Source organism: Eretmochelys imbricata, chromosome 3, assembly GCF_965152235.1.
Source record: "Eretmochelys imbricata isolate rEreImb1 chromosome 3, rEreImb1.hap1, whole genome shotgun sequence".
NCBI lineage: Eukaryota > Metazoa > Chordata > Testudines > Cheloniidae > Eretmochelys > Eretmochelys imbricata.
In genome coordinates, this window is record NC_135574.1 from 15,434,064 (window position 1) to 15,506,152 (window position 72,089).

Here is a 72,089-nt window from a genome sequence, read left to right on the forward strand (position 1 = left end):
ACATGATTTCTGAATCCCATTTTGTCATGTGATGCAGTGGCAGGGGTTTCACAGCAGTCTCCAATGAGGAGAGCTGGAAATTCATCCAGGAGCAGGTTAGCATACCTGAAAGAGGCCAGGATGCAGCCCCTTGGACCTGTGCCTACTCTAAGGCTCCGAGTGCCCAGTAATTCCTCTGTTGCCCAAGAGATTACTAAATTATCTTGGCTACTGAAGTCCAGATCCTGTTCTCACTAAAGTAAATGGTAAAACTCCCATTTAAATCAACGGGCACACAATCAGGACCTTAGCTGATACCCAGTACCACTGTCAGTGATTCACATGAGCTTCACTTTATGACACTACCTTCCATCCAAGGATCTCACAGCACTTTACAACATTAATCAATTAAACCTCACCACACTGCTCGAAGGTGGGGATAGATTACATCCACATTGCAGATGGGTAAATGGAGGTCCAAACCCTGATGCCCTTATTCACAATGAATAGAATTTTACTCCATAAATAGTCTCATTAAAGTTGATGGGACCATTCATGGAGGAATGTGCTACTCAGTGTAAGTAAAGTGTCTAGCCAGGGGAGCTGAACTGTCTTGCTCAAGGACTCTCAGTAAGCATCAAAAGGGTTGGGAATGGAACAGACTTCTAGGAGCAAAAGCCTGTTCCAACAACCAGAATACAATCCCTCCCAGAATATTTGTTGTCAAGGTTCCTTCCCCACTCTGAACTCTAGGGTACAGATGTGGGGACCTGCATGAAAACCTCCTAAACTTACTTTTACCAGCTTAGGTTAAAACTTCCCCAAGGTACAAATTAATTTTACCCTTTGCCCTTGGAATTTCCACTGCCACCACCAAACTTTAACTGGGTTTACTGGCAAACGTAGTTTGGACACGTCCTTCCCCCCAAAATCCTCCGAACCCTTACACCCCACTTCCTGGGGAAGGTTTGGTAAAAATCCTCACCAATTTGTATAGGTGACCACAGACCCAAACCCTTGGATCTTAGAACAATGAAAAAGCATTCAGTTTTCTTACAAGAAGACTTTTAATAGAAGTAAATGAATCACCTCTGTAAAATCAGGATGGTCGATACCTTACAGGGGAATTAGATTCAAAACATAGAGAATCCCTCTACGCAAAACCTTAAGTTACAAAAAAGACACACAGACAGGGATAGTCATTCTATTCAGCACAGTTCTTTTCTCAGCCATTTAAAGAAATCATAATCTAACACATACCTAGCTAGATTACTTACTAAAAGTTCTAAGACTCTATTCCTGTTCTGTCCCTGGCAACAGCAGCATACAGACAGACCCAGACCCTTTGTTTCTCTCCCTCCTCCCAGCTTTTGAAAGTATCTTGTCTCCTCATTGGTCATTTTGGTCAGGTGCCAACGAGGTTACCTTTAGCTTCTTAACCCTTTACAGGTGAGAGGATTTTTCCTCTGGCCAGGAGGGATTTTAAAGGGGTTTACCCTTCCCTTTATATTTATGACATTTGTCAATTTAGCACTAAATCTAATCCTTAACAGAAAAGGTAATTACAGTGTTTAAACAATCGGTTCAGAATCACATAGTTCTCCATTCTATTTTGTGTCACTGTGACTTACTTATTAGAGTCTCAAAAAGCTGTGGAGAAACTCACATTTCCTAACAGGCTATGAATGGTCTGGTTGTCTTTTTTTTTTTTTTTATCAATAAAAAAGGTAGAGAAATTGGCTATTTGTAAATGTCATTTCATTATTACTCATTTCCAAACAACTGTGCAATGTAGTGCAAAAAATATTAATTTGGTGCCAGCAGTCATTTCACAACTTCTTTACAGTGTGTGGTTCTACAGGGATGGTTCAGAAGCAACAAAAGCCATCCAGTAGCAATGCAGTATCTACGTTGATAAGACCCATTTCCAACTGAAATGGTTCTTGGGGAGTTGAAGGATATTTACTGGTGCTAGTGTTCTACAGCATGAACTGCTTAAGGAGGTCCCCTGCAGTACCCTCTACATGCAACACCCAAACTTTGCTACTTCAGTGTTTTAACCTCAGGCAGTCCTTCTGCCAACAGCTTCCACCCTGAGGTACTAATTGACAGAACCCAATGCTGAGAACCATTAAAGTGTGGTTGGATTGCTTCTCCTGCGCTAAAAACAACACCCTACCTAGTTTCCTTTTAAACAAGCGCTTCATAAAAAGAGTGAGACAGACACAATGGGGGCCGTAGTTATACTGTTAGGTACCACCAAAGAGCATGTGGTTCTCTAGCCCATGCATCCCATCGCATCCTAGGCAATGATATTAGACTATGGCAGCACAGCCTGGTCCAACATGCAGAATAATTTCTAATGGAGTCACTGAGTTTCTCCATTTACACCAAAAGCAGAATTTGGCCCCTTGTTGTGCTTATCACTTTTCTGAAACCATACATCACTGCTATTTCTGTTTTCTTCAAATATTCATGATTCTCTAAAGACAAAGGCCCAGATGGGAGCTGGGCACCTAAACACCTCTGAGGAGCTGTTCCAAAGTCTCTGAAAAATTCTGCCCATTGGACATCAAAGGAAACAGAATTTGTGCTCTTTATCTGTATAGATTTTGTGCTCTTTATTTGTATAGATTTCTCTAATGTGGATGGCGCTCTTCCAGCCAAAAGCTTAAACACACAGAATAGTCCTTACTCACAGGCTTAAAGCTAAAATGTGTTTAAATGCTTTGCTGAACTGGGACTTTGTGGTATTCTAGTCCTTGGAGCAACGTGCACTGAAGTCTAATACACTGTGGCTAGAGAATGGGGGCTCCAGAATAGTGGCACTGGAACCTCTGCCTTCTCTCTCTCTCTCTCTCTCTTTCTTTGTACCTAGAGCGTAGCCAATGGAGTGGCCTTTGAGAAGATACTTCATAGAAGATCCCAGCCAACCCACCAGAGACATCACGTAATAGAAGTGTCTATTTGGCGGCGGAGTGTGCTGAACTAATGATAGTGTCACAGTTCAGGGGTGATGTGGTGCAGCTCAAAAATGCACTTTATTCCAAGTGTATTATTGTCTTTAGTGTTTAACATTTTAAAATCTCTGCAATAAGGGAATGGGGCGAATGATTTAGATCCTGTCATATTGCCAGAGAGAAATTCCTGGCTGCCCGAAATCCCAAGTCTTAGAAATGCCACTGAGTTCATACAATACTTGCTGCATAGTTAAAAAAATCTTCCACACATGCCTGCTTCTGATTTTCCCCGAGCTGGTGAGAGGCAGGGAACGAGTAGAGGATGGCTCCAGCCCTTTTCCCTCCTCTTGGGGGCATGGATCAGCATTCACATTGCGCTCTCATCAATACCCGGCCTGGACCGGGGAAACTAATGATCCAACCAGCAAACTAAATGCGGTAATGAATCCTGGTCACATGCGGCACATTGGGCATATGCTATGAAGAAGAATTGGCCATCATAGCATGGGTGGGGTGTCATAATTTGCTGCTGGTATAGGCCAGTAGTAAATTACTATCCTGCTGGAGCAAGGACGCAAAAGAATCACTATGATTCAAAGGGTGTCTCGGGGGTCATAGTGACTCCTGGTGCTATTCCTAGGATGGGACTAATTTATGCACCATTTCTTGCTCAGTGCTGTCACAGTCTAGCCCATAGAATAGAGTGTTCATGGTTACAATATTTCTAGGATACCACATTCAAAGAAATACATATGGATTTAAAAAAATAAATAGGCTTCAATACTAAATTTATCCAAAAATTAATTAGCTCCTTCAGCTACTCAATAAGTCTAACCCTTTCCTGTCTCTTCTGGCATCGTTAGCTCATTGCAGATGTGAGCATTAAAGGAAGAGATAAAAGATGCAGCAAAAGGAGAAAATCTGCTAGAAAAAAATTCTTAAAACAAAAATATATCATGAAGGATTACGATGTGAAGAGGAATAATGAACAAATTCCCAATGCCTAAACAAAAATCTATAAAGAGAATGGAGGATTTCATTTCTTTTCTTAAAATGTTCAACTCGTTTTAAAAGGGAAAGTTTCTATCAGCTGCTGGGGCTTAATCAGGCTATAAAATCACTCTCTGGTAATGCTTGCTTTATGCTACCTAATTTTTCAATAAGCCAATAAACCCGCCCACCAGTCAAATATCTGCCCCAGCAGGAAGGAGGCTGACACCCATTTCTGGTGCTGGCTTCCACTGCAATGTTGGGATGATGAGGGATAAGAGTAGCTCTGTTGCAATAACTGGCCTTTGAACCAATGAGTCCTATCAGTTTAAAAGATGGCATGTCCTGTGTCACTAGAAAGGAGATGGACAGTATGCTCTAAAACTAGGGTTCTCAACTTTTTCCTTACCCCCTTTTCCATACTGCAACCCCCCCGAACCTCTCTCCCATATAGCTGGGGTCTATCTGTGACCCCCTCTCATCTAGCAACATGGGAAGGGCAGAGAAGTCATGACCAAACTGAGGTTGAGAGGCCAGGTCTTTTGTTTCTCTCGTGCCTGTGGTCCAGAACCTCAGAAGTATTTAGTCTCCTAACTTCCATTGATTTCAATGGAAGTAAGGGCCCTACATAACTTTGGGGATCTGGGCTTATGTCCCTATTTCTCTCATGTTTTGTTATGAGGTATGGAAAATAAAGGAGGAAAGAAATGCCGGAGCTGTGCTGAGACAGGGAGAAATGGGTAGCAAAAGGTGTGAAGGTTAACAAGTGGCTTACGAGAACAGTTACTACACAAAGTGCATGGTCAGCCTCACGTGCCAGAACAGAAAAGTGGCTGCTTTCCTTTCCTCTGTCCCTTAGGCTAACTTCCTTCTGACATGTGCATGTCATTTCTCCCTGCCTATTAACCTTTAAGCTGATCCAAACATGGGGCAAGGCTGATATCCAGTAGCCATATATGCAGCAAAATACATCCTGGAGCTGCATTCCAATGAGAAAGCAACATCCTCTGAAGATATTTTCCTTGGAGAGGGCAGGTGTTTGTCATGATTCCTATTTTAAGTGCCCTAGAAACAGATACTTCCTTAGTCTTCTCACCTTTATAGCTAAGGTGGCTTATTGGCAACTCAAATATCTTAACAGAAAATCAGAGTGTTACTAATGTGTGAGTTCTCCTAGCAGCCCCAAAATCAAAGAGGAATCGACATGGGTTCCAAATATGAATGGAGTGTTGGACTGAGTGAACTAATATCTTTGAAACAAATACCTAAGAAATGTTTGGATGAAATGGACATCTTTACAGACATTTGGTCTGCATTTCTGAAATGTAGATGATTAAATCCATATTGTTGGCTTCTTCCCCCTCTGCACTATGTCTCTCTTTACATCTTGCAAGAAATTTATGAACAAAGTTATTGTAAATCTGTTCTATCTGTCTTGTCACTTAGATTCTTTTCAGAAATGTTGCTTTGCCAATGTAGATAAACAATCTCCTGCAGGATTAACACATACTACTTAAAATTCGAAATACAATGGAAGGCCACAAAAATGCCTTGAGGAAAGAAGTTCTGGAGCTCTTTAAAATCTCACTGGTGACGGTAAAAAGAAGGTTTCAGAGTAGCAGCGGTGTTAGTCTGTATTCGCAAAAAGAAAAGGAGGCCTTGTGGCACCTTAGAGACTAACAAATTTACTTGAGCATAAGCTTTCGTGAGCTACAGCTCACTTCATCGGATGCATTCAGTGGAAAATAAAGTGGGGAGATTTATATACATAGAGAACATGAAACACTGGGTGCTACCATACACACTGTAAGGAGAGTGATCACTTAGGTGAGCTATTACCAGCAGGAGAGTGTGGGGGGGAACCTTTTGTAGTGATAATCAAGGTGGGCCATTTCCAGCTGTTGACAAGAACTTCTGAGGAACAGTGGGGGGTAGGATAAACATGGGGAAATAGTTTTACTTTGTGTAATGACCCATCCACTCCCAGTCTCTATTCAAGCCTAAGTTAATTGTATCCAGTTTGCAAATTAATTCCAATTCAGCAGTCTCTCGTTGGAGTCTGTTTTTGAAGATTTTTTGTTGAAGTATTGCCACTTTTAGGTCTATAATCGAGTGACCAGAGAGATTGAAGTGTTCTCCAACTGGTTTTTGAATGTTATAATTCTTGACGTCTGATTTGTGTCCATTTATTCTTTTACGTAGAGACTGTCCAGTTTGACCAATGTACATGGCAGAGGGGCACTGCTGGCACATGATGGCATGTATCACATTGGTAGATGGGCAGGTGAACGAGCCTCTGATATTGTGGCTGATGTGATTAGGCCCTATGATGGTGTCCCCTGAATAGATGTGTGGACACAGTTGGCAACAGGCTTTGTTGCAAGGATAGATTCCTGGGTTAGTGGTTCTGTTGTGTGGTGTGTGGTTGCTGGTGAGTATTTGCTTCAGGTTGGGGGGCTGCTGTAAGCAAGGACTGGCCTGTCTCCCAAGATCTGTGAGAGTGATGGGTCATCCTTCAGGATAGGTTGTAGATCCTTGATGATGCGTTGGAGAGGTTTTAGTTGGGGGCTGAAGGTGATGGCTAGTGGCGTTCTGTTATTTTATTTGTTGGGCCTGTCCTGTAGTAGGTGACTTCTGGGTACTCTTCTGGCTCTGTCAGTCTGTTTCTTCACTTCAGCAGGTGGGTATTGTAGTTGTAAGAATGCTTGATAGAGATCTTGTAAGTGTTTGTCTCTGTCTGAGGGGTTGGAGCAAATGCGGTTGTATCGTAGAGCTTGGCTGTAGACAATGGATCATGTGGTGTGGTCTGGATGAAAGCTGGAGGCATGTAGGTAGGAACAGCGGTCAGTAGGTTTCCGGTATAGGGTGGTGTTTATGTGACCATCGCTTATTAGCACCATAGTGTCCAGGAAGTGGATCTCTTGTGTGGACTGGTCCAGGCCGAGGCTGATGGTGGGATGGAAATTGTTGAAATCATGGTGGAATTCCTCAAGGGCTTCTTTTCCATGGGTCCAGATGATGAAGATGTCATCAATATAGCGCAAGTAGAGTAGGGGCATTAGGGGACGAGAGCTGAGGAAGCGTTGTTCTAAGTCAGCCATAAAAATGTTGGCATATTGTGGGTCCATGCGGGTACCCATAGCAGTGCCGCTGATTTGAAGGTATACATTGTCCCCAAATGTGAAATAGTTATGTGTGAGGACAAAGTCACAAAGTTCAGCCACCAGGTTTGCCGTGACATTATCGGGGATACTGTTCCTGATGGCCTGTAGTCCATCTTTGTGTGGAATGTTGGTGTAGAGGGCTTCTACATCCATAGTGGCCAGGGTGGTGTTTTCTGGAAGATCACCGATGGACTGTAGTTTCCTCAGGAAGTCAGTGGTGTCTCGAAGATAGCTGGGAGTGCTGGTAGCATAGGGCCTGAGGAGGGAATCTACATAGCCAGACAATCCTGCTGTCAGGGTGCCAATGCCTGAGATGATGGGACGTCCAGGGTTTCCAGGTTTATGGATCTTGGGTAGCAGACAGAATACCCCAGGTCGAGGTTCCAGGGGTGTGTCTTTGCGGATTTGTTCTTGTGCTTTTTCAGGGAGTTTCTTGAGCAAATGCTATAGTTTCTTTTGGTAACCCTCAGTGGGATCAGAGCGTAATGGCTTGTAGAAAGTGGTGTTGGAGAGCTGCCGAGCAGCCTCTTGTTCATATTCCGACCTATTCATGATGACAACAGCACCTCCTTTGTCAGCCTTTTTGATTATGATGTCAGAGTTGTTTCTGAGGCTGTGGATGTCATTGTGTTCTGCACGGCTGAGGTTATGGGGCAAGTGATGCTGCTTTTCCACAATTTCAGCCTGTGCATGTTGGCGGAAGCACTCTATGTAGAAGTCCAGTCTGTTGTTTTGACCTTCAGGAGGAGTCCACTCAGAATCCTTCTTTTTGTAGTCTTGGTAGGAAGCTCTCTGTGGGTTAGTATGTTGTTCAGAGGTGTGTTAGAAATATTCCTTGAGTCGGAGGCATCGAAAATAGGATTCTAGGTCACCACAGAACTGTATCATGTTCATGGGGGTGGAGGGACAGAAGGAGAGGCCCCGAGATAGGACAGATTCTTCTGTTGGGCTAAGAGTATAATTGGATAGATTAACAATATTGCTGGGTGGGTTAAGGGAACCACTGTTGTGGCCCCTTGTGGCATGTAGTAGTTTAGATAGTTTAGTGTCCTTTTTCTTTTGTAGAGAAGCAAAGTATGTGTTGTAAATGGCTCATCTAGTTTTTGCAAAGTCCAGTCACGAGGAAGTTTGTGTGGAGGGTTGTTTTTTTATGAGAGTATCCAGTTTTGAGAGCTCATTTTAAATCTTTCCCTGTTTGCTCTAGAGGATGTTGATCAGGTGGTTCCGCAGTTTCTTTGAGAGCGTGTGGCACAAGCTGTCAGCATAGTCTGTGTGGTATGTAGATTGTAATGGATTTTTTACCTTCAGTCCTTTTGGTACGATGTCCATCTGTTTGCATTTGGAAAGGAAGATGATGTCTGTCTGTATCTGTATGAGTTTTTTCATGAAGTTGATAGATTTCCACTCCATACGGCTAAATTCAGTGCATTGCATAATGACAGGTTTCAGAGTAGCAGCAGTGTTAGTCTGTATTCGCAAAAAGAAAAGGAGGCCTTGTGGCACCTTAGAGACTAACAAATTTATTTGAGCACAAGCTTTTGTGAGCTACAGCTCACCGCATCGGATGCAGTCAGTGGAAAATACAGTGGGGAGATTTATATACATAGAGAACATGAAACAATGGGTGTTACCATACACACTGTAAGGAGAGTGATCACTTAGGTGAGCTATTACCAGGAAGAGAGCGGGGTGGGGGGGAGCACGGCAGGGGGAACCTTTTGTAGTGATAATCAAGGTGGGCCATTTCCAGCTGTTGACAAGAACTTCTGAGGAACAGTGGGGGGTGGGATAAACATGGGGAAATAGTTTTACTTTGTGTAATGACCCATCCACTCCCAGTCTCTATTCAAGCCTAAGTTAATTGTATCCAGTTTTCAAATTAAAAAGAAGCTTATCTGAACCTTCTGGGTCTAGAGAAGGAGGCTGGAAATCTTAACAGCACAATCTTCTACATGGATTTCCAGTACTTCCTTTTACTGGTCATATTTTGAGCCAAGAAGCACAAAGCTGTGCAAAAATTACAAACTTGAAAACAGGGGTTTGAATTTCAAACTCACTCAAAGTTCAGGAGGGTTTGGATCCAGAGTTTTGAGTTAGCCCATTATTGAGTTAGGGATGAGATGCAAAATTAGGATCCAAATCCAGATTTGAATCTCCGACAAAATTTGACATACAGCTACTCAGAAGATGGGTGGTTGTTTTTTTTTAAATTTATTTTCTGTGTGAAAAATTTTGATTGAAAACATTTTTCCCATTTTAACTGATTTTGATTTTTCATGTTAACATTGAAAACCCCAAACTAACTTACTAAATAAATAACATTTAGTCTTTTAGTTGCTGAAAACCAAAACAAATTGTGGTTTGGGGATTTTGAATTTTTATAACAAAATCTCAAAAATTTTCAGACTATGGAAATTTTCTCATAAAGATGTCCATTGCAGTGAAAAGCCATTTTCCACTAAAAAACAAAAACAACCAACAAAATTTTAGAAGGAAAATTTTAAAACCAGCTCTACTGTGAGGGTGTTCAGATCTAGAGATTTTGGTATGGATCTGTTTTTAATTAAAATAAAAGCAAACTGTATTAGAACATTTCAGAACCTTAAACGGTTTTGTTCAAATGTGGTTCAAGAAATGGATGAAAGTTCACATGGGAAAGCAGAAATTGGTATATCTCCTGAACTGGTTCACCTAACCCTGCCTGAGACTCACTGTCTGTTTTTGTGAACTTCTTAAAGGCTCCAATTAAAATATGCATAGAATCATAGAATATCAGGGTTGGAAGGGACCTCAGGAGGTCATCTAGTCCAACCCCCTGCTCAAAGCAGGACCAATCCCCAATTAAATCATCCACAGAATGCACAGAACAGCAGGCTTTCTACTTCTTTATTCACAGTTCATACACAACTCTGATTAGACAAAGCCTCTGATTTTTAAAAAAATAACCTGTTAGATGATGATTGAGAAAAGTGAAGTCTTGGTCAGCTGGAGTTCTGGTAGCCAAGCCATAGTGAAAAAAAATCCAAAATGGCCATTAATCAGACACAGGAAACCACTGTTCATTACAAACTACATTTGCAGAGCCTTGGTTATAACAGTCTTACAGAGTGAGCCAGTTCAACCAATATGCTGAGAAGAAAGAAAGAAAGAATTTAATCAATCAAAATAAATAATTAAATATCTTAATTTAAAAAAAAATACAAACAATTCCAATCTGGTTATTTTATGGAGACACATTTTTAATGAGCCACATGTGAATGTGCAGACTCTTCTAATCTCATTGTATTTTGCTGGCTGTTACTTGTGCTCTCAGAGCCAGTTGATTTCTCAGCAACATTGTAAAGAGTGTAAGCATTTGCTTGTTTAAATAGCCCATTCTGAGGGAAGACTAGGGAGTTCATGGACTTTCTTCCAAGGTTTTGGAAAGTTCAGAACAAACTGACTGCTCTGTGCAATACTGTAGTCAGCCCTAAATGTCATCAGTCAATGGGCAAGATTCTGTTCTCAGCTGTGCTGGTGTGAATGCAGAGTAACTCCTCCAAAGTCACTGGAATTACTCTAGAGCTACATCTCTGTAACAGAGCAGATTCTGGCCTTATAAGTTGTCTCCAGTTCATTAGCTTTTTAATTGCAAACAAGGGCCTGATCCTAGGTTCCCCAATTTAAGGGTTTGCCAGTCTGGAGTCCCACTGAGGTCACTGCAGTTCCATACAGGAGCAAGGGGCTGATCAGGAGTGAAGCCAAGGCATGCTAGAGTTCAATTTTATTTGATCTTTTCAAACAACTATAAATCTCCAGATTTGATGAAGATTGGGAGCCTTCCTCTCCCTGATATGTAGCTAGCTAAATCAACTCAATCTTTTATATTTCATACAAAAGAATTGTCGCCCTTAATTTCTTAAGGTAATTCACCAATAAAGTGATCAGAACTAAGCAGATCTGTTCATACGACTGCCCATAGCACAAACTAATCATTTTGGAAAACAGTCCTAGTGCACAGTCAAAAGGGTCATTGATAAGGGTCATTGACAGCAGTGATATGAATCAGGGAACGAGTGGGACAAAGCCACCTTGCATGCGTTTGTGCTAGTATACTTGCCAACTTTCTAGCTAGGAGTGGGAGTTTCTCTGCTTCAGGTCTCCCTTCTAGCTCATCCTCCTTAAGGTTTTCAGGCCAACCTGCTATCTAGAATGGGAGATGAACTTTGAAAGGTGATCTGTTTCACAAGCTCAAAAATAAATTGGGTATTTCTCCCCAATCTGGCATTCATAAGAGGCAACAGATTTCCACTCCCACCCATGGCTCTCAATCTAAATAAGCTGGCAAATATACAGTTAAGGTGAGAATATCTAAAACAATTCAGCTAGCTGTGAGGATTCTTTCTACGTAACAGAGTAATTATCTGCCCCCTATCACTATAGCATCTAAGCACGTCTCCCCAGAGATCCGGTGGGCTTTTGGGTGAACTGCCCAGTTCATCTCTCATTCTCTCTCTTTTCCGTTTATGATTTGGATGAAGTGGAAACATGCAAATCATATGCCAAGCAGCATCTGCAAGTTTGACATATCCACTGATGCTCTCCTCACTAGCACCACATCAGTAATGAGCATCTTATAACCTCCTCCAGCCCTGTTAAAACAGAGGTTTTTGAATACATTTGCTAAGGAAATTTCTCCCATAGGGTCAAACTCTTTTTGCTTTCAAACAAAACCTCATTCCTACTACCTCAAGGTTCCCACTAGCAGTGTAATTTTGGATAGATCACATCAGAAAAAAAGTATCCTTGAAAAGGGCCAGAGAAGAACCAGTTCTGTACATTCCTAACCCATCTACTTGAATTTTTCAGCTCAATATCCTATTTTTTAAAGTTCCCAGTAAAATAGGTGGCTGATATTAACAAAAAAAAGATGAATAGTTGCAAATACTGATGATGATTGCCAATAATAATACTTGCTCCAGCTCTTGGGTTCAGATTCCAGAGGGTTTTTTACCCCCCTGTAGTTGTCTTATGTTTTCTCTAGGGAGAGGCAGATTTGGCCCTGACCAATACACTTTAACAGCTGAAGTCATGGGGATGCCAACCAGAAACATGATGACGAATATCTCCTAAGACAACAAGGAGAGGAATCTGTGAACTGGGAATCCCCTGGGGATACTGAGCCCTTGCGGACGTCAGTTAGGATTTGCTGAGCCGCTTGGCCACATCTGCATACGCTTGCTCAATTTCTTTGTCCGCAGCACAAGTGTTGGTGAATTCATCCCTGGCATAAGCATTCTTCAGGTATTGCCATAGCCCCGTCATCTCTGTCGGGAACTCATAGTTGCGATATTTCTTAGCTACAATCTAGAGCAAAGACAAAAAAGAAACTTGCTGGTTTTAGGCTTTTAAACTTCATTCTTTTTGTTACACAACAGACAAGGGAGTCAAAAAGGGCAGGGTCCAATAGTACAAGCCATCAAAAGGTCAACATTTCCTGACCATGACCATGCAAATACAGTACCTAGTCTAAGGGCTTGTTTGCACAAACACTTAGTTTGCAGCAAGCTGGGGCATAACCCTACCCCACCCTAGTATCCGTGTGGTCCAGGCTGCCATGCACTAAAAGTGTGCTTTGATCTTCACTGCTTTGAAAGAGGAGTAAATTAAAGTGCACTAGGGAACTTTTAGTGTGTGGCAGCAGGGTACATGTAGACTCTTAGTGCGTAGCAGACTAGTGTGGGGTAGATTTATACCCCAGCTTGCTGTAAACTAAGTGTTCATGTAGGCAAGAAGTAAAAGAAGTCCAATACCACAGTGTGGTCACTGATGCCAAATCCTGACTTAGTAATAGCAAGCACTGTATCCAAAGACCCAACAGGCTCCACCATGGGTTTTTCCCTCATTCCTATGAACATCACCTCTAACAGCTGTGCTCCCTGGAATGGCATTATCAGATAAGAAGCCTGGTCGGATGACACTTTAAAAGGTAGATGGTTTAAAGGGTGTGAACTGAGAAAAGACTGAAAAAAATGAAACGTACTGCTTGGTCAAACAATCATGGCAGGGGATATAACCATCTACAAACAGTAGAAAGATATACACAATGAGGAGGGGAAATAACTGTTTAGAATGGTACAGGGCACCATGACTTAGATACCAAGAACTAGGGGCCTACTAACATCTCATATTGAACTAGGAGTATTGGTGTAAACTGGGAAAAAACATCTGTGAATCAGGAAGTTTCCTATCTTTGAGATTTATTAGACTGGAAATCTCTGTAGAAGCCCAACCATTAAAGACATTTAGGCCTTGATTCAGCAAGTTACTTAAGCACATGCCTTACTTGCAATACGTATATAATCAATGGGACTAACTCATGTGCTTACGGTTAGATACATGCTTAAGTACCTTGCTAGACTGGGGCCTTTCGTCCTGATTGGGCAATGAATTTAATAATACACTGTATGTAACAATCCTGCAGTGACAGAATGGACAAATTGATTGGGCGGGAAGGATTAGTTAATTTATTGGGTCTTTCCCATCTCTAGTTTTTATGAGTGTAAAGTTACTCCTGAGCATAAAGGGAATTACATCCATATGTACTGTACAGCTCCCCTCTGTTTTCTAAAGTACTTATTAGAGTTTCCATCCATCTCAGGTTTTTCAGGACAGCTCTGTTCTTACAAGGGATTATGGTTTATTCTTATTACCAGGATCCCTTTGGCATACTCTAGGCAAAATCCATTTCTAAGCTGCATCTATGCAATCCCACTCCTTTCAGAAGTGTTTCACATGTGAACATAGAGGCTAGAACCCACTCATCAATTTAGGTTTCAGAGTAACAGCCGCGTTAGTCTGTATTCGCAAAAAGAAAAGGAGTACTTGTGGCACCTTAGAGACTAACCAATTTATTTGAGCATAAGCTTTCATGAGCTCACGAAAGCTTATGCTCAAATAAATTGGTTAGTCTCTAAGGTGCCACAAGTACTCCTTTTCTTTTTTCATCAATTTAGGTTGAGATGCACACAATTTCCAATGGAAGTCTTTAACCAAATGAGAACATCCTTATATGACTACCTTTTTTTGTGTCTGTTAAACAGACCTAAAACAATAGTCTGCAGCTATGCACGTCTATAAGAGATTTATAATTCTACAAGATCTGTTTACCTATCTTTCATTTTGCCTTAAGGAGATGGGAACTAGCAATAGGCCACACAATGAAAGCTTTAAGCATTAGCATTAAAATGTCTGGCTATGCCTCCATGAGGGAAGGTGAGCCAAAGAAAGTGCCTAACCAGTGAGAATATTATCACATTGCTTGTGTAAGTGACTTATGCATCACATTCTGTGTTCTCTTTTTATACGTGTAAGTCAGCACTCACCATGGCTTAGCTTATGTTTTGACTCATGGAGCCAAGGCAGATGCATGACTTGGCTCCACTTTCTAGCTCCTGGCTTGCCAATGTCTACCAGGTACTTGTTTTTTTTCTAAAGAAACATGTAATCTGATAAATTGAATAAATACAGCACTTAGAAGAGAGAATGATGTACATCCTTTGCACTACACCAGTGACCATTCTGTATCTTAAACCTGGGATCCCAGACTAACTTTCATTGTTAACTTTGCTATGTGAAATACCAGCTGTACAGCTGGTACATCTGAATAGCTCTTTTTAGGTTACACATGGGTGGGAATGGATGCATAGGGTAAAAATTCAGAGTGAGGAGACCTGCGGTTCTAATCCTGGATCTGCCACTGACTCACTGTGTGACACTGGACAAGTCACTTCAAGCTCTCTGTGTCTCAGTTTCCCCATCTATAAAAAATGGGGCAAATTATGCTTAGCCACTATTGTACAGTGCTTTAAGATCTGTGGAGAAAAGCAAAAGCATTAGCATACTAAGAGTATGTCTACACTGCAGTTACACACGTGCAGCTGGCCAGTGCCATTTGACTCGGGCTTGCAGAGCTCAGGCTGTGGGACTGTTTAATTCTGCCGTAGACATTCGAGCTCAGGCTGCAGCCTGAGCTCTGGGACCCTCTCAGCGCACTGTGTCCTAGAGCCCGGCTCTATCCCGAGCCTGAATGTCTACAATGCAATTAAATAGCCCCCGAGCCTGCGCCCTGTGAGCCCATGTCAGCTGGCACAGGCCAGCTGTGGGTTTTTAATCGTAGGATAGACATACCCTAAGTGTTAAGCATTCTTTTCATACATACGTAGTGCTACTTGATCAAGCATATACACACAATCGTCAGAAAAAAATAAAAATAATTTATAAAATGGTCCAGTGGAAAGAAAGAATCTGGATGACGAGGGTTGGCAGCTGTCATGGTAGCTAGCTTTAAAAATAAACTTCCTATCAAGGGAAGCCAAAAGGTCACAATGCTTACACAACCCTATTTTATAAAACCAATGTGTGCAGAATGAGGGAGACAGGGGCACTGGCAAGATAATCAGTCCAAGGAGATGTGCGGTTTAGTTGAGAGAGCCAGGTGTGATTTGATACCAACGTGAAGAAACAAAAAGGAAATACAGTGACAGAGTGCAACAAGTGCAAAAGATTAAAGACAAAATATTTTTAAATAGTCCAAATTAAAAGCAAACTGGCCTGTACTGTATTAGCTGTGAGATCTGCTGGTACATTCCTAATAGCTAGCACAAGCTTCTGCTCTTTCCTCCCTGCAAACCCAGACACTAGGGAAAGAAGAAAGCTTTATATATATTGGCCTCAAGCCCTTCCTCTTTCCCCGGTCACTATCTGCCAGAGAGGTCCTTAGTCCATAACCCTGGACCTTCCCCTATTATGTATATTCTTGAGATTGGAGAATTGGACTCCACCAACCCAACAGTATCTGGAAGGGAGGAGAACTTCAGCTTGCTCTGACCCCTTTGACATCTACCGGCAGTGGGGCAGATAATGCTGTGTAGGAGAGATCTAGTGAATTTAATCGATCACCTCCCTTTTAACTCAGAGGAAGGGATCTAGCTGCTCAGCAGGCCCCATATCCTGTTAATGCACCTGCTAGACTTACACTTGGCTGCCAGAGCAATGGGGGGAGTCCTGTTTGCTCTGCCTTAGTTGTGGTGGACATCCCACAGAACCCAAACACTGCGTACTTGCTGACGCAGGCTAGTGAATAGTGAGAGATGAAGCCTCTAGGGAGCTAGGAAGTACCATGCAATACCCCAGTCTGTTCTTCCCATCTCACAGTGCACTGGAGATGAGCGGGGGCCTTACATTAATGCACATTCTATCAAGTGTTTCTTCCTCTTTCCAATCAAAGAGTCTTTTTACATTTTGTTTAAATTTCTTTGCACTTTTGGCCAAGATCTTAGGACCTTACAAACTATTTACAGACCAGGCTCTTTCCTATAGAAAAGAAGGGACAGGCAGATAGAGCTACAGCATTGCTAGGATAGTTCAGGTTTACAGACCTGGGCATTTTACATTTGCTTGTCCATCAGATGAAGCCTTTTACCTTAACAACATGAAGTTTGGGCAGAAGGTTGCAATCGGCAAGCGTCAGCTCATCCCCATCCAGAAACTTGCGTTTAGACACTTTCTCCTCTTCAGTGCTGTCTGCATCAATTTCTTCAGGCAGAGGGGTGTTCAGATAGTCATCCAGCTTCTTTAATGCCTTTGTCAAACCTCTCTCAAGGCCTTTGTCAATAAATAAATAGATAGGTGGGTGGGAAGAAAGAAAGGCTTAGAAACACTCTCATTGACACTGCCCCCCGTACCTACGAAGGTAAGGCCAGATGCTCTGTTGTGGGGTTCTGTTTGTGCTGTATCTCCAGTGGAATCTGACTGTAAAGCAGCTACTGAGGATTGCCCCAGTCTAGACCTAGTCTTCCAGTGACACGTGGCTGTTAGGCACAGCCCCTCCCTCCTACCAGTATAGCAACAAAAAACGGACCCTGGAAGGAGGAAAAGAGGTGAGGTCATGATGTTCCTACACTGCAGTGATCCTAGGCTGTGTTTTTGGTGCACTGCAGCCATTGGATCTCAAGGTAGGTAGAACAGCTGTAGATTGTATGGGGTGAATGGCCATGTACACATGGACTGGGCGATGCCCTGGCCATGTACACATGGACTGGGCGATGCCCCTGTACCTCCTCACACTGTTATTATTGAACATCCAGCAAAGAAGGTCAATGAATTGGAGCTCCCCAATTCCAAAAGCACTATTCTAGCTCTACAGTATTGCCATTAATATCAAATCTGGTTCAGTACTTCACGCTCACTTTTTCTTTCATGTGAATTCATTTAAGGTGGTAGGAATGTCTCAGAAGATGCCAACCATAGTGCTATGGCGACATGTTCTCCCAGTCACTTAGAAGATACAGTGTGATTGAAATGAAAGCCATTTAACAACAATTAAATGTGATGCCACACAAAACACTTATGATATACAGCCAGTTTCAAACCTCTTCCCATTTCGGAACTGAATTTGGGTCAAGTTCCCCTTTCAGAGAAGAAAATTTGGACTTTTCACTTTAAGACTTACTAAAGGCTAAATGCTGCAGTCAGTCCTTCCCCACACAGTAAATTCCTTTTGACTCCAGTGGGAGTTCTGCACTCAAAATGATGACAAGATATAGCATATAACAAAGGTGCCAAATTCTCCCACAAAAACATCAGTCCAGGTGCAAGATCTCTGTGTCTACACTTCACCATCATGAGAATGAACAAATTATAGATATTTTACTCATCCATCACAAACTGTAGTATTTGCCCCATGTGACTGAGTAGAATCATAGAATATCAGGGTTGCAAGGGACCTCAGAGGACATCTAGTCCAACCCCCTGCTCAAAGCAGCACCAATCCCCAACTAAATCATCCCAGACAGGGCTTTATCAAGCCTGACCTTAAAAACCTCTAAGGAAGGAGATTCCACCACCTCCCTAGGTAACCCATTCCAGTGCTTCACCACCCTCCTAGTGAAAAAGTTTTTCCTAATATCCAACCTAAACCTCCCCCACTGCAACTTGAGACCATTACTCCTTGTTCTGTCATCTGCTACCACTGAGAACAGTCTAGATCCATCCTTTTTGGAATCCCCTTTCAGGTAGTTGAAAGCAGCTATCAAATCCCCCCTCATTCTTCTCTTCTACAGACTAAACATCCCCAGTTCCCTCAGCCTCTCCTCATAAGTCATGTGCTCCAGCCCCCTAATCATTTTTGTTGCCCTCCGCTGGACTCTTTCCAATTTTTCCACATCCTTCTTGTAGTGTGAGGCCCAAAACTGGACACAGTACTCCAGATGAGGCCTCACCAATGTTGAACAGAGGGGAATGATCATGTCCCTCGATCGACTGGCAATGCTCCCACTTATACAGCCCAAAATGCCATTAGCCTTCTTGACAACAAGGGCACTCTGTTGACTCATATCCAGCTTCTTGTCCAATGTAACCCCAAGGTCCTTTTCTGCAGTACTGCTGCCTAGCAGCTCAGTCCCTCGTCTGTAGCAGTGCATGGGATTCTTCTGTCCTAAGTGCAGGACTCAGCACTTGTCCTTGTTGAACCTCATCAGATTTCTTTTGGCCCAATCCTCCAATTTGTCTAGGGCCATCTGTATCCTATCCCTACCCTCCAGCGTATCTACCACTCCTCCCAGTTTAGCGTCATCTGCAAACTTGCTGAGAGTGCAATCCACGCCATCCTCCAGATCATTAATGAAGATATTGAACAAAACCAGCCCCAGGACCGACCCTTGGGGCACTCCGCTTGATACTGGCTGCCAACTAGACATGGAGCCATTGATCACTACCCATTGAGCCTGGTGATCAAGCCAGCTTTCTATCCACCTTATAGTCCATTCATCCAGCCCATGCATGCTTCTTTAACTTACTGTCAAGAATACTGTGGGAGACTGTATCAAAAGCTTTGCTAAAGTCAAGGAATAACATGTTCACTGCTTTCCCCTCATCCACAGAGCCAGTTTTCTCATCATAGAAGGCAATTAGATTAGTCAGGCATGACTTGCCCTTGGTGAATCCATGCTGACTGTTCCTGATCACTTTCCTCTCCTCTAAGTGCTTCAAAATGGATTCCTTGAGGACCTGCTTCATGATTTTTCCAGGGACTGAGGTGAGCCTGACTGGCCTGTAGTTCCCCAGATCCGTCTTCTTCCCATTTTTTTAAAGATGAGCACTAAATTAGCCTTTTTCCAGTCGTCCAGGACCTGCCCTGATCACCATGAGTTTTCAAAGATAATGGCCAATGGCTCTGCAATCACATCTGCCAACTCCTTTAGCACCCTTAGATGCAACGCATCCAGCCCCATGGACTTGTGCTCGTCCAGCTTTTCTAAATAGTCCTGAACCACTTCTTTCTCCATGGAGGGCTGGGTCACCTCCTCCCCATACTGTGCTGCCCGGTGCAGTAGTCTTGGGAGCTGACCTTGTTCATGAAGACAGAGGCAAAAAAAGAACTGAGTAGAAATTTGCAAGTTTGCAAGTGATTACTTGGATTGAAAACTCTCTGGGACAGGGACCATCTTTTCATACTGGGTTTTTACACTTAGCATGATGAGGGTCCTGGTCCACCACTAGGCACTATGATAATACAAATAATTGATAATATTATAATGTGCAAAATAACAATACGGCCCTAATGAGGATAAGGGCCAGTACCTCAGCTGATTTACACCAGCTGTAGCTCTGAAGCATTACACTTTTAGGCCCGATTCTGCACAGTTTTACACCGGTGAGCTACTTTACTCAATGCTTACGTCTACATTTGTGGTGGGAGGTGTGATTCCCAGCTGGTGCAGACATACCTGCACTAGCCCTGCTCAAGCTAGCACACTAAAAATAGCAATGTAGCCTAGGTAGCACAGGGAGCGGCTTGGGCTAACCACCCAAGTATGTACCCAGGGTGTCAGGGTGGGTATGTATGGAGGCAGCTAGCCTGAGCTATCTCCCATGCTACCCTGGCTACACTGCTAGTCTTAGCTAGTGGGTATGTCTATGCAAACCAGGAATCACACTTGCCAAATCAAATGTAGATGTAGCCAATGAATGAAGTTACGTATAAGTATTTTCAGAAGCAGGTCTTTAAACCCATCTTATGTGGTGCAAAGGGTACTCCTGAGGGAATTCTGCAACAAAAAATAAAAAATTCTGTGCCAGAAAATTTAAAATTCTGCACACAATATTTTAAAATTCTGCAATTTTTATTTCTCAAATAAATGTGGAGGCTCCAGCATGGCAATGGGAGCACAGGCCACTGGCTGCACAGAGGTGAGAGCTCGCTATACTACTCCCCCCCAGGACACAGAGTCAGTGGTAAGGCTGCGCCCAACCCTGATACAATGCAAGGACCGGGCCAGCCCCAGAAACACCCCAGGGCCCCTCCATGCCAGGTGCAACAGATGTGGGCAGGTAGGCTCAGCAAGGCATGATATAAAAGTAAAGGGACTTAGTGTGGGGGGGATCCAGGTGTGGGTTGAGCGAGTTCTCTGTGGGGCAATCTGGGTGCGGGAGGCACAGTGGGGGATCAGGGTACAGGGGGGATCTGGACACACAGGGGCTTGTTGGAGGGTTCTGGGTGCAACAGTAATAGGACTCTTCAGGGGGGGTCCAGATGAAGGTGGTTGGGGCTCAGTGTTGGGGATCTGGGTTTTGGGGGGATAGAACTCAGCAGGGGGATCTGGGTGTGAGGGGGCTCAGTGTGGGGGCTCTGAGTGTGCGGGGAGTGAGGCTCAGTGGGGTAGGGATCCAAGTGCATCTGATTGGGGCTCAGTAGGGTGGGGATCCAGGTGCGGGTGGCTTGTTGGGGTGGTCCAGGTGCAGGGGGAGTGGGGCTCCTCAGGGGGGTTCTGGGTGAGGGGGGTTGACGCTCGGCTGGAGGGTCTGGGTATGAGGGGGTCCGGATACAGTGGGGTTGGGTGGATGTGGGAGCAGCTCCCTGTACAGTGATTTCTCCCCCTGCAGCTGAGGAGTGATGGGTGCAGGAAGTGCGGGGCGGGGAAGGGAGTTTGCAGAGCTTCCTACAGCCAGGGGACAAATCTGGGGGTGGGTCTGATACGGCCCTGGATGCCATGCAGGGGAAGAGGAAGTCCCATCCTCCCCAGCCCAGACGGGACTACCAGTTGAGTGAGGTGCAGGATAAGAGCCACCAGCCAGGTCTTCCCCAGTCCTGACCTCTGCCCCATAGTTATTTACCTCTCTACCGGCTGCCCTGAGCACCCAAAACATACTGCTGGGGAGGGTCGCATGACCACTCTTGTGGCTTCTCTTTGCTTCCCCATCAGAAAGTCATTTTTCTGTGGAGAAATGAAGAAATCTTCAAGGGACATAAATCCTGCGCATGCACAATGGCACAGAAGTCCCCCAGGAGTAAAAGTGGCCTTAAAACAGCTGAAGAATTCACCTTGATATGGGGAACTCCACCAGCAGAAAGCTGACACAGGTGACTCTATCACCTCTGTTATCAGCCACACCTCCATCCCTGGCATGAGAGCAGAGATGATGTGTTTCAAGAGCATTCAGGGGGGAGGAGAGCATCGCTATGCCTGATCTTCCACTGGCATAACATCCATTACAGCCCTTCTGCCAGTGGTGGAAGTTAAAGTAGGCTGCCTGTTGCTCTCACTTCCACCAGGGTCTGCTGGCCATGGATCAAGGAACCACACCAACTCTCTGTTGCTGCCACGCTCGGACATAGTGGAGAATCATCATGGCATTACTGTTAGGACTAAGAAACCTACTACAATCCTAACTGAACTCTCCCGCCCCCAGCAAACATGTTAGGGAAGGTTAGAATTTCATGTCTGAAAGCAAAGACTCTAAAATGACTGAAGTGTTGCCATCTATAAAACAAAAGTGTTGCCATCCCTTATTTAATCAGCTCCCAAATTTAAATTTGACACTGACATTCTACTGTCAGATTCTGGCATTATTGTCTGTAATTGCCTGCAGCTGTGTTCTGCTACACTGCTCATATTGAAAGGTAATAAGGACATGCCGTTTAATATACCCTCATGTGGCAACAATGGAAATATTTTGCAATCTCTTTTTGTTTTGACCCATAACACCTGTTGAACAGAAAGTTTTCTTTCTCCCGGTCAGCACCAGATAATATTCTCTTATAGTGAACTCATTTGGAGACAGTGGAATTGAATTATTCCGATTTAACTCAATTTAGCTCACTTGGATTTTTGAAAACTGGCTTAACACTGAGCATTCTCCCGTATCCCCTGACAACCCAATAAAATCTTTGGTTTTGCTAGATCATCTGTTTTATATTTCCAATATGAGAAGACGGTATTGCACAACACCAGGAAAATGCATTAAGTGCGTTGTGTGCTAGACTATAGAGTCAGAAAGGTGTGTTTATAAAAACAGGGCAGAGGTATTTTTAATGCAGCTCTTTTCTGGAACTCATTCATTTCTCTTGCTGCTATCACTATATCAATGTGTCTTAAGGCTCTCTCAGAAACAATGGCTGGAGTGATGCCTTTTGGTGAGAGCAGAAAATAACATGTATGTGAATTCTCCAGGGTTCTTTAACCTCTTCATACTTAGAAGGCATTTGCCTAATAGAATAGCCATAGGAATGGGCACCAGTAGATCTGTGTTCTAATTCAGGGGCTCTATTTGGTCCTTGTAGGATCCCAGTATTTCTCACTAAAATCAATGGGGGAGCAATTCATATCCTGGTGTGAGAATTGTGACCATAACTTGTTGTGTGACCTTGGGCAAGTGAATTAGCCTCTCTAAGCCTTAGTTTCATTAAAATTCAGTTGTGGACCATCAAGCCAGATCTGTTATTCCAACAGGAGAGAACTGCCCCAATCCCAAACTGACTGAGATAATGGTCAGTCCCTGATAAAGACCTGGGTTAAAATTTTCAAAAGCTCCTAAGGGAATTAGGAGCCAAAGTTCTATTTTCAGAAGTAATATAGGCACTTAGGATCAGATTTTAAGGGATTTAGGTGCCTAAAGATGCAAATGGCACCTAGTGAGATTTTCAAAAGTGCCTATGCACCTAATTCCCTTGGTGCATATCTGTATCGTGAAGTATCTAAATACCTTTGAAAATCTGGCCCTTAGAAGCCTGTCTCATTGAAAGTCAATGGGATTTAGGGTTTTAAGTGCCTAAGTCCTTTTTGAAAATGGGACTTAGGCTTCAACGTCACTTAGTTGCTGTTGAAAATGTTACCCCTGTTCACCACCTCCCAGACCTCCAGATCCAAATCCAGACACCAGATCCAGAGTGTGGACAGCTCTGTGAATGGAATCCATTCCCATGGTTATCATGGCAAGTATGAAAACCTGGGTCAACTGAGATAAATCATCTCCATGGACAATGAAAGCATTAAGCACAATCAGCATTGGGGATCACAGTGCCTACACAGTGAGTGACCTATTCAAGCTAACTACAGGTTCCAAGTTCACCTGCATCAGAGATCAGATATAAAATACATGATAACACCACCTCCTTTATTTCCCAGTGCCTCATGCTGGACAACATACCCAGCCAGGAACATTTTACTTCACTTGTGGTCCTGCAGTATCATCTATGACATTAGGGACTATACCTTTAAAAGTTAAGCTTTCCAGACAAAAGTCTGGGTGGGGCACTGTGAAGCTCTTGTTGTTATGCACAGCCAGTTGGAACCAGAGTACCAGACACAGAAGAAAGCAGAGCTTTTGCTAGTGTGTTAAGCGTTGATTGATCACTGAACGCCACCTCTATCTAGCCAATCATACAAAAAGAGATTGGTAAAAAATTTCACACCATTCTTTGCAGTTTTCCTGTCCCACCCCCTTACAGTTTTTCACAACTTTGTCTAACAGCGCTTAGAAGCCAGAGAAATAACACTTAACGACCTCAAAGAAACCACAGAATATTTAATGCATGTATTACCATCTGCCAAATACACAGGGCGAGGTTCAGTTTAGCTGATGATACCAAATTTACAATGATATCCTGTTTGCAAGATAAGGTTACTCGGTGTTAAACAATGAAATCAACAAATCCTGACATGCACAGAATTATAAAGATCGTAACAAAAGTTAACAGTAATTGGCAAAATTCTGCTGTCAGATGCACGGGCATAAATCTGGAGTAACTCCACAAGACCAACAAATTTACTCCATATTTACACCAGTTTAACCAAGAATAGAAAAGATTGAGAGAAAATTGTGATTTTGCACACTTTGCACCTCCATCTCATGGAGCCTTCCTATGGGAGGCTCCGGTGCGCTTCAGCTGCTATTTTTTCAATCTAAAATAAAGACTCCCTTTTTTCTCTTAATGAACTGCTGAAATTCAGTTTTCATGCTATTTTGTTTGTCACCTTCTCTAGTCTCAATTACTCCAATATAAATCCATAGCAGCTCCACTGATTTACTTCAGCTTTGCACTGGAAACAGGAAGAGGAAAATCTGGCCCTTTTTTATACTTGATAACAGGGACTTCACAAATGAATAAATAAATAATGATGATGGTTCCGCATTATTGCTAGGATGTTTTATAACATTGATAAGGGAGCTCTCGAGGCTTGACCTGAGAGAAACAATCAGACAGACAAGGAACTTAAGCGCCAATGTACAGGGCTCCAGAGGTGATCCCAGCAATTACAAGCCAGTAAGCCTGACTTCAGTACCGGGCAAACTGGTTGAAACTATAGTAAATAACAAAATTGTCAGACACATATATGAACATAATTTGTTGGGGAAAAGTCAACATGGTTTTTGTAAAGGGAAATCATAACTGACCAATCTACTAGAATTCTTTGAGGGGGTCAACAGGCATGTGGACAAGGGGGATCCAGTGGATATAGTGTACTTAGATTTTCAGAAAGCCTTTGACAAGGTCCCATACCTAAGGCTCTTATGCAAAGTAAGCTGTCATAGGATTAGAGGGAAGGTCCCCTCATGGACTGGTAACTGGTTAGAAGATAGGAAACAAAGGATAGGAATAAATGGTCAGTTTTCAGAATGGAGAGATGTAAATAGTGGTGTTCCCCAGAAGTCTGTTCTGGGACGAGTCCTATTCAACATATTCATAAATGATCTGGGAAAAGAGGTAAACAGTGAGGTGCCAAAATTAGCAGATGATACAAAACTACTCAAGATAGTTAAGTCCCAGGCAGACTGCGAAGAGCTGCAAAAGGATCCCTCAAAACTTGGTGACTGGGCAGCAAAATGGCAGATGAAATTCAGTGTTGATAAATGCACAGAAATGCACATTGGAAAACATAATCTCACCTATAAATATAAAATGATGGGGTCTAAATTAGCTGTTACCACTTAAGAAAGAGATCTTGGAGTCATTGTGGATAGTTCTCTGAAAACATCCACTCAATGTGCAGCGGCAGTCAAAAAAGCAGTCAGAATGTTGGGAATCATTAAGAAAGGGATGGATAAAACAGAAAGTATCATACTGCCTCTATATAAATCCCTGGTAGGCCCACATCTTGAGTACTGCATACAGATGAGGTCGCCCCATCTCAAAAAAGATATATTGGAATTGGAAAAGGTTCAGAAAAGGGCAACAAAAATGATTAGGTGTATGGAACGGCTTCCATATGAGGAGAGATTAATAAGACTGGGACTTTTCAGCTTGGAAAAGAGATGACTAATGGGGGATATGATAGAGGTCTATAAAATCATGACTGGTATGGAGAAAGTAGATAAGAAAGTGTTATTTACTCCTTCTCACAACACCTGAACTAGGGGTTACCAAATGAAATTAACAGGCAGCAGGTTTAAAACAAACAAAAGGAAGTATTTTTTTCACACAACACACAGTCAACCTGTGGAACTACTTGCCAGAGGATGTTGAAGGCCAAGACTATAACAGGGTTTAAAAAAGAACTAGATAAGTTCATGGAGGATAGGTCCATCAATGGCTATTAGCCAGGATTGGCAAGGATGCTGTCCCTAGCCTCTGTTTGCCAGAAGCTAGGAATAGGTGACAGGAGATGGATCACTTGGTGATTATCTGTTCTGTTCATTCCCTCTGGGGCACTTGGCATTGGCCACTATCGGAAGACAGGATACTGGGCTAGATGGACCTTTGGTCTGACCCAGTACGGCCATTCTCATGTTCTTAAGTGTCTGTGGTTGCAGGATCGGAACTTTAATTTGTATTTATTACAACGTGAGGTATCAAGGCCTAGGGGGTACAATATATGTATCTCTTTCTATGAGGGAATACCACTGAAACCACAGAGACAACAAAGCTTCTAAGTTGTCAAAACAAAACAACATGAATTCCTTTGTATTCGTCATGTGAAACCACCCCAGAATGACCCCGGCAGAACTGCAAGTTCCTTAATTGTCAAGCCCAAACGAGTTTAACAAACTATGATCTGTGTACAAAATGAGTTGTGCTTGCCGCAGCTACCCTGGGTAACTGATTGATGCTTTTTCTTTTTATTGCTCTTTTTGACCCCCCCCTTCCCATTAAGATTTATCCCACAACACACGCAAATGAACTCGATGAAATATGCAATGAGGGAAAAGGTGGAACAGCACATAAATATTCGCAGTCTCACACAAACAACCTGAGATTTATTTTTCCTTTAAGAAAATAAACCACCTTCCTTGATCACTTCCAGATTCATGGTGTTTGATATTAGAAGAGATCCAATACTGTTTTCTGGCAGGAGAGGAAAAACAACTTAGGACCAGCAATTTAAGGTAAGAAAATAATATAATTCTACTAATCAAACAGCCTGATTAAAGACCAGGGATCCATATTGTCAACTCCTTCTCTCCCACCCACTCTACCAAACGGCTCAAGGTCTGTATTATAACCTTTAACTAGATAGACTGGCCCTTTAACAAATGGATGCACTAAGATTACAATGTACCCTTTGCTGTAGTACACAGAGGATATTTTTGCCTTCCACTTTAAAAAAAAGTTGAGTTCCTTTTCTTTCTTCCTATTGTTTCTATATATCTTTAATTACAATGCATGTGATTAATGCCACCTGTGCTGATTCTGGGGTGGGCATCTTGCCCTGATCTTCTTCGCTTCTTAGAATATGTCTACACACACCCTGTGATTGCAACTTCTGTAGACATACCTGAGCTAGCTTTAATCTAGCTAGCGTGGGTACTGGAGCAGTAAAACCATGACAGCATGGGCTTCCGCATGTGCTGCACCAACCCACCCAGAACGCTGGGTAACTACTTAGGCGCCTAGTGGGTGCTGGACCTCAGCCTGCCATGGCTTCATTGCTCAGGTACGCAAGACAGAGAGAATAAAGCTGGCTCGGATATGTCTACATGAGCTGCAATTACAGTACAGGCATACTCTTAGTTTAAAGTCGCTTTTTCTCTTCTATGCTATCCCCGTTTCCTGAGCTCTCTCTTCTAGGCACTCTCTCTCTCTCTCCTGCAAGTGCCTTAGTACTTTCTCCACTGCCTAATGAAGCCATTAATTACATTTAAGGTACAATTTTCAAGACGCACCGACGTGATTTAGGAGCCTATGTACCATTTTCCAAGTGATTTTTTTACAAGGCTGCATCTCATTAGAAGTCAAAGGGCCTAAGTCACTTTGGCACTTTTGAAAATGTTACCCTACATCCTTATGTTGCTGCTTACGCCACAATCACAGGCCAATGAGGATGATACAGCCAGAGGTACTCTCCAAAGACTTGGGGCCACTTTGGCAAAACTGTCAGTTTCCAAGCACTGCATAGCAGCCCTGCTGGTGGATAGTGTGGAAGGAAGGGGCAGAAACTTCACCTCCCCTGGCTGCCCATAATGCCCTTAGTCAGAAGAAGGATGGTCCAGGGATGAGGGAGCTCCCCTGAGTCTTAGGAGACCTGTATTCCATTCCCAGCTTTTCTGCGTGACCTTGGGCAAGTCACTTAGTTTTTCTGTGCCTCTGTTGCCAATCCATAAAATGAGGATAACAGCACTGCCCTGCCTCCCAGATGTGTTGTGAGACTAAATACATTACAGACTGTGAGATGCTCTGATAATGGGGGGGCATACTGGTATCTAAGATAGACAGCTGCCCCCTTTTTCAGCTGTGCTGAACCCCCATAGAGGACTTTGCAATCTCCTCTCCCTGGACTTTCACCGCGGGGGCTCTACAACCAGGGTCTGTGTTGTCAGGAGCAGTGAGGAGCCAACCGTAAAAGGCTTGGGTCAGAGAAGGATCAAAAAGTTTGGCTGCTTCCTAGAAACTAATTTCAATGTATCTGAATCTGGAAATCTGGGAATATTAGACTCTTTTGTGAGGTTTCCCACTTTCAGCCAGGCTGAAAATATCACAAAAACAGGCTTTATCACAGTATTTTGGGTTTATTCCTAGATATAACCAGGTAGCACAGATGCATTTGAAATTCTTTTAAAAGAAAGATGGGTGAATTTTTTCAAGTCTCCGTAAAGCTTTACATTTGATTCCTTTCCAGTTTTGGGCTGAAGATTCAAGTTTATTCCTAGCTCACTTGTCCTTTCTCTGGATTACAATGGAGGAGTAAAACACACTTAATCAAATGGTCCTACAGGGCCTATATGAAGAGAGCATCAGGAAGATATACAGAGAGGGCTGTTCTGACCAGAGGAAACAGGACTTGGAAAGCAGTTAAAGAATGGATTAAAAAGGGTTCACTTCCAATGGTCTGGCACTTGTTTTAAGGCCAGGAGATGGCAAAAAGTAAAACCGCTGTTCTGTAATCGCTCCAGGTAAAACAACTGCTAACTTGTATTTCACAAAACATCTACACTCTGCAGGGAAAAACAGATGCCATTCCAGGACCACTTCCCAAAGGGCCTGATTCTGACCTCATTGGCACTAAGTTAATACTGGTGTCACTACATTTATTTCAGTGGAGTGACTCCTGATTTGCCCCAGGGTAGTGAAAGAAGAATGAGGCCCCGAATGTAATAAAGCCACAGAATTTATTCATAATGCAAGATTTTCACTCCAGCATCCCTATTTAGGTTGCTCTGTGTTAACTCAGACTACGCTGTGTTGTTTACTTATCAAACAACAAGAGATGCTTCTGGAACCAACAAAGCAGCACTAAGTGCAGAAATGTACTGGGGAAAACAAGAGAAAAGGTTTAAGTGCACAGCTTAACTTTCAGTCACAGTGCTGTGGGGACCCCTTGTGTTCTAGTATTTAAGCAAAGAAAATTGCTCCTTGTATGTTTAAGTTTCTCTTTCTACTATGCACACAGTGGGCAAATTCTGCTCTCATTTACACCGGTGTAAATCCAGATGCACACCACTGATTTAAACCAAGTTACTCCACCCATACAGTGGTGTAGCTGACAGCAGAAATTGGCACAATAGGTAGAAATTGGTTACTATATGAATATATTCAGAATAATATTATATCCACATAGATATAAAAGGGCCTGATTCTCCTCTTGCACCAATTGCTACGCTAATGTAACTCTATGGAGTTCAGATTTACTCCTGACTTGCAAGGGTGGGGGCAGCGGAAGATGAAAGGAAGAGAATCAGGCCTAGACATTGTACTGCTATTTAGGCTGTAAGCTTTCAAGGCAATTACCATTTTTTAAGACTTCTGTAAAGGCGACTGGTACTATGTAACTATATATAAGTAAGACACATCAATCTAGATGCCTTATCTATGCTAGGAGAACTTTAGACTGAGATTTCCAAGTTGCCTAAGGCGTTGGGAACATGGGAGTATAGAGTCAAATGCCACAATAGCATTTAACTTCAGAAAGGGGAACTACAGAAAAATGAGGAAGTTCATTAAACAGAAATTAAAAGGTACAGTCACAAAAATGAAATACCTGCAAGCTGCATGGAAACTTTTAAAAAACACAATAATAGAGGCTGCAATTAAAGTATACCCCAAATTTTAAAAGATAGTAAGATGACCAAAAAGTGCCATCATGGCTAAACAACAAAGTAAAAGAAGTGGTTAGTGGCAAAAAGGCATCCTTTAAAAATTGGAACTTAAATCCTATGGAGGAAAATAGAAAGGAGCATAAACTCTGGCAAGTCAAGTGTAAAAGTATAATTAGGCATGACAAAAAAGAATTTGAAGAGCCACCAGCCAAAGCCTCAAAAAGTACCAGCAATTGTTTTTAAGTACATCAGAAGCAGGAAGCCTGCCACATAAACAGTGGGGCCACTGGATGGCTGAGGTGCTTAAGGAGCATTTAAGGAAGATAAGGCCATTGTGAAGAAACTAAACAAATTCTTTGCATCGGTCTTCACTGCAGAGGATATGAGGGAGATTTCCAAAGCTGAACCATTCTTTTTGGGTGACAAATCTGAACAACTGTCCCAGACTGAGGTGTCAATAAAGGAGTTTTAGAACAAACTGATAATTTAAACAGTAATAAGTCACCAGGACCAGATGGTATTCACCCAGGAGTTCTGAAGGAATGCAAATTTGAAATTGTGATATGTAACCTATCATTTAAATCAGCTTCTGTGCTAGATGACTGGAGGATAGCTAATGTGACACCAATTTTTAAAAAGGGCTCCAGAGGCCATCCTGGCAACTACAGGCTCATAAGCCTAAGTTCAGTACCAGGCAAATTTGTTGAAACTGTGAATAGAATTGTCAGACACATAGATGAACACGATTTTTTGGGGAAGAGTCACATGGCTTTTGTAAAGGGAAATCATGCCTCACCAATCTGCTAGAATTTGTTGAGGGTGTCAATAAACATGTGGACAAGGGTGATACAGTGGATATCATGTACTTGGACTTTTAAAAAGTCTTTGACAAGGTCCTGCACTTAAAGCTCTTAAGCAAAATCAAGCAAAATCATGGAATAAAAAGGAAAGCCCTCTCATGGATCAGTAACTGGTTAAAAGATAGGAAACAAAGGGTAGGAATAAATTGTCAGTTTTCAGAATGGAGAGGGGTAAATAGTGGTGTCCCCCTGGGATTGGTACTGGGACCTGTGCTGTTCACATATTCATAAATGATCTGAGAAAAAGAGTAAACAGCGAGATGGCAAAATTTGCAGGTAATAAAAATTACCCAAGATTGTTAACTGCAAGGCAGACTGTGAAGAGTTACAAAGAGATTTCAAAAACTGGATGACTGGGCAACAAAATGGCAGATGAAATTGAATGTTGCTAAGTGCAAAGTAATATACATTGGAAAACATAATCCCAACTATACATATATAATGATGGGGTCTAAATTAGCTGTTTCCACTCAAGAAAGATATCTTGCAGTCATTGTGGATAGTTTTCTGAAAACATCTGCTCAGTATGTAGCTGCAGTCAAAAAAGCTAACAGAATGTTAGAAACTATTAGGAATGGGATAGAGAATAAGACAGAAACTATCATAATGCCGCTATATAAATCCATCGTATGCCTACACCTTGAATACTGTGTGCAGTTCTCGTCACCCCATCTCAAAAAAAGATATATTAGAATTGGAAAAGGTACAGAGAAGAGCAACAAAATAATTAAGGTATGGAACAGCTTCCATATGAGGAGAGATTAAAAGGACTGGGACTTTTCAGCTTGGAAAAGAGATGAATAAGAAGGGATAAGATAGAGATCTATAAAATTGTGACTAGTGTGGAGAAAGTGAATAAGGAAGTATTATTTTTTCCTTCACATAACACAAGAACCTGGGGTCACCCCACTAAATTAACAGGCAGCAGGTTTAAAACAAATAAAAGGAAGTACTTCTTCACACAATGCACAGTTATCATGTGGAACTCATTGCCGTGGGTTGTTGTGAAGGCCAAAACTCTAATGGGATTAAAAAACAAAATAGATAGGTCATGTAGGATAGGTCCATCAATGACTGTTCGCCAAGATGGTCAGGGATGCAACCCCATGCTCTGGGTGTCCCTTGCCTCTGATTGCCAGAAGCTGGGAGAGGATGACAAGGAATGGATCACTCGATGATTGCCTGTTCTGTTCATGCCCTCTGAAGCACCTGGCATTGTCCAAAAAACAGAACACAGGGCTAGATGGACCATTGGTCTGACCCAGGACAGCCATTCTTATGTTCATTATGGTATTCTAATTTCTTTGCTGGCTTTGAAAAATCTCAACCTTAAATTTGGTTTTCTTCTAATATTTTCAGTAATGCCAACCCTTAGTATTCAAAAGTCATGCATCAGATCCCCAAAATCTTACTTAAAAACCATGAGATCTTAAAATAATAAACTTTGCGTTCTTTTCCTTTGCCTCTTTGTTTTTGAGACTTTGAGGTTCTCATGCCAAGCTTTTCTCTGCAACCAGGAGGACTAGAAATTTACTGTTTAAAAAATAAAATAAAATCTGGGATTCTCATGAAATCACTTGCCTCCAGGAGTGCGTTTTTAAGGAAAACACCAAATATTGCAAGACCGGATAAAATCGCGAGAGTGGCAACATGGTTTTCCAGTTATGTTTTATTAATTTCCCCCGAGTTCTTCTACAAAGACAATTTGCATCAGGATAACAGCCAAAAATGTTTTTGGGGATAAATATATTCTGGCCCATTCCTGCTCCCATTGAAGTCAATAGGAGTTTTGCACTATGACTTCTCAGAGAGCAGGATTAGGCCACGGAATTCTATGTCATTAGACATTCTGCTCTATAATAACATATTCAGGAAGGTAATAAAGTATGTGGCTACTTTTAAGGCTGTAAGTAATCGTCCTGGAGTCAACGGGGCTACTCATGTACTTAAATTTACATGTACTTAAGCAAAATTTCCTGAATCGGGGCCATAATTTCCCACAAATCCATGTCCATGACAACTACATAGAGGACTTGATTCTGACTGCATTGAAGTCAATGGAGTTACGCCAGCGTGAAAGTGGAGTTAATGAGATCACAATCAGACCCACGGTGCCTGTAACAATCTCACAGTCCAGAAAGGAGGCCTCCGTGTGTGTCCTACTGCTTATAGCAAGGGCCAGCAGGGAAGGGAAGGGGTCACTGAGGTAATGATGCTTAAAATTAAATTTTAAATAATAATGCAATTTAGGCCTCCCATTTCAGCAGCTAGGTGCTTAATGTCTCTCAGGACTGCTGCCACCAGATTGCTCTAATGCAGTTCCAGCTGCCCTACTGCGCCTGTGCGTGAGCAAGGGCGCTCAGCAGGGAAAGAGAACAAAGCACCCCGGCTGAGCCAGCAGCAGGATCTGGAGGAATATTCAAGCTCACAAGGGAAATAATGCCTTTGTTAAAGAAAAAAAGCGTCTGCCAGCTAGGTGATCACTTTTTCAAAAGGCAAAAGCAGGACACATGAAGGAGCCCTGCCTCCTCTGTGGCCCTGCCCCTGCCCCTCCTTTTCCCCTGTACCTCCACCCTCTGCTCCTCCTCTTCTCGCCCAAAGCCTGCTCCCCCCCAGCCAGGCCATGGTAAGAGCCACCCAGGAAACCCGGACCGCTGTGGGGAGCCCTGGACCTTCCACTTGCCCTGGATGTGGGGCTGGTGTGCCCGAGACCAGTCCCTAGTCCCACCCTCCTGGCCTTTAGGCCCTGATTCTGCACCATTAAAGTCAGTAGGAGCTTTGCCATTGATTTCAGTGAGCACAGGATCAAGCCCTTAGCGTGCAGAGCACATGTGAGAGATGTCAAAGGGGCATGACAAACTGTGCAACCATTTGCCCAATTATATTTATCCCATGGCTCTGTGATTTATCCTATTGCTGTCACCACTACATATTGTTTGTCTGTGTATAAAACAATAACCGGGACCCAAAGTGTTTGAAGAGAATATATGGGGCCTATAGTTCTTCATCTTCTATGTATGGTCTGTATGTATGATATATACTGGACCTCTCCTCTGTTTATACATAGCTAGTCTGTGTAAAGTTATTTTTATAGACTCTAATGATTTCATGATAAGTTTCATGAAGGCATCCAGCATTAGGGCCAGATTTACAATGACGACTCAGCTCCTTTGGGCTGCTCCTAAGCTGCAAAGAAGCCAGATTTTGGTAGTAAATGGCGGCGGGGGGTTGGGTGGGGTGGGGTGTGTGTGCTCAGTTGGAGCTGACTTGTGACCAGCTTCCCCTCACCCACATGAAGGGGATGTTGCAGGGGAGGGGAGGAGTTCCACTTTGCTATGCCGATCCTCAGCTGCCAGAAGGTAGAGCAGGACATAGGCTGCTCTAATTCATGGTGAAGCTGGAGCCAGGACTAATGCAGACTGGCCTGCAGAATCAGGGAGCTGTAATCGTCTCTATAATGACCCCCATCCTCTCTGGCACCCGGCATTGCTTGGATTCAAGGGAGAATCTGCCCCACAGTGTCATCATTTCTGTAACCTTTCTGTGTGGCATAAATTCCTTTTGAAGTGAATTGATGTTTTTCTGTTTATTTACGGAGGTACGTGATGGCCTCTAGAAAGGATCAGAACACACAGACACAGTGTTCAGACTGTGCATGTATATTCACGGTGGGGCTGACACTGCTCTCACCTGGAGTAACTCCATGGAAGGCAGTGGAATTAAACTAGCATAAAACCAATGTAGGTCAGAGGAGAGTCAGGCCCTGTGCGTGTGTGCGCATATATATTATAGACCTATATATATAGCACAGAAAGAGAGAGAGATGTTTCTCACCTCACATGCTTAACCGCAAAGTGTGTTGTAGCTGCCGAAGGAGGTGAATGGCATTTAATCACATGTAAATTAATGATTTAATGCTCTTTTATTTTTGGGCCCTTGATCTAAATCCAAACCAGACCAGTGGAATCCTCTGGTCAGACGGCTGGAAATTCCACCGAATTAAATCACGTTGGTGGTCTCCCAGCTCAGATCCTAGTGAAGAGCAGTACAGTAAAACATCCTCTCGTTCCGCTAATGAATGCGCCCACCCACACAGGATCTAGTGCCCCCTAAGAACTCAATTCAAGAACAACTTTTTAAACTCATGAATGAAATCAAAGGGCTCATTCTATGAGCCAAAGAGCGCACAATTTTGGGAAGAACTAACTGCAATTGGGTGGTTATTACACATCATCCCTTTCATAAGCAATACAGACATGCAAAAATAATAATCACAATACTGAACATATACACGGTGTTTCAGATAATTAATCCTCAGGATACTTCAATGAGTAGGTAAATAGCTACTGCTATCCTCGTTTTATAGAGCTTAAGTGACTTGCTCTAGGTCACAGAAGGAGCCAGTGTTAGAACTCATGAGATCCTGGCTTTCAGTCCTGTGCTCAGACCAGGCCTTGTGGTAAATATGTGGCAATTAAAAGAATCTGCTCTCAAGGGAGGCAGGGAAATTCAACTAAGGCTAAAGAGAAGAAGAGCTCTGTGTAAGTTTGAAAGTTTGTCTCTCTCACCAACAGAAGTTGGTCCAAAGAAGATATTACCTCACCCACCTTGTCTCTCTGTGAAACTAATGTCAAGATCACACTCCTTGGGCTCTTCCTCGGATTTCTGTCTCTGGCATCAGTTGTGCAGGGCATTAAATGTTCGTGATTTTAACCACAGCAGTGGCGTCTCGTGAAAACGGTCACAAGACAGAACAATCTAGTCACACTATCCAAGCAGGAAGTGGGACTATTCCTGTGCTGTGAAGACCACTCCTTTAGGGAAGCCTGTTAGGAAATTATTGGGTGATGTGGGGGGTGGAAGGAATCAAGTCCCTTGTAACTGAACGGACTTGAAATAATAAATACGCACACTTTCTTTAAACACAGCTTGCCACATCCTGAGAATCTGGAATCAATTCCTTTCCTTTCAAGATGCTTAAAAGTGGTGGAACTTTGATATGGCACGAGTATGTTTGCTTCTGGGCTTACCGCCCTAGCCAGCCTGTTCCAACCCTTTCAACATTTTTATATTAAAAGACAGCAAAGTTAGCAAAACAAAGAAGGGGAAAAAAAGGATCGGAAATTCAGAGAACTATTAAATCAGGGCAGCCTTGCTGCCAAATACATCTGGTAAGCAAATGAATCATGATCTATAACATCTTGCCACACAGAGGTATACCCGAAGGTTATCACCTGCTTCTGTGCCAGGCACAAAAGTCAGTGGATGTGCCCAATGAACCACTGCATGGATCCAGTAAAAATTATGTTTTCTCTGTTAACATTAAAGCACTTTGTTTATAATTATTTCAAATGATCCTGTGACTCAAAGTGAATTGATACTACAGCTGATTGGGAACCAAAACCTCCATTCCATGGACGAGTCCAACATTTAAAAAAAATAGTTCCAAATAGGAATGAAAAGGCAAATTTCCCACAAATTGAAAATTCTGAAAAACTTCAATTTGGTACCATTGAAACATTTTGTTTCAATAGTGAGCTAGACCAGACGGATGAGGGCAGTATCTTTTATTGAACAAGCTTCTGTTGGTGGAGAGGACAAGCTTTCAAGCTCCACAAAGCTCTTCAGGTCTAGAGAAGGTAACCAGTGTCCAAGCTAAATACAAGCTGGGACAAACTGTGAGGTATAAGGGGTTCACACATGTTGTAGGAGACCACTTAAAATGAAATGGACAATTAACACTTCTGCAGTTGTACAACAATGGAGGGTTAGGGCTGGTCTACACTGGGAACCTACATTAGTACAGCTTCATAGACTAACCGGGTTGGAAGGGACCTCAGGAGGTCATCTAGTCCAACCCCCTGCTCAAAGCAGGACCAATCCCCAATTTTTGCCCCAGATCCCTAAATGGCTCCCTCAAGGATTGAGGCCAATGCTCAAACCACTAAGCTATCCCTCCCCCCCAAGAAAATTCCACACCCCTGAGAGATATAGGCCATGTCTACACTACAAAATTATGTCGATCTAATTTATGTTAGCATACAGCCACCACAGTTATAAAATTGCTTGTGTGCATAGATATTTGGCTCCTTGTGTCGGGGGTGCGCGTCCTCACCAGGAGCTCTTGTATCGATTGTATTGTCAGAGCGGGGCATTGTGGGATGTCTCCTGAAAGCCAGTAACAGTCCACATAAGCAAAGCAGTGTCTACACTGACACTGTGTCAACCTAATTACGTCAACTGTGACTCTGTGCAGCTCAGGGAGGTGGTGTTACTAAAACGGCATAGAGAGGCACTTATGACAGCAGGAGTCAAATTTAAGTGAAAACACTTCCATAGCTAGGTCAACACAAGGCAGATTACATCGACCTAACCATGCAGTGTACCAGGCCATAGCTATGCCAGCCTAACTCCCGATATAGACCTACCTACCGCCTTTCAGGGAGGTGGATTACCTACACCGATAGAAGAACCCCGCCTGCTGGTGTAGGTAGTGTCTACATGGAAGCGCTACAGCGGTGCAGCTGCGCTGTAGTGTTTTAAGTGTAGGCAAGCCCTTAGTAGGCAGCAGGGAGTGTTATAAATTGCTGTAATGGGCCATCAAACCAGTGTCCTCTTAAGTCCATAGTTTTTAGTGCCTAGCAGAGTTATGAATTAAAGTTCCCAGGCTTGCCTGAGACTAACACAACTACAACACTTGTTTCAATAGTGTCATTTTGATACATTTCATTTTGACTTTTATACTATATTAAAAGATTAAATATTATATGCATGTATATATTGCATACATCATAATATAATATAATATTAAAATTAATATTTAATGCCATATAAAAGCCAAAATGAAATTGAAATGACACCACAGAAACAAAACCTTCTGACACTGTCAACATGAAATGTTTTGACTCTTTTCCACTGAAAATGTCATTGCCATGTCTATACAACATGCTCCAGTTTTTGACAAAATTGGATTTTTTAATTGAAAACGGTTCTAGATAAAATTTGCCCACCTCCTCTAACCAATAGTAAGCTTGCTGCTTTATAAATTCACCCATTTGCCAGCAGAGTGCACCATAAACCTTAAACCAAACGGACAAATGTAAGCAATGACTGTGTTCATTTACTGCCAGAGACACTAGGGCAAGCAACTGCATCTCTTGGTTTCCATAGTAACTTCTCTGTACCAGTTAAACTTCAAGTGGCAAAAGAAATCAGCTGCCTCAGCTCTTTCATCAACAACTTCTTCTCATCTTACCTTTGGAAATATCACACATTACCAGGAGCTAGTTCCCCTGCAAATGGTACTGCTGAAGCTGTTGCGAGGCCCCATAATCAGACCCCTCTGCTTTGATTTATCTTGGGAACACAGTAGGATTCATTAATTCTCACTTCAAGAATCTTATACCCCATAAATTCCATTTGAAAAACCCAACCACTTCACCCCACTTCTCAGGAAAGATATAATAGTCACAGGCTGTAGTGTGAGCTCACTTTACTATGATCTTGTTACCTCTGCTAAACATACTACAGAACATTTACCAGCCTGTTAAGGAGAGTGATCATAAATAATTAAAATTAAACCACACTTGTCACAATTAGAGATAAGCGGATGCTGCAAAACTTCAGTTCCTGAGTTCACATATATTAGCGAGTTTATCCTAACACCCCAGTTAGGGAAGTAATAATCACCCCAAAGTTTGGTGAGTTGGGGTTCTTGGTATTTGATTTTGACCTATCTTTGGCCAAACTAAACAAACAAGTGCTATTGTGTGATGTAATACCCTGGAGTTGTTTGGGTATATTTTTATCATGTGTTCATCTACTCACAAATTGTGATCATTTGCATTGGATCTCCTAGTCATCAGTGTAGACAAGTGCCTGATCCAAAGACCATTGAAGCCAACGGAAAGCCTCAATGGGCATAGATCAGGCCCATATTGAAGGTTTTCCGTAGATAGGGGACAGAAGGAGTTATGACTACACATTCTTTAGTGCTGGACATTTTTTGGAGTTTGTGAATGTCTGATGGGTTCTACAATACTGATGTCTTGGCTAACCAACCAAATCTTGGAAAGTACACATGATTAACTTGAGACCATGGCCATGGGTGCATTAGAAATGCATAACACAGACAAACTGTTTCTCTAGCAATTTGAGGGGTCTCTGGATTTCACCCACTAATGTGGAGGTAGGAGATGGGACAATTCTCCTGTCTGTAATAATAATTCTTAGTACTTATAAAGCTCTTTCCACTATGAAAGCACTTTGCAAAAGTTAACTAATTAATTTGTGCAGCAGTAAATGGTTACCAAGGAGTGTGTTATTAGGTTTAAGGACTAAACTAGTGGCTGGAGGCTAAAAAAAAAGTTCAGATATCTCTCAGCCTGGGACTGCCTGCAGCCTATGGATCACCTGATGTTTGGCTCTATGATCTTAGGGACTGGATCAGGCAGGACGTAAACAATAGGCAAGGTAGGTGGGTCCGCAACCATGCTGACTGCTGGTGCTCCCAGTGGCTGGAGTCCAGTGCAGGTACAGGCTAACAGGGCTAGCTCCCATAGATAAAGGAAACCTGGACATGGGCAGCTGGTGAAGCTTCCCCTGGGGGAGCCTAGCTCCCTGCCTGCCTCTCCCACCCATGGCCCTGCCCACCCTCAACCCCTGCTCCACCCAGGTGCACTCCCCACTCTGCCCCCCCACTTGCTGCGTCCCTCCTCTCCTCCCTGCCTCCCCCGCGAGGCCCCCGCCACCTGCCGCTCCCCACATCCCTCCTCTCCTCCCTGTCTCCCCCATGAGATCCCTGCAGCCTGTTACTCCCCACGTCCCTCCTCTCATCCCTGTTTCCTCCGTGAGGCACCTGCCTACCTGCAGCTCCCTGCGTCCCTCCTCTCCTCCACTCCCACCTGCCTGCAGCTCCCCGCATCCCTCCTCTCCTCCAGCCCTGCGAGACCCCTGCTGCCTGCCACTCCCCGCGCCCCTCCTCTCCTCCCTGCCTGCCCTGCAAGGCCACTGATGCTCCCTGTGTCCCTCCTCTCCTCCAACCCCCTCCCCCACCAAGCCCCCGCTGCCTACCGCTCCCCGTGTCCCTCCTCTCCTCCAATCCCCTCCCCCACCAAGCCCCCCGCCGCCTGCTGCTCCCTGTGTCCCTCCTCTCCTCCAACCCCCTCCCCCACCAAGCCCCTCCTGCCTGCCACTCCCTGCGTCCCTCCTCTCCTCCCTGCCTCCCCTGCAAGGTCCCTGCCGCCTGCCACTCCCTGCATCCCTCCTCTCTTCCCTGACTCTCCCATGCGGCCCCCGCCACCTGTCACTCCCTACATCCCTCTCTGTTCCACCCCTCTCCCGTGCGAGCCCTCCACTGCCCGCAGGGATGCGGCAGGCAGGGGGACCTTGCTGGAGAGGACGGGGGAGGAGAGGAGGGATACAGCGGGCGGGGGGACCTTGTGGGAAGGAGAGGAGGGATACGGCGGGCGGGGGGACCTTGCAGGAGAGGAGGGGGAGGAGAGGAGGGATACAGCGGGCGGGGGGACCTTGCAGGAGAGGAGGGGGAGGAGAGGAGGGATATGGTGGGCAGGGGGGCACCTTGTGGGGGAGGGGGATAGAGGAGGGGCGTGTGGCAGCGGGGGCCTTGCATGGAAGGGGCAGGAGTGGTGGAGAGGAGGGACTCAGCCAGGCAGTGGCTGATGGTGGGGGCCTCAGGGAAGGGGCAGAGCAGGGACGGGAAGAGATGGAGTGCAAGCGGGGCCACCATGGCCCAGGTATCCTATGGCAGGTCGACAGTGGCTGCACTGGGGGGGCTCAGGTTCTCCTGGCCTATTATACCTGCCACCTATGGACCTGGGGTTTTACTGGTGGACCTTGTGCTTACAGGAAGAGGGTGGGGCAGAGGTATGTGTGTGACAAAGAGAGGTTTCACAACTAAGCTGACTGTCCGGGGAAGGCAGAGGAGGGCATACCTCCCTGATTTCATTTTTACCTAAGACAGGACTGAAGTGATAGAAAGTAAAACATGACTCATCAGGGATGTGCCGTGAACTTAAGGGCTCTGGCCTGGCTTCTCAAAGGTATTTAGTCACCTAATGCCCACTGAAATCTGTGCCTCAATCCTCAGCCTCTAGTCCAGCTGCTTTTGTGCTGTTCAGGGAGATAGTGGTCCTAAAAGGGGACGGGAGTGAAGGCTAGCCACTGCCTTGGGCTGGGCTGGGCTTCCACAGCTTCTGGGCTCTCTAGCAGCCTCTCTTCTTGGGCAAACTTCTTTTCCTGCCTCCCCACTCTCTGGCCAGCTTCACCGTTTCAAGTTCCCCTTCTCCAGGTAGAGCATGGTCTGCAGGTGCACTTAATTGGCACTGCTTGTGAGCAAGGACACTCCTTAGGCTTGTGGGGTGTGTCCCATCACAATGTACCCTAACTACAAAGTCACACAGGGAATCTGTGGTTGAGCTGGGACCCGAACATACATCTCTCGAATCTAACCACAAGATTAACCTTCCCATCTGATAAGCAACACACGTGCATGGTGCTTAACAGACAAATAGAAAACACAGAATCTGCCCAGCAGACTTTACATTCTCAGGTAAGGTGCAACCTGAAGAGTGATTGAAAACACTCTGCCAGATCTTCAGCAGGTGTAAATTAGATCAGAGGTCCCCAAAGTGTGGGGCACGCCCCCTTAGGAGTCACGGAGGAAAGTTCAGGGGGCTGAGGTCTGGGCCAGCCCGCATGGGAGGCGGGGAGGGAGTGCCACCCAGTTCTGCTCCTGGCCCCAGCCCCGGGCCTGGCTGCTGGCCCCACACCTGGGGCTCCACTCCTGGCCCTGCGCATGGGGCCCCAGCTGCTGGCCCCGGGTGGGTCTCCACTCCCAGCCCTGCCGCCACTCCCAGCTGGAGCCCCAGCCTCGGTCCCCCTACCCCTGTCCACATTTCCCCTGAAGCCACAACCCCACTCCTGGCCCTGGTAAGGGGGGGCGTGATCCTGAGAAGTTTGGGGACCACTGGTATAGACCAATTGACACCAGCTGAGGATCTGGCTCTCTGGCGGGAGAGGAGAATGGAGGAGAACTGTAGCTGCACTGAGCTGAGGTCATAGCTTTAGCTCCAGCGGTGCGTGTCATAGAGGTACTAAGGGGTGTTTATTTATTTTTGTCACTTCTGTGTGAATGCTTTAAAGAGGAGGTCTGGAGCTTCTCCACTGCAATAACACAGGCTAAGAAGCCAAATCAGATCACTCCCTTCTCCTAATTAATTTTTAAATAAGATGTCACTATTGTGAAGGCTACGACAGCAAACCAGCTGTGCCAACTAAACACAATCCTGAGACCCTTGGAAGCAGCTCCTGATCTTGATTAGGCTTGTGCAAATTTGGAGTAACTCCTTTACATTCACTGGCCCAAACTGATTGGCAATGATACCTTACGCTATTTGGGCACATCTTAGAATATGCCAATGACATGAAATATATGAATGACAATGTGCTTCATTTTTTTAAGTGTGAAACCTCCTTGCAAAGACTTGGTAGTGCACCCTACTCACCAGTGTTGTCCTGCTGCTTGGTGTTTTTTATGTATGCAGAGAATTTGGAGAAGATATCTATCCCCGCAGTGTTTGATTCATGATGTGTAGCAGCCAGCTTGGGGTACCTGAAAAGGAGAGGAGCAGTCTGGAAAATAATGTTCTATTGTTACCAACAATATACTGATAATCACAAATGCTGTTTAGAGAAAGGGGGGGGAAATATCCCTATTCCCGGAACTGTAATTATGGCTGTCATTTATCTCAGCAGGACAGCTTGGCAAACCCCTTTTAATAATACTGCTGTCCTGGGAAGCCAGGCATTTGGAGAGTTACATGGTGACGGTTTTATGACAAGCGCTTAATGTGAACAGCAGCCAAGGTACAGTGGCCTTAAATCAGAAAGAGGCATAGATTTCTAGCAGGGTGTGGGGGAGTTTGGCAGCAAACTCCCTCTATTATCAATGGCAGACCTGTGCTTAATTCCCGGTGCTGAAAATATAGCCTAGAATGTAACAGCAAGGAGTATTAGTATAACAAAGGGGGACGAATGTGGAGTTTTGACTGTGTGTGGTTTTTTTAAAGAGACATCTGTTACAAAGGAGCATATTGATTTGAAAGACCAGAGCAGATTAAGGGCTTGATCCAAAGCCCACTGAAGTCAACATAAGGATGCATATCTGATCTCCTGCATCCAGCACTGGCCAACAGCTGATGAGTCAATAGAAGGTGAAAACACCCTTTTATGCAGCTAGACATTTTTCAGATTCATAGAACTTGAGGTCAGAAGGGACCATTAGTTCATTAATACAACCTCTTGTATAGCACAAGCCAAATAATTTCACCCAGTTACTCCTGTTTTGAGACCAATAATTTGGGTTTGGCTAAAGCAGATCTCCCAGAAAGGCATCCAGTCTTGATCTGAAGATATCAAGAGATGGGGAATCTACCACTACTCTTGGTAGTGTGTTCCAATGATTAATCACCCTCTCTGTTAAATATTTGTGCTTTATTTCTATCTTGAATTTGTCTGGCTTTCATTTCTTGTCATGCCTTTCACCCCTAGATTATAAATCCTTTTAGTACCTGGTATTTTCTTGCTATGAAGCTATTTAGACATTGTAGACAAGTCACCTCTCAATCTTCTTTTTTGCTAAACTAAACATATTGAATTCCCTTAGTCTCTCACTATAAGGCATTTTCTCCAGCCTTCAAATAATTTGTGGTGCTCTTCTCTACATCCAGTCCAATTTTTCAATATCGTTTTTAAAATGTGGACACCACAAACGGACACACTATTCCAGTTTCGGTCTCACCAAGGTTTTGAACAGAGTGTTGTGCTGTGTGTTAGGAGAAAACATCCTGCAAGTATTAATCATGCAAGCAGTCTTTACACATGCAAGCAGAACCAGTGAAGTCAGCTGGACTGTTCTATGGGTAAAGACTATTCCAGTTGCAGGACTGGGAGCTTCTTATAAGCTCCATTCCTAATAAACTCTGACAGTAAAGCACAATTTGTTACTTTGGAGGTGCAAGCATCTCCTCCAGGAACTCTTCGATTTTGTTGATATCTGTCTTGACCTCTCCATTAAAAGTCAAGAATGGCGGGTGGGTTCCAGGGGCCAAATTGTGTAGATCAGCTGGCTTTCTGCAGAGAGACAAGGAAAATTCATGTTATCACCAGACATTTATTATCATAGAGCCCCACTGATGTTCATGGCACTCAGGAAACCAGTCACTTGTACCCCCTTATTTCATTCAGTATTCACAGTATTTTGAAAGAGTCCTATTTAATACACAAAATAAATTTTTTCTACAAATAATCAAGAAACTGAATCTCAACTGCTCTGTCGTGTGTCTTTGGCACTATGTGCCTGATGCAAAGCCCACTGAAGCCAATGGGAGGGGGAGTGTCTTTCGAATAAAGAGCAAACTATGGGCTATTGTGATGGTTTTCAAATAAATTAACCAATAACTTGTTACCTTTTCAGGTCAACTGTGGTGACATTAAATACAACCCCTTTGAGCCAGAGGATCATGAAGAGACGCTGTGAAAAAGGACAGTTCCCAATACTCTCTCCATCAATACCAGCCTAGGGAAAAGAAAGGGAAAATAATGAGTATGCACTATGGACTCTGCTCACATCCCATGAGTGGGAAAACTGGATATCGACATAAAAATTACCAGATTGAAAATAAACGATACTAGGCAACAGCACTGTAGGTTATCACCAACAGAGTAATGGAATTACTCCAGGCTTAGCTTTGGCCAGTAGTTTGAGTGAATATCCTAGCCCCTATCATGACACAAGGTCTGGCTAGGGAAAGTGGGTCCCTAGCCATTGTTTAGCTAGTTTCTGGAACATTGTATAGACTCTTAATTTTCCCTTTCCACATAAAATAGGCTGTGTAACAGAGCTGTTAGAAAACTCAGGGGCAGCTGATGTAGATTGTCATTGTCACGGGACTTCGATGGACCTATGACACTTTCACACTAACGGAGGCTCTGCCCCACAGTCCCTACCAAAAAAGGATCCAGGAGAAGACTTCCAAATCAGAATCCAAGCATTTCCAACATCCAGGGATATTTGGATCTGGAGTTCTAGTTTACATCAATAGAAGAAATAGGGCTCAAACTAAGACATTTGGATCCAGACCAAAATCTGAACTTTTGCAGAGTTCAAGGGAGATGTCTTCACCAGAGTTCCAGTCTGTGCCCATCCCTAGTAGCTATTGAGTTTCTTACAGACAGCTGCAAGACAATAAAAAACTGCTAGTCTTAGCATTGAGGAAATGGCCTGTTTTTTCCTTCAGAAGTTTATGGTCTTTAGCCATGTAAAGATATAAATAACACTGGCTAAGCTGAGCAAAAACTGTATCCAAGGTCAACATCCTTGCATAATAATTACCAGGGTGGCCAAAGCTTTCAGGATGATAATGGTTTTGATAAACTTAATTTTAATTTGTGGTATCATAGTGTTTAAAAGATTCTTATGATTCTGGTGAAGCAACCAACCTTCCCTTGTTTACTCATATGGGTTGAATAACTATGATTTATGCATACAGAGTATGTCTGGGATATGGGTGATTAAATAATTTAGCAAATACGTGTTCTTTTCTTTTGAAAAAATATTGCATTACTGTCATAAGTTTGCAAGTTTTGTCTCCTTGGTACTGAAGCTGAGAGGCAGCATTAGTGTGTCCTAGAGCAGGAATCACTTCTAATTACTACAGCTCTGCAAAAGGTTTGTGTAGGCGGGGAAATAGTCCCGCTATTGTGGGAACTTTCCTGGCTTATACACTACCTGGTGAAGTGGGCTAGTGAAAGGATCTGAGTCCTCGCTCCCACTTCCTTTACCCAGAGGCCTCCCTGCCCTCGAGGGCTCCCCTTCCACTCTCCTGTGTGGCAGAGTCCTCCTGGCCCCAACAAGGCCAGGCCCAGGATTCCTGGAGGGTTCGATCCCCAATCTTGTTGTGGTCACTTAGGGTAGGGGCTAGAGTGTCCCCAGTCTGGGGTGCTCTCTCTGCACTGGAAGCTTCCCTGACCCACTGATCATTACATACAGTTCAAAGCAAATACAATTTATTAAACAGCAATCAATTTTTAAAAAGATAAGGAAAAAATGGGAAAGTTTAAAAGGAAAACACATAACTCCGCTCTGTGGCACTGGGACATCACAACCAGCAGACTCTGGAACATAAGGGAAGTTCAGAGTCTGCTCCTCACACATCCCAGGCCTCCTTCTCAGGCCCTGGCTGTGCTGCAGGGATGCTGCGGGCAAGACACTTGCTCTATGCTCTGACAGTGGCCACATGCCTTCAGGCTCTATGTGGCAGGACCCTTCTTCCCAGCGTCAGCCCCCACCCCCATCAGGATTACAATCCCTGCCCCCGCCCCCAGTCTGGCCTGCAAGGCATCTTGGCTGGGGTGTCTCCCCGCACTCTATCCAGCTGGCTGCTCACCGCACCCGGCTCTAGACTGCCCCAGCTCCAGCTCCACTCTGCCTCAGCACTGATGCTGCTCTGCCTCCAGCCCCCTGGGCTGCTTTTCTGATCCTCTGGCTCTGGTTGCTATAGCTCTGCTCCCAGCACAGGTCTGCTCTCTGGACTGCTTCTGTGGCTCTGCTCCAGCACTGGCCTGCTTCCTGGGCTGCTTCTCTAGTTTTCTGGCTGGCAGACTCTACTCCCCAGCTCAGCTTGGGCCCCTGCTCTCTCCTTAGCTCAGCCCCACCCTGTTCCGGGCAATTCCAGCTCAATCACATGGAGGATGGGATCCCCCTGGCCTCTGAGTCCCAACTCCCTCATTAGGCTGCCTGCCCTGTCAATCAGTCTGACTTGGAGGACTGGCCTCTCCTATTGTTTCCAGGGACTGTCAGTCTCAGGGTCCTGATTTCCCATCGATCCTTCCCCTTCCTTTTGGTACTCAGAGCTAGCCAACCAAAAAAACCCACACTGAGTTTTAGTAAGGGGACAATGGTCCCCTTACATTTGCAATACAACCAGAAACCAGATAGAACTTGGCTGGTTTTTCCAAACTTGGGCTGTTTTGTTGAAAGATTTGCTGCTAAAGGTCATGAACCTTTCAGGTGACCAGGGCTCATTTTAAGGTGAGCCTGTGTTTGCAGAGACATTAGATTGACTCAATCTGCTAAATTCCAATTGATTTTTCCAGTCTTTTAGGAAGATAGAGGCCATTTGAAAAACTCTAATTTGGATCTAGGTTCAGATTAAAACACTCTGAGTTTGAGGACATTCAAATCTGAAGGTTTGGTTCGAGTGTCTCTCTACTTGAAACCGTGGATTCATCATGCATTTGATTTTGACACGGAAATAGCAGAAGCTGGGGTAAAGCTGAAGGAAATACATTTGCACAAATCCCTGGGAAGTGGAGTAGCCCAGTTTTGCACAGCTCTGCAACATAACATAGTTATTTCTGTTCTGCAAATTGCATGGTAAGATCAGACACTGAGTTACCATGGAAAACTGGGCACTTCCACGTTGTTGGACCCAAGTAATTATTGTGAAATTACACCCATTAAACCAGCGCCAGTGCCTGTTAACTTCTTACTTTTCCTGAAATGAGGGTAGTGCTATAAGTGGATATGCTGGCCTGAAGCCAAATTCTCCTCTCCTGAAGATCATGGCAATTCCACTGAAGCTACAGCCATCCTATTATATGGATAAACATTTGGAGAACAATATAATGGCCACTGAGTCCAAGGAGAGATCAGTGTAGACAATGGGCCTTACATATGTCTCGTTTACACTGGTTTATTAATTCCATTGTGTCTGATTCACTGTTGCCCAGCCCTTTGTGCGAAGTGGTTGTGAAATGTCACCACAGGTCACACAGCCTGTCAGTGGCAAAGTGGACAGTAGAACCCACCTAAGTTCCCTCTAAGCTACGCGGCCACACAGCTGCCTAGTAAGCCCTGCACAGGGGCTCAGGGCTGCAGCGGGGAGAGGCGCCCCACCCCGCCAGCCCCAGCGTGGACCTGCCCCGGATTTCCTGCAGCCGGGGTAGAGGAGCCCCTTCCTCAGCCAGGCCCAGGCCTGCCACACATCACCTTTGTACTGGTGCACATAACAAAATTCTCTCTTTGCAGAAAATATAGGCAAGGTTCTGTTAGTTCAGTGAGTCTTCCCTCATTACTAATAATAGCAGCCAGTATTTTAATATGCAACAATCAGAACAAGAGAAAAAACCTTACATAGGTAATAACTTCAGAGGGCAAGCCGGACATTCTTGGATCATTTGTGAAGTCTATTAATATGCCAGGAAGAGAAGGGAGCTTCCCAGGCTTGCTCAGATTGAGTAAGTTTGCATGATAGCATCTACATATCAATTAAATAAAAGCCCATTATATACTTGTCTAGGACAACATAGAGAATAAATACCATCTTAGTTCAAATAAAAAGCCAACGCAGTGGACAAGAAAGAGAGAGGCTAATAACTGGCAAATTGAAGAAATTAGATTTGTTCTTGCTGCTATTCAAATTGAATTTGCCATAGAAAAGCAACTGCATACGTGGTCTCTATTGCATAGTGAAGTGGATCAGACATTCATTCATAAGACAGAAACTTGACGATAGATGTTTCCTCACCAGATTTAATGCTCACACTTTTTTCCTGATGGTGACTGGGGTTGTATTTGGGGATTGTATGTTGGTGGTTCAGGAGCTAAGCTAAAATTTTCTGGAAATTTATATTTCTTAAAGTATCTGGAGTGTAAGGGATATATCTATGGAAGGGTAACAAAGCTCTCATGACTGCTCAGTAATCACTTCTTGCCCTCAGAAACACTGATCAGCCAATGCCTATATGTTCTAGTGAATAAGGGCCTGACCTTGCATATCTTAATGCATATGAGTGATCCTTACTCATGTGATTAATGAGTACTTTAAGGTTTGCAGGATCAGACTCTTACTGCTTATAACTTGATAATACTATAGAGTTTGTGGGGAGTGGGATTTCTCTAGAACTGTCTCCCTCCATCTTTGAAACATCCCAGTTTGCTCATGTGGTGTCAATTAAACTCAAAGGAATTTAACTGCTAGTAAAAGGTGTCTGTTATTTTTCTGATTACCCTCCAGATTCTTAAATACTAAAAGTCCAATTACAAGAGGGTCCTCCCCTGGAACTCAGTATAAACATATTAGGACAACTCCACCATCTCACCAGCTGCTTGCCTCTAAGTGGGTCGGGGGAAGAATGAATGCGATGTTCTGTCCTATTACATATAGGAGACTCCTCCGTACATAGTTCAGCTACTTTTATTTTATTAATTCTACAATGCAGGGTAGAGGAGAGCAGGGGGGTTGGTAATTCACTGAAGAAGAAAATCAGGTGGGTTTAAAAACAGGTGTCAGTAACTTTGAGCCTGATTCAAGTATTTATTAATAGTATCAGTCAGTACCTAGAGACCCCAACCGCTGTCCAATGTAGTTAATAACTGTGATCAACAGACTCTCTCTAAGTGCAAGCTATTATATCTAGTAAATGTAATAGGCTCTCTCACTCATTCCTGAAATAGTCCAGCTGGTGTGCCCACTCTGATATACCATCTCACAGAGGGAAATGAACATTATTTTAATTAACCTTAAAAAAACCATGCAGCTTCACTTCCAATTATTCCCAGAAAGCAACAACTTGAAAGGCAAAGCAATACTGTCATTAATTATGGTAATAAAAATGACTAAGCATCCAGTTTAAGTATTGTAGCAGAATATTGGAAAGTGCTGGATTTCTGGAGGATCAGGATGTATTCAGAGCCATCTTATCTCCTTGTGTTTTAATTTTTCACTGTACTGGGATCATTCTGCATAATGGTATGAAGTTTTTTTCAGGTCCCTTTGGACACTGTGGCTTGTATGCAGATGTTTTTGATGATGCTCATATAATTTTCTTTTTCAAAGGGATTTTAACAAGTTAGCAGAAACAGGAACACTAATTGATCTACATATTTCCTGGTGAGGATTAACGAGAGATTCAGTTTTATCGTTCTTACTATCAAAATCTAATTTCACGCTACACAGCATTACGCCCTCTCTGTTTTATAATTGGGAAGGAGTCTGCCTTTTGACACTTACTCTAGTTACTCTTAGAACCCCAGGGGGAAGTAAAAACCCTATCTGAAATGTAGACCAAGCCAGGAAATGTCCTATTTATTGTGCCATATTAAATATTTACAAGATGAGCTCAAGCATGCCAATGCATTCCTGTAGTGAAGAGCTTCTAGTCTTTTTTCCGTAAGATGTTCTTGTCCAAATATTAAAGCCAGTGTGCTGTTTGGAGTGCCATCAATGGAGAGACAAGCTAAGAAGGGGATATTCATAGTGTGGTACTGTTAGGTCTCCATCAAAAACTTAATCGGGTATCATAGGCATTGTGTAAGACAGGACTTTCTTGTTGACTGTAACCCCGGTTCTTGAAAGCATTTAACTATGAGCTGAAATACAGGGTAACTATATGCTTGTCTTCATGCATGTACTTAAGTCCCATTAACTTCAATAGGAGTTAAGCATGTATTCAAGTACTTTCCTGAACAGGAGCCTATAATAGCAATACATTCTCAATTTAACGTTTAAACTTTGTTGGACTCCTTCCAAGACTTCAGCTCTTGTTGCTTAGAATTTCCTCTAACAATCCTGAAAAAATACATATACTTGGAAATGGCACCATTGGTGGATGTGCCAAATAGGAATGGAATATTTGCTAGAGAAACTGGAGGGATAGTAACAAAAAGGAAGAGCTGAGGTTCTTCAGCCAGCTCCACAAAAGCCAGCCAACGGTGGTGTTCATATTTGGTCCCAAAACCCTACATATTTTATATTCATTTAAACCAAACTTGGTCAGCATTATTAGCCACTTGGCTGATTTGCATTCCTGCAGCATTTAGAATTTTGTGTGTGTGTGTGTGTGTGTGTGTAAGGGCGCTGCACACCTGTGGCCCTTAGGATCTTAACAGGGGCAGAACTGCATTTGGGAGATCCCTCAGGTATTTATAGTGAGGAACTTTCTCTTCAGATCTTATTCATACACAAATAGTGCCATTTTCTAACCCTTGCTGTTCAACTGAATGCTAGTCTGAACAGTCAGATGGCTTGATCCTTCCCTGAGGAGTTACCATTGAATCTCATAATTAATAATCAAAGTGTTAATTAAGTGGCATGTTGGAGAGAGCCAGTGAACATGCATTTTGTGGGAGACACCCATTCAGAATCTGTGAGGGAAGGAGATAAGCCACTGGAAGCTGAACCTTCTCTGGGAATTTTTCACCACATGTAAGGAGATGCCTTCAAAGGTTGAGTTCACAATTTGCAAAGGCACAGTCTCTCATTATAACATAGCTTTGGGGAAAGTAGGATGGCTGTATGATTGCACACAGGATCAAGAACCAGGGATAAATGGCTTCCTATGTGACTTTAAGCAAGTCATTCAGTCTCTGTGCCTGAGGGTCCTTGTTTGTAAAAAGAGGATAATAATATCCAGCTCCCAGGAATGTTGCCAGCCTTTATTAATTACCATTTGTGAAGTGATTTCAGATCCTCAGATAAAAGTGTAAAGTATTATTATTACTTTTGTGAGTCCAGCATGGTAAGAAAGGAATGCAGGCACAGCCATTCCAGGTAAGCCTATTAGTACTTTTAGCTCTACCTATAATAGTGGCCAATTAAGCTATTAACCTTTCGCCTTGATGAATTTATTTCTACTGTTTGCTTTTTGTCTCTTAACAAGTTTCTCATTCATTACAATAATTTAACCTCTCACCTCAAAGCAGCGGGTTTCATTGCCATAGAAGCCTCTCATGAAGAATGTTCTCAAAGGCTTTTTGAAAATCAAAAAAAATGCGACCAAGATTTTCAAAAGTGACTAGTGGTTTGGGGTGCCTCCATGGCTGGTTGCCCAAACTGAGACACCTTAAAGAGGCCCAGTTCTCAGAGGGTGGGTGCTTAACACTTCCTGAAAATCAGGCCCCTTTAACAGATATCAAATTGGGTACCCCAAAACTGAAGCACTTAAAACCATTAGCAAATTTTGAAAATGTTGGCTTAGATCTACCAGTTCTCCTTTATCCACTATTTTGCTGATTCTCAGAGAATTCTGGTATATTAAAAAGGCTCTAGAAGCCATGCTGCTTTGTCCCTATTATACTGCTAAGGTTGCTTACGTGAAGAACCTAAAAAGAAAAGGCGTACTTGTGGCACCTTACGAAAGCTTATGCTCAAATAAATTGGTTAGTCTCTAAGGTGCCACAAGTACTCCTTTTCTTTTTGCAAATACAGACTAACACGGCTGTTACTCCGAAACCTTAGAGACTAACAAATTTATTTGAGCATAAGCTTTCGTGAGCTACAGCTCACTTCATCGGATGCATGCAGTGGGAAATACAGTGGGGAGACTTTATATACACAGAGAACATGAAACAATGGGTGTTACCATACAGACTGTAACAAGAGTGATCAGGAAAGGTGAGCTATTACCAGCAGAAGAGTGGGGGTGGGGGAAACTTTGCTTTTTTTGCCTCTGTTTTCACTAACAAGGTCAGCTCCCAGACTGCTACGCTGGGCATCACAAAATGGGGAAGAGATGGCCAGCCCTCTGTGGAGATAGAGGTGGTTAGGGACTATTTAGAAAAGCTGGATGTGCACAAGTCCATGGGGCCGGACGAGTTGCATCCGAGAGTGCTGAAGGAATTGGCGGCTGTGATTGCAGAGCCATTGGCCATTATCTTTGAAAACTCGTGGCGAACCGGGGAAGTCCCGGATGACTGGAAAAAGGCTAATGTAGTGCCAATCTTTAAAAAAGGGAAGAAGGAGGATCCTGGGAACTACAGGCCAGTCAGCCTCACCTCAGTCCCTGGAAAAATCATGGAGCAGGTCCTCAAAGAATCAATCTTGAAGTACTTGCATGAGAGGAAAGTGATCAGGAACAGCCAGCATGGATTCACCAAGGGAAGGTCATGCCTGACTAATCTAATCGCCTTTTATCATGAGATTACTGGTTCTGTGGATGAAGGGAAAGCAGTGGATGTATTGTTTCTTGACTTTAGCAAAGCTTTTGACACGGTCTCCCACAGTATTCTTGTCAGCAAGTTAAGGAAGTATGGGCTGGATGAATGCACTATAGGGTGGGTAGAAAGCTGGCTAGATTGTCGGGCTCAACGGGTAGTGATCAATGGCTCCATGTCTAGTTGGCAGCCGGTGTCAAGTGGAGTGCCCCAGGGGTCAGTCCTGGGGCCGGTTTTGTTCAATATCTTCATAAATGATCTGGAGGATGGTGTGGATTGCACTCTCAGCAAATTTGCGGACGATACTAAACTGGGAGGAGTGGTAGATACGCTGGAGGGGAGGGATAGGATACAGAAGGACCTAGACAAATTGGAGGATTGGGCCAAAAGAAATCTGATGAGGTTCAATAAGGATAAGTGCAGGGTCCTGCACTTAGGACGGAAGAATCCAATGCACCGCTACAGACTAGGGACCGAATGGCTAGGCAGCAGTTCTGCGGAAAAGGACCTAGGGGTGACAGTGGACGAGAAGCTGGATATGAGTCAGCAGTGTGCCCTTGTTGCCAAGAAGGCCAATGGCATTTTGGGATGTATAAGTAGGGGCATAGCGAGCAGATCGAGGGACGTGATCGTCCCCCTCTATTCGACATTGGTGAGGCCTCATCTGGAGTACTGTGTCCAGTTTTGGGCCCCACACTACAAGAAGGATGTGGATAAATTGGAGAGAGTCCAGCGAAGGGCAACAAAAATGATTAGGGGTCTAGAACACATGACTTATGAGGAGAGGCTGAGGGAGCTGGGATTGTTTAGCCTGCAGAAGAGAAGAATGAGGGGGGATTTGATAGCTGCTTTCAACTACCTGAAAGGGGGTTCCAAAGAGGATGGCTCTAGACTGTTCTCAATGGTAGCAGATGACAGAACGAGGAGTAATGGCCTCAAGTTGCAGTGGGGGAGGTTTAGATTGGATATTAGGAAAAACTTTTTCACTAAGAGGGTGGTGAAACACTGGAATGCGTTGCCTAGGGAGGTGGTGGAATCTCCTTCCTTGGAAGTTTTTAAAGTCAGGCTTGACAAAGCCCTGGCTGGGATGATTTAACTGGGAATTGGTCCTGCTTCGAGCAGGGGGTTGGACTAGATGACCTTCAGGGGTCCCTTCCAACCCTGATATTCTATGATTCTATGATTCTATGAAACCTTTTGCAGTGATAATCAAGGTGGGCCATTTCCAGCAGTTGACAAGAACAGTGGGGGGGGGGAATAAACAAGGGGAAATAGTTTACGTGGCAGAGTCAGTGCAATGTAATGAAGATGTCAACCACTTCTGATGTAAAAGGGGTTAACTAGGAACAGAATATTTGGTATTTAGTCTAATAGCAAAAATTACTGTTTGTCCTATCCCTAATTCAGAGACTGTGATGTGTTCTTTGCAGCCAGGATTCGGGACGTATCATTCCAATCCCCACTTATATTGATCATCTACTATTTAAAAAAAGAAGAGAACCCCAAGTGGTCTGCAAACCCAAATAAAAAGAGAACCATGTCTTGAGTCAATATATTGTTCTGATCAATCTCTCCTTCTTTATCTTGATAACAGTCAACATTATTAATTGGTTTATATACACATTCTAAAACAGACTGGAAGGTCATTGGCCGTGCCAGGAATAGGACACAGGCCTTCTGATCAGTGGAATAGCTAGGAATGGAAATTTGGGTGGGCCCCAACTTATAGTGGACAGGCAATGATCAGAGAGCTTGGCCTGGCCCCTTTTTGGCTCTGGCACCTTGGGGTCCATTTCCTATCCACTGCCCAGTCCCCATCACCTCTCATGTAATGTACTGTTTCCCACATTGCAGAAGCAGCAGTCCCTGTTCTGCTCTGTACTGTTGCTGCAACTGCCTGGCTCTGTCTCTGTCTCTGGCTGCTTCTGGTTGCATGGCTGCCCATCCGTGGGCTGGGAGGAGCCCATACAGGTTAAGGACTATTTAGAAAAGCTGGACATCCACAAACCCATGGGGCGGATCTAATGCATCCGAGGGTGCTGAGAGAGTTGGCTGATGTGATTGCAGAGCCATTGGCCATTATCTTTGAAAACTCGTGGCGACCGGGGGAGGTCCCAGACGATTGGAAAAAGGCAAATATAGTGCCCATCTTGGAAAAAGGGAAGAAGGAGAGTCCAGGGAACTACAGACCAGTCAGCCTCACCTCAAACCCTGGAAAAATCATGGAGCAGGTCCTCAAGGAATCCATTTTGAAGCACCTGGAGGACAGGAAGGTGATCAGGAATAGTCAACATGGATTCACCAAGGGCAAATCATGCCTGACCAACCTGATTTCCTTCTATGATGAGAAAACTGGCTCTGTGAATATGGGGAAAGTGGTGGACATGATATATCTTGAATTTAGCAAAGCTTTAGATATGGTCTCCCACAGTATTCTTTCCAGCAAGTTAAAAAAGTATGGATTGGATGAATGGACTATAAGGTGAATAGAAAGCTGGCTAAATCATCAGGCTCAATGGGTAGTTGATCAATGGCTCAATGTCTAGTTGGCAGCTGGTATCAAGATGAGTGCCCCAGGGGTTGGTCCTGGGGCCAGTTTTGTTCAACATCTTCATTAATGATCTGGATAATGGGATGGATTGCAGCCTCAGCAAATTCAGGGATGACACTAAGCTGCGGGGAGAGGTAGATACACTGGAGGGTAGGGATAGGGTCCAGAGTGACCTAGACAAATTGGAAGATTGGGCCAAATTAAATCTGATGAGGTTCAACAAGGACAAGTGCAGAGTTCTGCACTTAGGACGGAAGAATCCCATGCACCGCTACAGGTTGGGGACTGAATGGTTAGGCAGCAGTTCTGCAGAAAAGGACCTCGTGGTTACAATGGATGAGAAGCTGGATATGAGTCAACAGTGTGCCCTTGTTGCCAAGAAGGCTAACGGCATATTGGGCTGCATTAGTAGGAGCGTTGCCAGCAGATTGAGGGAAGTGATTATTCCCCTCTATTTGGCACTAATGAAGCCACATCTGAAGTATTGCATCCAGTTTTTGTCCCTCCACTACAGAAAGCATGTGGACAAATTGGAGAGAGTCCAGTGGAGGGCAACAAAAATGATTAGGAGGTTTGGGCACATGACATAAGAGGAGAGGCTGAGGGAACTGGGCTTATTTAGTCTGCAGAAGAGAAGAGTGAGGGGGGTGGGATTTGATAGCAGCCTTCAACTACCTGAAGGGGGTTTCCAAAGAGGATGGAGCTAGGCTATTCTCAGTGGTGGCAGATGACAGAACAAGGAGCAATGGTCTTAAGTTGCAGTGGGGGAGGTGTAGGTTGGATATTAGGAAACACTATTTCACTAGGAGGGTGGTGAAGCACTGGGATGGGTTACCTAGGGAGGTGGTGGAATCTCCATCCTTAGAGTTTTTTAAAGCCTGGCTTGACAAAGCCCTGGCTGGGATGATTTAGCTGGGGTTGGTCCTGCTTTGAGCCGGGAGTTGGACTAGATGACCTCCTGAGGTCTCTTCCAACCCTCATCTTCTATGATTCTTTGACGTATCCACGAGACCACACTGCCTCTCTGCTTTCTCCTACACTGCCTTCTATACCTGGAACAACTTCCTGGCTCTTTTTGTTCCCAATCTTCCCTGTCCTTCTTCAGATACTTCCTTAAAAGATACTTCTTTCATCTGGCTTCCCAGCACTGACCCCACTCCTGTATCTGTTTTAAAAGTGGAAAGAGAACAGATTCCATGACCCCAGCAAACAATATTTGTACATTTACAAAGGAATTTACGCAGCTAATCTTATCCTGTACATTCTTCAACCTGTCCTTACACTTCACCGCTATCACATCTCATTGTCCTATGCCTTACTTAGTTTGTGAGCTGCTCCAGGAAAAGTTGTCTGTAATTTCTGATTGTTTGTAAAGTGCCATAAATATTTATGGAATCATTTAAATAAATACATAATGATAAATTAAAACTCAACTCCTGGCACTCTAGAGTAACTGTGCTAACCCAGTATCTGCTAGACTCCACACAAGAAGATGCACTAGTCACTGCAGGTTCCTGGGTAAATAAATATCGATGCTACCTGAATGTAACCACAATATAGCCATCCTCCTTGCTCTCAGTGCTAGGATTATGCTGATATAGCCCCTCACTTCTCTCTGCTCCTTCACAGATTCATAGGGTGAAAACCTAGCCCAATGATGTCAATGGGAATTTTGCCATTGACTTCAGTGGGGCTTGGATTTCACACATAGCTTTTAAGGCCAGAAGGGACAATTATAATATTCTTTTCTGACCTCTTGTGTAACACTGACCATAGATTTCACTCAGCAATTCCTGCATGAAGCCAACAAATTGTGGCTGAACTAGAACATATGTTTTAGAAAGATCGTCATGATAGTTATCCTGGACATAGAGTGGTAATAAAAGCCCCTCTAGTGGTACAAATTTGTACTGTAGTGGTGAATACCTGGCTCCATTGTAGCCAGTGGCAAAACTCCTATTGACTTCAGCGGTGCCAGGATTTCACTCAAGTTAACTAATGTACTGGTAGGTTTACCACCATTGGTAAAATATAATTTTCTTTCTTTCTCTCTTATTAGTTGTTGTGACAGGGTGTATGAACCCCGTATTGACAGAGAAAGGGCTGGGGAGGCTCTGTATACTAAGGTAGCTCTGCCAGCCAGGTATGGTAGGGGGAGACCTTCAAAAAGAGGAAGCTGTAGCACACAAAGGTGGGAAGTCAGTGAAGGGTGTGACTAGAATAGTGGGAGGAACCCTCATGCCAGAAACTGCCCAGCAAAGAGGAGTCCAGCAAACCACAGGGGTAAGTCCAATAGGGAATGGCTGACTTGGTTACCCAACCGTAAGGACTCCAGCAAAGCGGCTACCTGGGCACCCCTGTGATAAGGTGATGCCTCAGACCTTTTTTGCCTTCTTATTGACTCCAGGAGGGGCTTGGTTTGTGCTGACCTGAACTTTTGCTTTTCCCCCCACACAGAGGTGAAGTAAGCAGGCCCCTGAAGGGTGGGAATTGGGTGTCATGAGAGACCCCAGCCCAGTGAGGGAGGTGACTCTTTTTACAGTTGTGCTCTTGGGTGCGGGGTTGACTGGGTGGAAGGAAGGTCAGCTGCTGGGATCTGGGAGGACAGCTGGTTGTGGCTGGCAGGATTATGGTGATACCCAAGTGTGATGGGATATACAAACCCCACACTGAGCAATAAGGGGTTAAAGAAATATTCTGGGCCCAGCCAACCTTGCCTCACCACACCTGTAGCAAATGAGCCAACTGGAAGAAGTGTTAAATGAGCTGCTGCTTTGCCTTTTGGGGGCAGCCCAGAGAAGAGAGCAGACCGGCAGCTGCAGGAGATAGGAGCTGATGGAAGGCAGAATCTCCCCCTAAACAGCTGCCCAAAGGTCCCTCCCTGAGGCTAGGGAGGACCTTCTGCAGGGACAGCCTGAGAAAGAAGCATTCCCCTCTCCCCCTCACACAAACTCTGGACAGGATTGATCCCCCTTTATTTTTTGTTTGGACTACCCCAGCAGGGGGAAAGTGTTGGACTGAGCTGGCCCTGGGAAGCTGGGCCATACAGACAAAGGAGGCAATTGCTCCCTGAGAAGAAAGGAGAATGACCTCGCTACACACAGCCACCAGGAGGTGCCTTGGGATGAGCAGACAACTCTCACGCTGCCTTATCTCAGATGGTGACTTAGGGACAATCTCAGGGAGGTGGTAAGGAAGTGGTCTAGGGAGGGCAGCCTTAAGCATCCTGGGCTGTTGCACTCAAAGGGCCCTGCGTCAGAGCCCGGTGAAGTGCGAGGGCCTGGGCTCCCCTACCAACCACCCCCCTGCAGGTCACAAGCATATGCCCTGACCTCTAGGCGGCGCTTTCCTACCAACCAACCCTGAGTGAGGGCCGTCACACTAGGAAATAGACACAAACTAATCACAACCAGTGTCATAAAGGTCAGCACTTTGACTCAAGCATCATATTTCACTACGGCTGTGCTGTATTGTGACTAAGATTTTTTTTTTTTTTGCATTGGAAGCTGTAAGCACTTTGCATAAAATCATGAGTTGTTTACTCAGAGCACTACCATCCCGCCCTGCCTTGGCATATAGTAACATTAAATTGCTGCTCGTTCTCTGCACACATTTAATGAAGTTTTCACATTTTTGGAGGCTACACTCACAGGCCTGTATTCTTTCCTTGAACTTTGTGCACAGCTCCCATTGACTGACTACAATAATGGCACACCGGGCCTGTTGCTGCTCCCCATGGAGTCAATTGACAAATCTTCCATCAACTTCAGTGGGAGCAGAATCAGTATTCAGTTCTAGGCAAAGGCTGGATTCAAGTTTTTTAAACAAATCTGTCTAGTTTCTGCCCATCAAATGTCCATGAAAGGACTCTAACTCTGAGAAAAAGATTTGAAGGCCTTGTAGCCTTCAGTCAGTCAGTCTGTCTTGGGTATTTATAGAGCACCATAGGGTATGGCTACACTGCCATAAAACACCTGTGGCTGGCCTGGGTCAGCTGACTTGAGTTTGCAGGGGTCAGGCTAAAGGGCTAAAGGGCTATAAAATTACCTTGTGGGCATTCGGGTTCTATGGGGTCTGAGATACCAGGCTCCAGGCTGAGCCCAAATGTTCAAACTGCAATTTTATAGCTCCTTAGCGTGAGCTCTGCCAGCCCAAGTCAGCTGACCCAGGCCAGCCACGGGTGTTTTATGGCAGTGTAGACATACCTATAGTTTCTATTGTAGAAATTCCTATAGGCTGAGAGCCGAATGGATTTAATATTTTTTATTAAAAAGCAGCAGAAAATGAGGATTAGAGACAGATCAATGTCAGCAGATAAAGCGGTACTGGTAATGTAAATTATAGTAAAATGATTATTGTTTCCAGGGGAGATGAGGTGCAGATACACGAGTAGGTTCACAGTAATGATGCAAAGAGCTTTTGTCCCCACTGCATAGTGCTGGACTTCTGGATGTAGGTTCCTTGTAAGAAGTAAATCTGTGCACATCTGGAATTCAAATGTCTTAAAAATCTCTGAGCCTGGGACAGAGATCTCATCATGCTGTATATTCTGCAAATGCTGATGAATTGCAGCCAAATTTCCATGCCTCAAAGCAGAGTATCAGACTAACAAATAATAACAGCAGCCAGGTGCTGAAAGTTAACACTGAACCTGAAACTGGAGCTGTGGCTGAATTATTTATTGAAATTCCATTACTTTATTTGCACTATTAAAAGCCAGGCAAACCTGCAGGTATTGTAATATATGGACTAAAGGAGTTTTCTTTATGATAATATGAGAGCATTTCCTACCTAATCAGTTGGCCTCAGGCCATATTCTACCCTCGTTCAACAGTTGATCCGACAGGTTGCTGAGCACCACAAGAGAAGTGCTGACCATCTGCAATGCCTATTGATTTCACTGGGATTACGAGGGAACACAGCAACTGCTAAGAGATGCTCAGCGCTTTGCAGGATTAAACCTTTCTACCCCATTCAGCCCCACTGAAGACAATAGTGTTGCACAAGGTGTAAGTGAGTGCAGAAAGCTTACTCCTGAGAGGTGCTGAACATCCATAACTCTAATTGAAATCAGTTTGAGTTACAGATGCTCAGCACTCCTCAGTTTCAGATCCAGAATTTGGTGCAGGGTTTGCTTCTTGGTATCACTGTCTGTAGCACGTCAAGACACTCAGTAGGCAAATGATTTACTTTAGGATTAATGTTTCTGTATGGGAGTATCTGGACCAATCCTCCTAGCAAAGTGAATACAAATCTAACGAACAAATTGGCTGTTCTCTTGCTATACACAGAGTAAACATAACAGTGTTTAGCATTCATGAGGATGTATGTGGCATCGTTAGTGCTTTCTACTAGGCAGATATACACTATTTTGTTCATCTGTCCATTTATACAGATGCAGGCTAAAATTCACCCATGCACCAACACAAAGTATGTGGGACTTAAGTAGAGCATAGTGGTTTCCAATGGCCATCTACATGGGGCTGAATCATACCCTGGTTGGATATTACACCAATTAAGAAAGAAAATTATGAATCTGTAAATACCAGTATCTGAATACCAGACTCTAAGAGTTAAGCTCATCCAATAAGTGAACAGAAACATACCATGTGATTTGTGTCCAAGGCAACTTGATTTTTCAGTAACAAATGTTCACAAGAAACTGATAGAGGAGAAGTCACAGACACCGAGTTAGTGACAGAAATTGGTCAATGAGTAACTTGGAATAAAGAATAAGTTTGAGAAAAGTGGGATCTGTGTGTGCACCAAAAAGATGAAACTTTTATAAACAATTACTAAGTATTTTATGGTTTCATAAAATCATAAGCATTAGATGGAAAAGATCAGTCAGTGGTCTTTGGATCAGACTTCTAGTATATCCTCTCTGGCAGTTAAGGGTTGTTCCCGAAAGGACTTTTCCTAATATATTGTCCAGTCCATTTTTAAATGCCCCAATGCAGCTTCCAAAACTTCCCTGCAGAAACTTCTTCACAGTCTCATCAGAACTCACTCACAGGAATGTTGCCTTGATGCTCGGCCTATTTTTTCTCCCTTTTCATTTTATCCCATTACTCCAGTTATGTACTTTGTACCACCTTGAATAATTCTTCTTCCTTAATGTTTACACCCTTCAAATATAGTCTTAGTTATGCCCGCAGCAAGCTATCCAATGGCCTCCACATCTCTTTCCTCCCACTTTTGCCTGCAAGCTCCTTGAGCATGCTGTCTACTCCTGTTGCCTCCACTCTTTTTTTTTTAATCTTTATCTTTCTCCTGGACCCCTATTACTGCTATCCATTAAGATCACTTAATGATCTCACCATGGTCATAAACAAAGGCCTCTTCTCCAGTCTATGCTTCTCAGTATGTCTGCCATTGTAGACAGTTAGCAACTCCCTCCTTCTCAAATCACTGACGTTCTCTCTCTCTCTCCCTCCCCCTCCCTCAACTCTCTGCTTCCCTCATTCGTCTCTTACCTCATTAATTGCTCCTTGAGAATCTTTTGTGGTGGCTCCTCTTTCTCCCCTTTCCTACCCTCTAGAACTGCTGTATCTCAGAACTCTACCCTTAGTCCTCTCCTCTCCTCCCTCTACACCTGGGTGACCTAGTCTATTCACATAGCTTCATCTACCAGCTCTTTGCTGGTGGCACCCAAATCTACCTCTCCAACTCCATCTTCTTCCCTCCTTTAGCTGTCACATCACTGACTCTTTCTTTGGACATCTCCTCCAAGCTGTCCCACCAACAATTGAAATTCAGTTAGGTGGAGAGAGAAGATCCACATACCGTCTCTGCTTTATCTCTGCTGCTATGTTCCCTCACCTCTTTGTCACTTAGGGTTGTACCCTCAGTGTCACAGTCAACTCCACTTTCTGTTTTACCATGCTCCACCCACATCCAGTACCAAATCCTGCTGATTCTTTCCATGTCATCTCTCTAGAATCCCTTCTTATTAATTATTATTTGTATTACCGTAATACTTAGGTCCACATTGGGCCAGAAGATGTACAGATACAGAACAAAAAGACGGTCTCTGCCCCCAGGAGTTTACAATTTACGTCTAATCTTTCCTCTCCATCCAGGAGTTCAGATGCCAGAGTGAATGGTGTGGGTACTAGAAACTAAATAGTGCAGAAAACCCTCAAACAAAACAGTGGTGCGTGCTTTGGTCCTTTCTCAATGCAACTGCTGCAGCAATCTCCTTCTCACTCGACAGTCCTCCACTCCCCAAACTGCTGCTGTCAAAATCATCTCTCTCCTACTGCTCTCAAGCCCCTTTGCAGTTTTTTGGTGACCATCTAGATCAAATTCAAGCTCCTCTTCCTCAAGTCATTCCATAGTTTTGCCGCTCCTCTGTTTCTCAGCTCCCGTTTCCTCCTACATCCATCTTCATAGATCCCAAGGCCAGAAGGGACAATTGTGATCATCTAGTCTGGCCTCTAGTATAACACAGACCATAGAACTTCCCCTCCCCCACCCCTGAAATTCCTAGAGATCTTTTAGAAAAAAATCTAACCCCAGAATCATAGAATATCAGGGTTGGAAGGGACCTCTGGAGGTCATCTAGTCGAACACCCTGCTCAGAGCAGGACCAATCCCCAACTAAATCATGGCAGGGGGCACAGATATGGAAAAGCACTCTGAAAGGTTTGTGAAAGCTATTAGAAAACTATTTAAAACTGACAGTCAGCTGGAGAAGTTAATCTTGATTTTTAAATTGTCAGTGATGGAGAATCCACCATGACCCTTGGTAAGTTGTTCCAGTGGGTAATTGCTCTCACTGTTAAAAATGTATGCCTTATTTCTAGTCTGAATTTGTCAAGTTTCAACTTCCAGCCATTGGATCGTGTTACGTCTTTCTCTGTTAGACTGAAGAGCCCATTATCAAATATTCCCCACGTAGGTACTTATAGACTATAATCAAGTAACCCCTTAACCTTCTCTTTGTTAGGGTAAATAGATTAAGCTCTTGAGTCTGTCACTATACGGCATGTTCTCTAATCCTTTAATCATTCTCGTGGCTCTTCTCCAAACCTGCTGCAATTTTTTTGTATTTTATGATTTGCTCATTTAGCTTATCCTACTGCTCCTTTTGTTTACATCACACACTTGTGACTCTGAATCTTTTCTCACAGCCATAGCCCTGGAACAGCCTCCCTCTTCCTGTGTGCCAAGCTCTCTGCTCTCTTTCAAAGCCTTCCTCTAGCTCAATTCTCAGCCAACATTCCAGCCACTAATCACTATGTTGCCACTAACCTCTGCCATGCCCTGAGCTAACAAACAAATACATCTTTAAAACAAACCCAAACTGTATTAAGCAAGACAATTCAAAAGACTGCAACTCAAGAAGATCATTTCTTCTTCCCCTGCTTCTGTTTCCCCCCAATCCCCACTCACTGGTTATCTGTCAAATATACTGTCGGCTCTTATATACATCATGTAATAGGCACTGTAGATTATATTTTGTTGCTCTTCTCTTAGATTCCTTCCTCCCCATTTGCCAACATCATGGTGCTGGACACTGGTGCTGTAACTTTCAGGGCACAGATATGGCAAAGTACTCTGAAAGGTTTATGAAAGCTATTAGAAAACTATTTAAAACTTACAGTCAGCTGGAGAAATTAATGCCTGATCTCCTGTTATCATTTAAGTACTCTAGGGAGCTGGGTTTCTCAGTGGTTTATTAATGAAATACAAAGCATTCACTGGTTCTGTCAGGGTTCCTTTCCCACTCTGAACTCTGGGATACAGATGTGGGGACCTGCATGAAAGACCCCCTAAGCTTATTCTTACCTGCTTAGGTTAAAACTTTCACAAGGAAGATTTCTTTCTTGCCTTGGGATTGCTGCCACCACCAAGTGATTTAAAAAACAATCAGGGAAAGGACCACTTGGAGTCCTATTCCCCCAAAATATTCCCCCATGCCTACACCCCCTTTCCTGGGGAAGGCTTGAGCATATATCCTCACCAATTGGTTACAAAAGGACTATAGATCCAAACCCCTGGGTCTTAGAACAATGGAAAAATCAGTCAGGTTCTTCAAAAGAAGGATTTTATTTAAAGAGAAAAAGGTAAAAGAATCACCTCTGTAAACTTAGGCTGGTAGTTAACCTTACAGAGTAGCAGAAAATTCAAAGAGCACAGAGGAACCCCATCTAGCCTTAGTTTCAAAGTTACAACAAAACAGGGATAAACCTCTCTCTAGCAAAGGGAAAATTCAGAAGTTGAGAAAACAAAGATAAACTAATACGCCTTGCCTGGCTGTTACTTACAAGTTTGAAATAAGTGAGACTTGTTTAGAAAGATTTGGAGAACATGGCTTGATGTCCGGTCCCTCTTAGTCCCAAGAGCGAACGGCCACACAAACAAAGAACCCAAAACAAAACCTCTCCCCTCGCCCCCAATTTGAAAGTATCTTTTGTCCCCATTGGTTCCTTTGGTCAGGTGCCAACTAGGTTACTTGAACTTCTTAACCCCTTATAGGTAAGGAGGAATTTAGGCTACCCCTATGGTTATGACAGGTTCAAATAAAGGCAGGTTAGTAGGGATACAAAGTTCTCTATTAGTTAATGGTTGTTTGGTGACCTACAAAAATAAGTTGACAAGTTCAGTCTAGTTCCCTGTAGACATTTGTCAGCGCCACAAATTGGTGAAATTGATGAAAGTCTAAGCAGCAAAGAACAAGGACTCAAAGTTTGCAGACAGATCTACCCTCTATATAATCTGTTTTTTGATGAGCACCCTATCACTGTGGTACTAAAACCACAAAAGCCCAAAATAGAGTAGCATGACTTTGCATGTGTAGGAGGTTTTCATGAGATGGCATGGAGAGGGCGTTTGAAAGGAAGGGTAATCTTGTAGTTAAAGCAATGGATTGGAATTTAGACTATATCTACAGTTTGAGCTGGAGGCATAACTTCCAGTTTGAGGAGCTAGCCTGCTAGAACCCATCTGAGATGTTAGGTATGTATTTGGGGCCTACACTTTTTGCAATGTGGCAGCTCAGTCAGAGCTAGTGCAGTTATGTCTCCTTGAGCTGGAAATTATACCTTCCAGCTCAAGTGTTGGCATACCCTTCGGAGAGCCAGGTTCCTGCTACAGGCGTCCAACAAGACCTTGGGCAAGTCACAATCTCTGTGCCTCCATTCCTCACAGGGTGACCAGATGTCCCGATTTTATAGGGACAGTCCCGATTTTTGGGTCTTTTTCTTATATAGGCTCCTATAACCCCCCACCCCCGTCCCGATTTTTCACATTTGCAGTCTGGTCACCCTAATTCCTCATCTGTAAATTTGCGATAATAATACTTCCTTTCTCTGGCTCTTAGTCTGATTAGACAATACAGACAGTAAATTCTATGTGTCTGTACAGCACCTATGGTCCCTGATCTTGGTTATGGCCTCTTGGTGCTCCTGTAATACAAACAACGAATATAATGAATGAAGCATCAATTCTGGGGCAAAGCTTTTCTAAAAAAAAGTGTGGTGTAAAAAAAGAGCTTGATCTGAACACACTCAGGCGAGGGCCAGGGTAGATGCATATTGACAGAACTGTGTGAGGAGCTTGCTGGGCTGCTTCTGATTTCAGTCTTTTGTGCTACCAATCTAGCACCTTTTGAAGGCCATGTATATTTTTTTATTGTTTACCAGTTCTACAAACAGAACTGTTAATGTAAGCAGCTTCTTTGGCAGCTTTGTGTTTTATCCTGCGTGCTCATTAGAGCTAGATGAGAGCCAGAGCACAGATTTTCAAAGAGCCTTATTACAAAGGTTATAAACAGTAGTTGTTAACATGCTGTTTGAAGCATGTGCTCCAAACATCAGCTGTGCAAAGCTTATTAGAATATCACACTTCAGTCAAACGTTTAAGAAGCTGGGATTCTCTCAAAGGGTTTACATTTTCTAATGTGTAATACGCTTCTATAGACAAGTAGGCACAACTCTTTCATACCATTGCTTCAGTCTGGCACTTGGGAAGGAAGTATATAGTCAACTTCAACTTGTGACCGCTGCATAGCACCACATGTGCACAGCCAGATCCAACGAGTTGGTGGTCTCAGTCCGGTTACTAGTGGTCAGGTGTCAACAGAGAAGAAGTAGGGTCTTGCAGTTAAGGCACTAGACTGGCACTTGGAAGAGCTAGGTGCAAACTGGCTCTGCCACAGACTTCCTGTGCGATTTTGCTGAAGTCACTTGATCTCTCTGTGCCTCCATTCCTAAATTATGAAACGGGGATAATAATCCTTATTTTATCTCACTTGTCTGTTTAGGTTGTAATCTCTTTGGGGGAGTGACTGTGTCCTACTATGTGCTTGTACAGTGCCTAGCACAATTAGGCCCGAGAGGCCTCTGTAATGCAAATAAATAAAAATGACTGTCATAACTGGCCTTAGCAGAGAAGCAAAGGATCTGAACAGGCTGTAGAGAATGAGCTGTTTTCTCACGCCCAGCTATGACCCTTTCTGAACTCTAAAGGGATCTTTTAGTACTGTGAAGTGCCATACTTACCTGCAGTGCTGCAAACATAACAAAGAACTAAAAATGCCATTGAGTAATATAGCGATTAGTCAAATGGCAATAACTCAAACCCTCCCTGTTCTCTGTGAGGGGGGCACCTCTGCTGAGGCCAGTTAGTTGCACCCACTTTTAAAGATTTTGGGTGTCTCTGAATGAACAGCAAGGTCACTGGTACACTGGGAGGCCGTGTGGCCAGCAAGCTGCGTGGGAGGAGGCAGAAAGGTGACTGTTCAAGTCTGCACATTTGTCAGCATCAAGGCTGGGAATGCTGGCCAAGCACAAGAGGCAGGGGGTAATTCCTTCCCCTTGAAAGAGACTATCATCTTTTCAAGGTCTACGTCTTCATCAGGAGAATGGGACAGTGTTTCTGTTGAGTTCCCCTCAGAGGAAGGACATCACATCCTTCTCAGGATCTGTGTTTGAACCTGAGCAGTTGTGTACAGTCAGGACATATATTTTTACCGTGAGAGGATTATCTATTTTGAGATAAACACTGAATTAATTGTGGTATCCTTAGAAGGAAGACCTGCCAATCCAGATAGTAGCAACATGCTCCGACATTGTGGTGATGATGGCCTGAAAGTACCTACATAGATAGGTAGACCCACTCCAGGAGACACCAAAAACTTGTGCCTACTCCCTTCTCCCACCACATTCCTTTGCCTTTGTTTGGGGAGTAGATGGGGAGGCTGTTGGCTTCTGGGACATTAAAATAAATATATAGCTACAGATAAGCTCAAACCAAAACCCCAGTCCACACCCCTGCACTTTGAGGAAATTCAGATCCCACTCTGAACTTGGCAGCTAGCCCTATAGTGGGGCAGAACCAAATCCCTACCTCTGAGCACTCCTCGGTGTGGGAATCTGGATCGAAACTGGGAAGCTCAGACTTACCTTTTCTTTAAAAAAGAAAGCAAATGAATTAGGGCATCTCAACCAAAGCAAAGACAATTCAATAAACCAAGCAGAAAATACCACTCCCCCGGAACTGCTTGTGTCAGTTAAGAGCAAGAGTAGCAGAAAATGAAAATGACACTAATTCCAGTAGAAAAGCCTATAGCGGGGCTTGATGATAAAAGAGGGTCGGGTGCCACTGAAAACACCCTGATGCCGTGCTCTGACAAAAATAAAAGGACTATGCGTAAACAGCTAAACATAGCAAATCTCCCATTCCCAGGGTTCCTGTAACCTCTGATAATTTTCTACAATTCTCCCTTTCGTTACTCCGGACGCCAGGTTTAAAATGATGCACTGTTATAAGTTAAACAAAACACACAGACCGCCCCTGGCACAATCAATCAGCAGCGATGGCTCGTGACAAAAGAAATGGAAGTGGAAAAAAAGTAATTTCCTCCCCTGATATGCGACCACACCACTTTGAGGTAAACTGCCCGTTCAGCAGGTAAAATCCAGAAAAAATCCAGTAGCACAACATGCCTGCTGACCATCACAAAGGGAATCAGAATCTAGAAAAGTACTGGCAACAATAGCACCCATCTGTCATCAGCTTTCTCTCAATTCCAGTTGTTTCAGACAATACACAGGTACAGAGAGCGGCACCTGTATGCAGCAACGGCTGTATGCAGCAGGCACCAGTGTCCAGAACATTTGATTATTTGAGTGCGGAAATGTCCTGGAGAGAAGTTGCTTAGAAATGAATCAAGAGGTCAGTTACATCTGCAAGAGGTCAGTCACATCTGCCACATAAAAATATTTAGCTCTTCTGTAATATTTTTATCCATAGATCTTAGAATGTTTCACAAAGTTGGGTAAATGTCATTATAACCATTTCATAGAGGAGGAAACAGGAACCGGGACATGAGGGGACCTTGGTGAAGGTCACAGAGCAGGTCAGTGGCACAGACAGAAAGACAGTCCAGTCTCTTCATTCTGAATCAATATCTTAGCTACTCCCTCAGCTCAGCCACAAGGCCCTTATCCTGCTCACTTTCCCCTTAAAGACCCATGCCATGCTTCCTACAGAGAATAAAGTAGACCTGTATATACATATTTCCTATTGTTATTCTGCTTCCCCTTACCTATGTCTACTTGACTATTTCCCCATTAGATTGTTAGCTCCTTGGAGCAAGGACTGGCCTTTTTTGAATGTTTGTATCATGGCTAGTACATCCATCATTGATGCTCTCATAAACAAACATTACCTAATAATAAATGATGAAGGTTCCGCGTGAAGAGCCACGGAGAATGAGGTTTTATGGTTAACTATTGGAAAGGGATGGTACAGACAACCTCCATGTCCCACTAAGATACCTCAACTCTAGTTTGGAAGAACCTTCTCTGGGTTTTAGGCTAATTAATTCTATAGATTGGTTCAAATCTCAGTTTCTCTACCAAAAAAAAAGGGGGGGGGGCAGGCAACAAAGTACATTATGATGGTAGGCTTTGTGATACATCCATGTGGATATTGATATGGTGCCTGTCATCTTGCCATCTGGCACTTATGGTCAGATTTTCAAAGGATTTAGGTGCCTAAAAGTGCAGACAGACACTTAGGGTATGTCTTCACTACCTGCCGGATCGACCCCCGAGCACTTTCCCATCGACTCCTGTACTCCAGCGCTGCGAGAGGCGCAGGCAGAGTCGACGGGGGAGCAGCAGCTGTCAACTCACCGCAGTGAAGCCACCATGGTAAGTTGATCTAAGTACGTAAACTTCAGCTACGTTATTCACGTAGCTGAAGTTGCATAACTTAGATTGATTCCCCCTCTCCCTCAGTGTAGACCAGGGCTTAGTGGGAATTTCAGAAGCATCCGGGGTGCTTTTAAAAATCCCAATAGGTGTTTATCTGCATCCTTTGATGCCTAAATACCCCTGAAAATCTGTCCCTCGGATACTATAAGGGTCTCATAAATATTGAACTAGAAAGTAACTGAACTGATACCATTTCCTCTTTACACACAAGACATGAAGGGAGATTTTAAAGAGACACAGATGGGCTCTGAAAATCTCCTTATCATCACATAATAACTTTGACTGCTTCTATCCAGAGTTGGTTCATAACCAGTGAAAGGTTTCTGGTCTCATTAGCCGTTCCCCTTTTAACACTTTTAATTTACTTCATTTTTGTGACCTCAGGTTTGCCAAGGCCTCCTCTAAAGTACAAACTCAAACACAGAATCACAGAAATACAGGTCATCAAGTCCATCCCCTGCCCTTAAGCATGACCAAGTAAACCTAGGCCTTCCCTGACAAGTATTTGTCCAATTTGTTCTTGATGGAGATTCCACAATTTCTCTTGGAAGCCTATTCCAGAACTTAACTACCTTTTCTAGTTGGAAAATTTTTCCTAATGTCTTTCCTAGATGGATCATAGATTTTAAGACTAAAAGAGACCATTCGATACTCTAGTCTGACCTCCTGTATAAAACTGACCGTAGAATTTCAGCTAGTCACTCCTGTATTGAGACCAGTAACTTGTGTCTGACTAAAGCATGTCTTCTAGAAAGGCAACTAGTCTTCAGAAGATCGTTTGTTCCAATGGTTAATCACCCTCCCAGTTAAAATGTGTGCCATATTTCTAATTTGAATTTATTTGGCTTCAGCTTCCAGACATTGAGTCTTGTTGTGCCATTCACTGCTAAACCAAAAATCCCATTAGCATCCAGAATTTCGTCCCCCATGGAAGTACTTATAACCATAATCAAGTCATCTTTTGATCTTCTTTTAGATACGCAAAACAAATCAAGCTCCTTAAGTCTATCCCTATAAGGCACTTTTCTAGTTCCTCAAATCAGTTTTGTAACTCTTCTCTATACTGTCTCTAATTTTTCAACAAAATGGTGATGTGTGCACTGAAAATGGCTAGAAAGAGCACAAGCCAGCCTAAACCAGCCTTTAGCAAAGGCAGAAAGTACATGGCATTTGTTTTTTACTGTTGTAGGTTTTAGAACGTATTATTATTTAATATTTACAAAGACCCCAATCAGGATCGAAGATCAGATGTGGTAGGTACTGTGCAAACACTACGGAAAACATGCTTCCTACCCCTAAAAGTTTAGAAACTGTGGCCTAATGGAGACAGCCCTGGACTGGAATTCAGGAGACTTGGGTGCTATTCCCAGCTCTGCCACTTGCCTGTTCAGATGACCTTAGATAAGTCACTTTGTGGCTCAGTTTCCCCATCTGTAAAATGGGGACAATGATACCGACTTCCTTTTGTAAAGTGCTTTGAGATATACTGATGAAGTGCTATATAAGAGGTAGGCCTTATTAACTATTATTATCTAAGGCTTCATTCCTGCAAAGAGAATCACATGCACAAACTCCTGCACATATGCAGAGTCTCACCAAGTCAGTGAGGCTCCACACTGGTGCAGAAATATGCCTGTGTGGTTCTCTTTGCAGGATTAGGGCCTAAGTGGTATTTTCAGTAGCTATCACTGCATGAGGGAGGGTTACATGGCTTTTAATAGGCCCCAGCGTATTTACAGCTAACTAAAAATAAAATCAAAGCAACTGCAGAACCTTTAAAGGCCTCTGGCTTTCTAATTTAAAATATTTTGCTTCTGAACTGAAAGCAGTTGTTGAAATTAATTGGTAAATGTCTTTAATGCTGGAGCTTGTATCTTGCTGGATTAGTTTATTATAAAATAAGCTCAGCTCCCAGCAGACTGCATCCCAACTCAGCACTGCATTCTTTGGAGATGATCAGCTTTTTTCCATGTGGCAGAGCATAATGGTTGTATGATTTTATTATCAGCAGGTCTTAGAATAGGTCTACTCATTTTCATGGTCCACAGAGACCGTGAGGTGGGAGTGTCTCAATGCAAAGGCATTATTACCCAAATCAACCAAATTTCCCTTTGAAGGCAAACTGGATTCTCAATGTAGCAAACAGGTGTAAAGGTTTCATGCAGCCAGAGCAAGAATTGCTGATGAGTGGGACGCTGAGTCATGACATTTTTCATCAGCTCTTTCATAAGCCTTGAGGAAACTTGATGAGTTCAAGAGAACAACCAAAAATAGCCTGGAAGTGGCTTCTTTACAGTTTGGCTCATGTAAGGAAATGAGGTATAATTTAGTGTTCTCATTTATTATACTATCTACAAGGTCAAATTGCACTAAAATCAGCTTAGGCCTTGGCCCTTTTTGTGAACATTTTATACTACTGGAAAAGTACAAAAGATTGAATAATAAGGATATTTATTTTCTGGCACGTTGTAGCATAATAATAGGGTAATAAATGTCAAGGCCTCTGCACTATGCATCAGGCACATGCTGATCAAGGGCGTGCAATTCTGTC

The 72,089-nt window shown here is 43.6% G+C and overlaps 1 protein-coding gene across 1 annotated transcript; it reads right to left on the reverse strand.

Annotated features, from left to right (window-relative positions):
- Nucleotides 1–12,271: 12,271 nt before the first annotated feature.
- LOC144262538 (chloride intracellular channel protein 5) lies at nt 12,272–44,335 on the reverse strand. The gene is made up of 5 exons (XM_077812429.1): nt 44,232–44,335; nt 43,771–43,896; nt 42,270–42,376; nt 16,557–16,738; nt 12,272–12,439 (listed from the first exon to the last, which is right to left on the reverse strand). The coding sequence occupies exons 1-5, from the start codon at nt 44,285–44,287 to the stop codon at nt 12,272–12,274; spliced, it is 639 nt and encodes a 212-aa protein (XP_077668555.1). The 5' UTR covers nt 44,288–44,335.
- Nucleotides 44,336–72,089: the final 27,754 nt, after the last annotated feature.

Bases quoted from the DNA above. Each gene is read 5' to 3' on its own strand.
- LOC144262538 (XM_077812429.1), bottom strand. From the start codon at position 44,287: ATGATCCTCTGGCTCAAAGGGGTTGTATTTAATGTCACCACAGTTGAC. The intron at 42,377-43,770 runs GTAACAAATTGT...TCTCCTTTTCAG, and splicing joins GAGATGCTTGCACCTCCAAA to GTACCCCAAGCTGGCTGCTA. The intron at 12,440-16,556 runs GTAAAAGGCTTC...TCTTTGCTCTAG, and splicing joins CCAAACTTCATGTTGTTAAG to ATTGTAGCTAAGAAATATCG.